The sequence below is a fragment of the Macaca fascicularis genome, chromosome Y (genome assembly GCF_037993035.2).
Source record: "Macaca fascicularis isolate 582-1 chromosome Y, T2T-MFA8v1.1".
NCBI lineage: Eukaryota > Metazoa > Chordata > Mammalia > Primates > Cercopithecidae > Macaca > Macaca fascicularis.
Genome location: NC_132903.1, coordinates 7,657,884 through 7,729,972, shown reverse-complemented (window position 1 = coordinate 7,729,972; position 72,089 = coordinate 7,657,884). Strand labels below are relative to the sequence as shown.

The following is a 72,089-nucleotide window of genomic DNA, read 5'->3' as shown; positions in this document are numbered from 1 at the left end:
CACCATAGAACACTATGCAGCCATAAAAAAATGACGGATCATGTCTCCGCAGGAACACAGCTGGGGACCATTATCCTTAGCAAACAAATGCCAGAACCGAAAACCAAATACTGCATGCTTTCATTTATAAGTGGGTGGGTGGTGTCATGTGCATCCATGTGAAGAGACCACCAAACAGGCTTTGTGTGAGCAACAAGGCTGTTTATTTCACCTGGGTGCAGGCAGGCTGAGTCCAAAAAGAGAGTCAGTGAAGGGAGGTGGGGTGGGGCCATTTTAAAGCATTTGGGTAGATAAAGGAAAATTACAGTCAAAGGCCATTGTTCTCTGGAGGACAGGGGTTGGGGTGATGAGGTGCTCAGTGGGGAAGCTTTTGAATCAGGATGAGCCAGGAAAGGAATTTCACAAGGTAATGTCATCAGTTAAGGCAGGAACCAGCCATCTGGATGTGTATGTGAAGGTCACATGGGATATGATGGCTTAGCTTTGGCTCAGAGGCCTGACATTCCTGTTTTCTTATATTAATAAGAAAAATAAAACAAAATAGTGTTGAAGTGTTGGGTGGCAAAAATTTGGGGGGGGGGTGGTGTAGTATGGAGAAATAATGGGCGATGTTTCTCAAGACTGCTTTGAGCAGGCTTAGGGGTCGTATGGGAACCTAGAGTTGGAAAGATTAAGCTGAAGAAAGATTTTGTGGTAAGGAGTGATACTGTCTGGTTGTTAGATGAAACATTTATCATACAGAATTATTGGTGATGACCTGGATGCAGTTTTGTATGAACTGAAAAACTAAATGGAATAAGAGAAGAAGAAAAACAGGTATTAAAGGACTATGAATTGGGAGGATCCAGGACATCTAATTAGTGTCTAAGGCGGTTCACCATATCCCTGCCAGCAAGGATTATTTATTTACTTTAAGAGGGAGTTAAGAGTGGCAGTTTGGGATAGCACCAGGAGTTATTAGCTGTGATGTCTTGGAGAAACAGTGTAAACTGGCAATGTAAATAAGAGTAGGGCATTTATGAGTAGTTGAGAACAGTAAATAGGAGTATGACTAGAACAGAAGATAGTAGGGCTAAGTTTTTTGAGGCACAGTCCAAGTTGGTCCAGTGTCAGAATGAGACTGGGGCCTAATAAAAAGGAGCATCTACACAGGAACTTAAATGGGCTATACCCTGTAGCATTCTGAGGACAGGCCTGAATTCTGAGAAGGCAAGTGGTAAAAGTCTTGTCCAGTCCTTTTTAACTTGGTAGCTGAGCTTGGTGAGGTGTGTTTTTAAAAGACTATTAGTCTATTCTACTTTTCTGGAAGATTAAGAACTGTAAGGGGTATGAAAGTTTTACTGAATACTAAGAGCCTGAGAAACCGCTTGCATGATTTAACTAGTAAAGGCTGGTCTGTTACCAGACTATAGAGAGGTGGGAAGGCCTAACCAAGGAATTATGTCCAATAGAAAGGAAGAAATGACCGCAGTGGTCTTCTCAGACCCTGTGGGAAAGGCCTCTACCCATCCAGTGAAAGTGTCTACCTAGACTAAGAGGTATTTTAGTTTTCTGACTCAATTTCTCAGTCCTGGGCAGGCGCAAATCTTCGAGCTTGAAATCTAGGAAAGGGAGGCAGCCTGAACAGTCCCTGAGGGGTAGTAGAATAGGAGATAGAACACTGAAAAGTGATTTCCTTGAGGATAGATTTCCAGGATGGAAAGGAAATGAGAGGTTCTAAGAGACAGGCTAGTGGCTTGTAACCTACATGGAAGAGGTTATGAAATGACGACAGAATAGAATGGGCCTGTGAGGCTGGAAGGAGATATTTTCCTTGATCTAAGAACCATTTGCTTTGTGTGGGAAGAGATTGATAGGTGGAAGTTTCAGTGGGGGTAGTAGGTGGGAGTGACCAATGTGAAGGAGAAAAACTGGCCATGAAGGCAAAGAAGTTGGAATGCTAGCTCCTTGTCTAGCCACCTTATCAGCATAAGCATTGCCTAGAGCAATGGGTTTTGATGCCTTTTGATGACCCTTGCAGTGAATAACTCCAGTTTCCTTTGGAAGTAAAGTTTTTATTAAAGAGTTTTTATTAAAGAGGCATTAATGATGGAGGACTGTTGCATAGTGGGGAAATCTCTTTCGGCCTATATAACAGCATGGTGGTGCAGAACATGGAAGGCATATTTAGAATCAATATAAACATTGACAGGTAGTCCATTTGCAAGAGTGAGGGCCTGAGTTAAGGCGATTAGTTCAGCTTGCTGAGAGGTAGTGGAGGGTGGCAGAAGGGCAGCCTCAATGATAGGTGTGGAAGATACTATAGCATAGCCTGCCTTTGCTGGTGAGTGGGGATTAGGCCTGGTGGAATTGCCATCAAAGAACTGTGTTCAGGGTGAGGAACATGAAAGAATATGGAGTGAATGTTAGGTGGATCATAGAGATACAGTCATGGGGGTCAGGTGTGGTATCAGGAATAATGTGGGAGGCAGGATTGAAGTCCGGGCCAGGAACAATGGTAATTGTGAAAGACTTAACCAGTGAAGGAGCTGGTGAGCAGAAAGCGTATGTGTCAGGTGGGAAGAAAATAGATTTTGGGGGGGGGGGCGGAGCAAGATGGCCGAATAGGAGCAGCTCCAGTCTCCAACTCCCAGCGCGAGCAATACAGAAGACCGGTGATTTCTGCATTTTCAACTGAGGTACTGGGTTCATCTCACTGGGGAGTGCCGGACGATCGGTGCTGGTCAGTTGCTGCAGCCCGACCAGCGAGAGCTGAAGCAGGGCGAGGCATTGCCTCACCTGGGAAGCCCAAGGGGGAAGGTAGTCCCTTTCCTTCCTAGCCAGGGGAACTGAGACACACAACACCTGGAAAATCGGGTAACTCCCACCCCAATACTGCGCTTTAAGCAAACAGGCACACCAGGAGCTCATATCCCACACCTGGCCGGGAGGGTCCCACACCCACGAAGCCTCCCTCATTGCTAGCGCAGCAGTCTGTGATCTACCGGCAAGGCAGCAGCAAGGCTGGGGGAGGGGCGCCCGCCATTGCTGAGGCTTAAGTAGGTAAACAAAGCTGCTGGGAAGCTCGAACTGGGTAGAGCTCACAGCAGCTCAAGAAAACCTGCCTGTCTCTGTAGACTCCACCTCTGGGAACAAGGCACAGTAAACTAAACAAACGCAGCAGACACCTCTGCAGACGCAAACGACTCTGTCTGACAGCTTTGAAGAGAGCAGTGCATCTCCCAACACGGAGGTTGAGATCTGAGAAGGGACAGACTCTCTGCTCAAGTGGGTCCCTGACCCCTGAGTAGCCTAACTGGGAGACATCCCCCACTAGGGGCAGTCTGACACCCCACACCTCACAGGGAGGAGTACACCCCTGAGAGGAAGCTTCCAAAGCAAGAATCAGACAGGTACACTCGCTGTTCAGAAATACTCTATCTTCTGCAGCCTCTGCTGCTGATACCCAGGCAAACAGGGTCTGGAGTGGACCTCAAGCAATCTCCAACAGACCTACAGCTGAGGGTCCTGACTGTTAGAAGGAAAAGTATCAAACAGGAAGGACACCTACACCAAAACCCCATCAGTACATCACCATCATCAAAGATGAGAGGCAGATAAAACCACAAAGATGGGGAAAAAGCAGGGCAGAAAAGCTGGAAACTCAAAAAATAAGAGCGCATCTCCCCCGGCAAAGGAGCGCAGCTCATCGCCAGCAACGGATCAAAGCTGGACGGAGAATGACTTTGACGAGATGAGAGAAGAAGGCCTCAGTCCATCAAACTTCTCAGAGCTAAAGGAGGAATTACGTACCCAGCGCAAAGAAACTAAAAATCTTGAAAAAAAAGTGGAAGAATTGATGGCTAGAGTAATTAATGCAGAGAAGGTCATAAACGAAATGAAACAGATGAAAACCATGACACGAGAAATACGTGACAAATGCACAAGCTTCAGTAACCGACTCGATCAACTGGAAGAAAGAGTATCAGCGATTGAGGATCAAATGAATGAAATGAAGTGAGAAGAGAAACCAAAAGAAAAAAGAAGAAAAAGAAATGAACAAAGCCTGCAAGAAGTATGGGATTATGTAAAAAGACCAAATCTACATCTGATTGGGGTGCCTGAAAGTGAGGGGGAAAAGGGAACCAAGTTGGAAAACACTCTTCAGGATATCATCCAGGAGAACTTCCCCAACCTAGTAGGGCAGGCCAACATTCAAATCCAGGAAATACAGAGAACGCCACAAAGACACTCCTCGAGAAGAGCAACTCCAAGACACATAATTGCCAGATTCACCAAAGTTAAAATGAAGGAAAAAATCTTAAGGGCAGCCAGAGAGAAAGGTCGGGTTACCCACAAAGGGAAGCCCATCAGACTAACAGCAGATCTCTCAGCAGAAACTCTACAAGCCAGAAGAGAGTGGGGGCCAATATTCAACATTCTTAAAGAAAAGAATTTTCAACCCAGAATTTCATATCCAGCCAAACTAAGTTTCATAAGTGAAGGAGAAATAAAATCCTTTACAGATAAGCAAATGCTTAGAGATTTTGTCACCACTAGGCCTGCCTTACAAGAGACCCTGAAGGAAGCACTAAACATGGAAAGGAACCAGTACCAGCCATTGCAAAAACATGCCAAAATGTAAAGACCATTGAGGCTAGGAAGAAACTGCATCAACTAACGAGCAAAATAACCAGTTACTATCATAATGGCAGGATCAAGTTCACACATAACAATATTAACCTTACATGTAAATGGACTAAATGCTCCAATTAAAAGACACAGACTGGCAAACTGGATAAAGAGTCAAGACCCATCAGTCTGCTGTATTCAGGAGACCCATCTCACACGCAGAGACATACATAGGCTCAAAATAAAGGGATGGAGGAAGATTTACCAAGCAAATGGAGAACAAAAAAAAGCGGGGGTTGCAATACTAGTCTCTGATAAAACAGACTTTAAACCATCAAAGATCAAAAGAGACAAAGAAGGCCATTACATAATGGTAAAGGGATCAATTCAACAGGAAGAGATAACTATCCTAAATATATATGCACCCAATAGAGGAGCACCCAGATTCATAAAGCAAGTCCTTAGAGACTTACAAAGAGACTTAGACTCCCATACAATAATAATGGGAGACATCAACACTCCACTGTCAACATTAGACAGATCAACGAGACAGAAAGTTAACAAGGATATCCAGGAATTGAACTCATCTCTGCAGCAAGCAGACCTAATAGACATATATAGAACTCTCCACCCCAAATCAACAGAATATACATTCTTCTCAGCACCACATCATCCTTACTCCAAACTTGACCACGTAATTGGAAGTAAAGCACTCCTCAGCAAATGTACAAGAACAGAAATTATAACAAACTGTCTCTCAGACCACAGTGCAATCAAACTAGAACTCAGGACTAAGAAACTCAGTCAGAACCGTTCAACTACATGGAAACTGAACAACCTGCTCCTGAATGACTACTGGGTACATAACGAAATGAAGGCAGAAATAAAGATGTTCTTTGAAACCAATGAGAACAAAGATACAACATAACAGAATCTCTGGGACATATTTAAAGCAGTGTGTAGAGGGAAATTTATAGCACTAAATGCCCACAAGAGAAAGCAGGAAAGATCTAAAATTGACACTCTAACATCGCAATTAAAAGAACTAGAGAAGCAAGAGCAAACACATTCGAAAGCTAGCAGAAGGCAAGAAATAACTAAGATCAGAGCAGAACTGAAGGAGATAGAGTCACAAAAAACTCTCCAAAAAATCAATGAATCCAGGAGTTGGTTTTTTGAAAAGATCAACAAAATTGACAGACCGCTAGCAAGACTAATAAAGAAGAAAAGAGAGAAGAATCAAATCGACGCAATTAAAAATGATAAAGGGGATATCACCACCGACCCCACAGAAATACAAACTACCATCAGAGAATACTATAAACACCTCTACGCAAATAAACTGGAAAATCTAGAAGAAATGGATAATTTCCTGGACACTTACACTCTCCCAAGACTAAACCAGGAAGAAGTTGAATCCCTGAATAGACCAATAGCAGGCTCTGAAATTGAGACAACAATTAATAGCCTACCAACCAAAAAAAGTCCAGGACCAGATGGATTCACAGCTGAATTCTACCAGAGGTACAAGGAGGAGTTGGTACCATTCCTTCTGAAACTATTCCAATCAATAGAAAAAGAGTGAATCCTCCCTAATTCATTTTATGAGGCCAATATCATCCTGATACCAAAGCCTGGCAGAGACACAACAAAAAAAGAGAATTTTAGACCAATATCCCTGATGAACATCGATGCAAAAATCCTCAATAAAATACTGGCAAACCGGATTCAGCAACACATCAAAAAACTTATCCACCATGATCAAGTGGGCTTCATCCTTGGCATGCAAGGCTGGTTCAACATTCGCAAATCAATAAACATAATCCAGCATATAAACAGAACCAAAGACAAGAACCACATGATTATCTCAATTGATGCAGAAAAGGCTTTTGACAAAATTCAACAGCCCTTCATGCTAAAAACGCTCAATAAATTCGGTATTGATGGAATGTACCTCAAAATAATAAGAGCTATTTATGACAAACCCACAGCCAATATCATACTGAATGGGCAAAAACTGGAAAAATTCCCTTTGAAAACTGGCACAAGACAGGGATGCCCTCTCTCACCACTCCTATTCAACATATTGTTGGAAGTTCTGGCTAGGGCAATCAGGCAAGAGAAAGAAATCAAGGGTATTCAGTTAGGAAAAGAAGATGTCAAATTGTCCCTGTTTGCAGATGACATGATTGTATATTTAGAAAACCCCATTGTCTCAGCCCAAAATCTCCTTAAGCTGATAAGCAACTTCAGCAAAGTCTCAGGATACAAAATTAATGTGCAAAAATCACAAGCATTCTTATACACCAGTAACAGACAAACAGAGAGCCAAATCAGGAATGAACTTCCATTCACAATTGCTTCAAAGAGAATAAAATACCTAGGAATCCAACTGACAAGGGATGTAAAGGACCTCTTCAAGGAGAACTACAAACCCCTGCTCAGTGAAATAAAAGAGGACACAAACAAATGGAAGAACATACCATGCTCATGGATAGGAAGAATCAATATCGTGAAAATGGCCATACTGCCCAAGGTAATTTATAGATTCAATGCCATCCCCATCAAGCTACCAATGAGTTTCTTCACAGAATTGGAAAAAACTTCTTTAAAGTTCATATGGAACCAAAAAAGAGCCCGCATCTCCAAGACAATCCTAAGTCAAAAGAACAAAGCTGGAGGCATCACGCTACCTGACTTCAAACTATACTACAAGTCTACAGTAACCAAAACAGCATGGTACTGGTACCAAAACAGAGATATAGACCAATGGAACAGAACAGAGACTTCAGAAATAATACCACACATCTACAGCCATTTGATCTTTGACAAACCTGAGAGAAACAAGAAATGGGGAAAGGATTCCCTATTTAATAAATGGTGCTGGGAAAATTGGCTAGCCATAAGTAGAAAGCTGAAACTGGATCCTTTCCTTACTCCTTATACGAAAATTAATTCAAGATGGATTAGAGACTTAAATGTTAGACCTAATACCATAAAAATCCTAGAGGAAACCCTAGGTAGTACCATTCAGGACATAGGCATGGGCAAAGATTTCATGTCTAAAACACCAAAAGCAAGGGCAGCAAAAGCCAAAATTGACAAATGGGATCTCATTAAACTAAAGAGCTTCTGCACAGCAAAAGACACTATCATCAGAGTGAACAGGCAACCTACAGAATGGGAGAAAATTTTTGCAATCTACTCATCTGACAAAGGGCTACTATCCAGAACCTACAAAGAAGTCAAACAAATTTACAAGAAAAAAACAAACAACCCCATCAAAAAGTGGGCAAAGGATATGAACAGACATTTCTCAAAAGAAGACATTCATACAGACAACAGACACATGAAAAAATGCTCATCATCACTGGCCATCAGAGAAATGCAAATCAAAACCACAATGAGATACCATCTCACACCAATTAGAATGGCAATCATTAAAAAGTCAGGAAACAACAGGTGCTGGAGAGGATGTGGAGAAATAGGAACACTTTTACACTGTTGGTGGGATTGTAAACTAGTTCAACCATTATGGAAAGCAGTATGGCGATTCCTCAAGGATCTAGAACTAGATGTATCATATGACCCAGCCATCCCATTACTGGGTATATACCCAAAGGATTATAAATCATGCTGCTATAAAGACACATGCACACACATGTTTATTGCAGCACTATTCACAATAGCAAAGACTTGGAATCAACCCAAATGTCCATCAGTGACAGATTGGATTAAGAAAATGTGGCACATATACACCATGGAATACTATGCAGCCTTAAAAAAGGATGAGTTTGTGTCCTTTGTAGGGACATGGATACAGCTGGAAACCATCATTCTTAGCAAACTATCACAAGAACAGAAAACCAAACACCGCATGTTCTCACTCATAGGTGGGAACTGAACAATGAGATCACTGGGACTCGGGAAGGGGAACATCACACACCGGGGCCTATTATAGGGAGGGGGGAGGGGGGAGGGATTGCATTGGGAGTTATACCTGATGTAAATGACGAGTTGATGGGTGCAGCACACCAACATGGCATAAGTATACATATGTAACAAACCTGCACGTTATGCACATGTACCCTACAACTTAAAGTATAATAATAATAAATAAATTAAAAAAAAAATTAAAAAAAAAAAGAAATCATAAAAAAAAAAGAAAAAAAAATAGATTTTGGAAGTTATGAGAACTGTAGAGAGTGAGTTTAGCACTGTTTGTGATTTTTAGGGCCTCTAAAAGTATTAAGGCAGCAGCAGCTGCTGCACACAGACATGAGGGCTAGGCTAAAACGGTAAAGTCAAGCTGTCTGGACAGAAAGGCTACGGGATGTGGTCCTGGCTCTTGTGTAAGATTTCTGACCTTACTAACCATGCTAGGAAGGAAAGGAGTAGTTGTTTTGTAGAAGGGATTGGGGTTTGGGAGATTCGCCAGACACAATCAGCAGGCAGAGCACGTGTTTTTATAGAATTATACCGAGATAGGTAACAGATGAGGAAGAAATTTGGACTTGACTGAAGTAATGGGGGCTGTGAAGCCTTGCAGCAGTACAGCCCCGGTAATTTGCTGAGCCTGATGGGTGTCAGAGTCAGTCCAAGTGAGAGTGAAAAGAGGTTGGGATGAAGGGTGCAAAGGAATAGTAAAGAAAGTATGTTTGAGATCCAGAACAGGATAATGGGTTGTGGAGGGAGGTACAGAGGATAGGAGAGTATATGGGTTTGGCAGGCACCACAGGGTGGATTGGCAAAACAATTTGGTTGATAAGGCACACATCCTGAACTAACACGTAAGCCTTGTCTGGTTTTAGGACAAGTAAAATGGGGGAACTATAAGGGGAACTTAGAGGCTTTAAAAGGCCATCCTGTAGCAGGCTAGTGATAACAGGCTTTAATCGTTTTAAAGTGTGCTGTGGGATGGGATATTGGCATTGAGTGGGGTAAGGGTGATTAGGTTTTAAGGGGATGGTAAGGGGTGCATGATTTGTCACTAAGGAGGGAGTAGAGGTATCCTATACTTGTGGGTTAAGGTGTGGAGATACAACGGAAGGATGTGAAGGAGGCTTTGAACTGGGGGAAAAGACAGCAATGAGGTGTGGCTGTAGCCCAGGAATAGTCAGGGAAGCATATAATTTAGTTAAAATGTCTCAGCCTAATAAGGGAACTGGGCGGCTGGGCATAACTAAAAAGGAGTGCTTAAAAGAGTATTGTCTAAGTTGGCACCAGAGTTGGGGAGTTTTAAGAGGTTTAGAAGCCTGGCTATCAATACTTAAAATAGTTATGGAGGCAAGGGAAACAGGCCCTTGAAAAGAAGGTAATGTGGAGTGGGTAGCCTCTGTATTGATTAAGAAGGGGATGGACTTACCTTCCACTGTGAGAGTTAGCTAAATCGTCTGTGATGGTCCTGTAGGCTTCCAAGATGATCAGGCAGTGTCAGTCTTCAGCAGCTAAGCTGAGAAGATCTGGGAAGGAGTCAGTCAGACTTAGGCCATAGTTCCAGAGGCTCTGAGAGTGGCTCCAGGGCGAGTTGAACAGTCCGATTTTTCGTCAGGTCCCGCAGAGATGCGATAAGGCTTAGGAGGAATCCAGGGCTGCAGGCATTCCTTAGCCTAGTGGCCAGATTTCCAGCACTTGAAGCAAGTTCCTGGAACACCTCGCTGCTGGGGTTCAGGCATTTGGAAGTTCTTGTGCGCTGGAGATATGACTGGGGTTTGTCTCAGAAATATGTTGCTACTTGGCTGCCTTTACTCTATTATTACACACCTTGAAGACGAGGTTAATTAGGTTCTGTTGTGCAGTTTGAGGGCCAGAATCTAATTTTTGGAGTTTTATTTAATGTTGAGAGTGGATTGGGTAATAAAATGTATATTGAGAATAAGACAACCTTTTGACCTTTTCCGGCCGAGAGCTGTAAAGCGTTTCAGTGTTGATGCCAAATGAGCTAGGAACTTGGCTTGGTTTTTTATATTTGATGAAAAAGAGCCTAAACTAAATGCTAACTAATTTGGGAGAGGTCAGATAAAGAAAAAGGAGCATAAACCTTGACTATGTCTTTAGTTCCAGTCACCTTTTTAAGAGGAAGTTGCTGGGCAGGTGGGGGAGGGCTCATCAGAGAACGAAACTGCAAGCCAGACCAGGTGTGAGGAGGGGAGGTGATAAAAGGATTATAGGGTGAGGGAGCAGAGGCTAAGAAAAATTGGGACCTAGCTCGGCCTGGCAAGGAGCAGCCTGGAAGGAGGACAGAGGTCGATGGTTCTGTAGAAAAGGAAGATTAGAAAGACTCAGCGATGCTTGGGGTTGGGACTGAGGGGACAGGTGGGAGGGAAAGAAGGAAGATTTGGGACAAGTTGCATTGCAGACAGAGACTAGAGAGAGACCCATGTGTTAAAGAATGCCTGGACGTCAGGCACGTCAGACTGTTTGCCCATTTTACGACAAGAATTATTTAGATCTTGTACCATGAAAAAATTGAAAGTGCCGTTTTTTGGCTATTTGAAACACTGTCGAGTTTGTACTGGGGTCAAGCAGCATTGTAGAAGAAAATAAGGCATTTAGGTTTTAGGTCAGGTGTGAGTTAAAGAGGTTTTAAGTTCTTGAGAACACAGGCTAAGGGAGAAGAGGGAGGAATGGAGGATGGAAGGTTGCCCATAGTGAAGGAGGCAAGCCCAGAGAAAAGAGAGGGTAGTGACACGGAGAGAAGGGGTCAGTGGGTTCTTGCCCCTCAGAAAAGCAGAGAAGCGGTAGAGACATGGAGAGAAGGGGTCGGGTGTTCTTGCACCCCAGAAAAGTGGAGAAAGGGTAGAGACACGGAGAGAAGGGGTCAGGGTGGTTCTTGCTCCCCAGAAAAGAGAAAGGGTAGAGACACGGAGAGAAAGCAGTGGGGTGTTGGATGTGTATGTGCAGGACACAGGGGATAGGATGGCTTAGCTTTCGCTCAGAGGCCTGATACGTGCAGCATAGGAGGAAGCAAGACACATAACTAATGGATATTAGGCTTAATACTTGGGTGATGAAATAATCTGTACAACCAACCTTATGACACAGGCTAACTTATAAAATAAACCATCATATCCTGTACATGTACCTCTGAACTTAAAAGTTAAAAATATATATATTACAATAAATGAAGTTAGAAAGGCGGCAGAACACAAGATAAACATACAAAAATCAATCATATTTTTGTACATCACTAACAAACACTTTACAGGGGAAATATTTAAAAAATTTGATTCATAGTAGCAGAAATAGAATAAAATAAGATGAAGTAAATTAATTTCAAATATATAAATAATATATACATACTAAATACTAACATATATAATATACTAAAAACGATAAAACTTTGTTGCAGGAAACCAAAGACCTAAATAAATTGAAATACATGCTTTGACCATGTATACGAAACTAGATGGAAATATTTCCTAAATTTGTCATGGATTCAACATTTCTGTCTCAATCCCAGCTTGCTAGTCTGTAGAAACCCCAGCTTGTTTCTCTGTAGAAATAGGCAAGCTAATAAAAATACAAGAAACAAATAATAGCCAACCAGTCTCAAAAAAAAAAAAAAAAAAAAAAAAAACAAGAACAAAGTTGGATTACTCACTTCCCCCAATTCAAACCTTCTACAAACTACAGCAATAAAAACAACATGGCATTAGAATTTATACATACACAAAAATACAGAATGGAATTGAAAGTCCAAGAATGAACCCATACATTTATGGCCAATGGAAAGTTATCAGAAGTGCCAAGAATAATTAATGAAGCAATAATAACGTTTCCAACAAATTCTGGGACAACTAGATGGCAACAGGCAAAAATATTGAGTTGGATCATTACTTCACAGTGTTTACATAAGTTAACCCCAAATGTATCAAAAAAGTTAATGTAAAAGCTAATACTATAAAGGTCCCAGAATAGAGTATAAGACTACATCTTTGTGATTTTGGGTTAGACAAAAATCCCCTCAGAGGCAACACTGAAAGTACAAGTGACAATACAAAAAAGTAAACTGGATAAACATCAAACTAAAAACCTTTCTGTTTAAAGTTTACTACTAGGAAACAGAGAAGCCAGCTGACAGAATTAATTATTTTCAAATCAAACATCTGATAAGAGAATCAGATAAGAATAATTACAACTAAACAAAAAAAGGCAGACCAATGTGAAAAGAGCCAAAAATCTTGAATAGACATTTCTCCAAAGAAGGTATATAAAGCACATGAACAAGCCAACAAGCTTACAAAAACATGCTCAACACTATTGTGTCATTAGTAATTCAGGAAGTACAACTCAAAACTCAATGAGATTTGACATTGTGATGGTCAAATCAGTAAGTCATGTAATTACAGTATTGGTTAGGATATGGAGAAATTAGAACGGTCTTCCACTTTTGATAGAAATTAAATGATACAGATGCTTCGGAGAAAAAAGTTTAAACCCGAAGTTCCCATATAACCCAATTCTACTAGTAGGTGTGTATACACACAAGAAATGAAACTAAGCATGCACATAAAAACCGGTACACAAATGTTAATACCAACATTATTTATAACAGCTAAATGTAGAAATTGAAATATCTACTTACTGATGAATAAAATATACATGTTTTATAGTGAATTATTTTGAATTGTGAAAAAAATTGATCTAATCATTTGAAATAATACAGGATAAATTATAATTCTAATTTTATTAAATAGAAAAAAGTATGTAGATAAAACTGGTAAAATTAGAGCAGAAAATTAAGTAACGTAACTTTCGAAACAGGAATATATATGTAATGCAGCATAATAAAGTAACGAAGCCGATAATCTACATGAAATGGATAAATTGTTTAAAAAAAAAAAAAAAAGGAAATGCCAAGAATTGTACAATACGAAACAATTACCAAACTGTCAAACTTTAAGGCATTTCCGGCAGTGCCCTTCAAAATGAGATCTACCAGATAATTTTTAAAATTTACCTTTTGCATATTTTTCAAAAATACATAGAGAACAAGATACTACAATAGTGAATTGATTCTTAAAAAAATAGAATGGCAATGTAGGGTGATTTTTGCTCAACAGGGGTGTAAAATATTGTAAATAAAATTAGAAGCAACGAAGTATAACGTTTTGAAATAAAACCTCGCAATAAATTGTAACTTCCCTAAAAACAGTATAGATAATTCCACATCAAAAAACAGATCGTTAGCAGTGTGCTTCTTTTAATTTATGGTACGTGTGGTTAGCGATGTTGAAGGTTTACTGTCATCTGTCCAGGTCTTTGTGATCATTTTAAAATTTAGGGAGATCCTAGGTAATTTTTAAGGGATGTTTATCATGGGCGGTAAAGGTTTTATTTAAAAACATTTAGCACTTCTTTTCCCCGTCCTAAAGTCCAAGCTCGAGTTGGTAAAAAAAAAATCCAACGACAAATGTGCCCACTTGAAGTGCACTGTTAATGCAAGTTTACAAGAACATAAATACATCGTACCGGTGTCGTGCCTCCTAAACGTCTTACGATAGGAAAGTTCTCCAACAGAGAACCTAGTGAGTCTTCATAAAATGTTAGTAAATCCTTTCACATTAACGGAGATCGCCGGCGGTTTGTATCGGCAGAGAAAAAAGATGCGTTTCTACCAACATTTCCGCAAAGGAGCAATTTTCTCTGAGAAATCCTTGGTTGAACTTCACCAGACCCTTTTACGGTCCTTCCCGGTAATACGCAGGCGTAACTTGCGCAGTGGTCCCATTTTAAAAAAAGATCCGGTTATACTATTTTTATCTTGCTCTTTTGTTACGTCGGAGTAATGTTTAATATCAGTCCAGCTACTGGTCTGTGGCTGTTTTCTTCTGGTAAAATCGCTCTTGCGTCCTCAGCTTTTATCTAAGGTGCAGAAGGTATCACAGGTTTGGAAATAGCGCCGGAAAAATCGATCCGCGGAGTGAGACGGTTCGTACCACACAGCAAGGCTCGGAGGTCAAGATGGTGGTTGTAAAACTAGGGGTCGTGGCGATTGGTAAGCGGCTACGGGATTAAAGTAACCGTGAAATTCTCAAGAAAATGAAATTTCCCTAGGGCTTTTAGGAGGAGGAACCAGTTCGTCATTAAAGACAATGTGATTCTTATTTTACAGTTTAGCATTAAGGCCCGACATGGAACCGGGGTGTGACGAGTTCCTGCCGCCGCCTGAGTGCCCGGTTTTTGAGCCTAGCTGGGCTGAATTCCAAGACCCGCTAGGCTACATTGCGAAAATAAGGCCTATAGCTGAAAAGGCTGGTATCTGCAAAATCCGCCCACCCGCGGTAAGTCTTTGAAACAAAACTAGGAGTAGGCAGCTTCGGTTTGAACGTTGGGGCAGTTTACCTTTTGGCGAGGCTTTATTTACGTTTATGACCAGAAACCCTTAGCACCAAATTTCTCATTTAACTTTTCTGACCAGAACAAGTTGGCATCAGAAAATTGGTACCAGATCGCCACATTCCACGGGGTTCTAAAGATCTGACTGCTGTAGGGACAAAAATGTACGATTCATGTATTTTTACGTTGTGCTGTTACTGAATATAGCTTAGGCACACACAAGCTTTTTTTATACTTAACCGCAAAAAAAAAAAAAAAAAAAAAATTAGCTTAATCAGAAGTGTTTGATCTATGACAGGAGCAAATTATATAAACTTGTGGTGTTAACCACTTGGACTGGTGTTTTCATTCTTTGATGTGACCTTGGATGTATGTAACAAATACAGCAAAGAATGGGAGTGATGTGGTATCCTTTGCCATCAATTAAATTTATGTTTGTAAACGTAGACCATCTTGGTTTGCTATACTGAAAACTACTAAATGAACCTTGTAGAAGTTTGACCGAATTAAGAACATACACTGAAATGAGCCTGTGCTGTCGTCGTAAACAATTAACAAAATATTCAGAAAAGTCAAAAAGTTTTCTTAGAGCGTACAGCTTTTTTCTCATAGATTGAGCCAGGTTGCAACGTTATTTGTATTTAGATGTTTGCACTTATCAGCATTCGCAATGAAACTTTTTCATACTGCTCTGAGTGGGAGGAGATAATGGCTTAGGTTTGAAAAGACGAAACAATTTTTTATCTGCGCTACATTTATCTTCATTTTAGTAAGGAATCAAACCCAAATAGCATAGTGTTTGTTCAGATGTGCGTCATTCTTGGAAGTCGCTTTCTAGGCTTGAGATTATAGAGGTTTTTTTTTTTTTTTTTTTTGTCTGTTGCGAAGGACAGATATCAAGGAGAGTTGTGGATTTGCAGTTTTTCCTTTTTTTTTTTTCCAGTTAATCTTAACGATGAAGAAGGAATCATTTGAGTCTTTTGTGTACAAAAAATGGTTACCAGAAGACTTTAAAAAAGTGGGAACAAATGATTGTGGTTTTCACTATCTTCATCCTTAACTGTGCCATAGTTATGAGGTTCTTACACTTTCTTCTAGGACTGGCAGCCTCCCTTTGCAGTAGAAGTTGACAATTTCAGATTTACTCCTCGCATCCAAAGGCTAAATGAACTGGAGGTAAGATTGGGAGGCACACTTTTCTTAAAGGAGTCTGATCTCTAATCTTGCTGTTGTAGTTTCATAACGATATATAACTTAGGTTTTGAAATCTAATGTGTTAAATTTGAATATTGATCCAGAATATTGATCTTGGAGAAAGTTTTCTATAAAGTACGTAATTTGTGTCCACTAAAATGCTGGAACACAAAGAAGGCTTTAAATTTCTGAGGATGAATGATGCATTCTTTTGTTGTACAATAGTTTCAGGTTAGAACTATCAAAATGGCAGTACTTTTCCCATTTTGTCTTCTCATATTCACATACTTAATGACTGAATTTTTTTTTTTTGATGCTAAATTTCACCTTCTCCCAGGCTGCAGTGCAGTGGCACGATCTCGACTCACTGCAACCTCCACCTTCTGGGCTCAGCCTCCCAAGTGCCTGGGATTACAGGTGCACACCAGCACGCCTGGCTAATTTTTGTATTTTTGGTAGAGATGGAGTTTCACCGTTTTGGCCATCCTGGTTTCCAACTCCTGACATTAGGTGATCTGCCTGCCTTGGCCTCCCAAAGTGCTGGGATTACGGGCATGAGCCACTGCATCCAGTGTGACTAAACTTTTTTTAGTTCTTTAACAGAAGCAGAGTTCAGAGAAGAAATAGGATCTTTTAAATATCCAGCAACAGGCTGATAGTATTACATATGTTCTGCTTTAATAAAATGTCAGAGGCAGAGCTTGCTTTTTAAAGCAGTCAACTCAGTCTTCATAGTTTAGTATTCAATATAGAAAGTATATGAATGATTTGTCATTTACTATTAGAATTTTGACTATGATCAGTAGCTAGAAGCTGCATGTGAGTTAGGGTAAGAAAGCAATAATTCAGAAACTGGTTTCATGTCCAAATTTTTTACATGAACTAGAAAAATATTTTAGTTCTTTCAATTATATATCAGTACATTCTAAGTTTACATTAAGACTAATGGTGATACTGAGTCTAAATACTCTTGGAGCCTACATATTTTTGGTCAAGCCACCTTTAAGTCCAAGAATAATTCCTTAAATTTAGATATGATTTCGATTCTAAGACAAATTCATAGCTCCTTGTAGGTTAAAGAATCAGCGAACTTTGTGTGGACACCATTGGTGAGATAAGACAGGGAAGCTGGGGCTCCGGCACATTAATAGCGAAGTGTAGATAGCATAGAATAATACTTGTTCATTTACTTCATACTCAGTGAAGTCCTATTAAGGAGTATGCCAATCTTACAAGGCCTTCTCTTTCCCAGGCCCAGACTAGAGTGAAATTGAACTATTTGGATCAGATTGCAAAATTCTGGGAAATTCAAGGCTCCTCATTAAAGATTCCCAATGTGGAGCGGAGGATCTTGGACCTTTACAGCCTTAGTAAGGTAAGAGTAGTCTACTTTCTAAAGGAGAAACAAATAAAAAGCCTTACATCAAAGATCTTCTGTGGTAGAAACACTAGGCAGGAAAGGAAACAACACAGAGCCTGGCAGCATTTCTTGACATAATCTTTGAGTCTTAGAATGATTGGTGTTGGGGGAAGGGCACAGCCACCTATAGTCAAGTTTCATTGCCGTGTTTAGCCCTTTCCAGCCTGTTTACAGTTCACCCATATTGTTTCTTATACTTTCAGATTGTGATGGAGGAAGGTGGGTATGAAGCCATTTGCAAGGATCGTCGGTGGGCTCGAGTTGCCCAGCGTCTCCACTATCCACCAGGCAGAAACATTGGTTCCCTGCTACGATCACATTATGAACGCATTATTTACCCCTATGAAATGTTTCAGTCTGGAGCCAACCATGTGGTGAGGGCCCTTAAATTAGTTCGTGGCCTGATGTCATTTTGTTTTCTTTTGTTATTTTCTCTTTGGATTGGACTTTTCTCCTGAGTAGTCAGGGTCTATAGATTATAAAACTCTGGAGTGAAGATGTTCCAAGAATTGACCCTGGAACATATTTTGCAGCCTCTTTATGTGGCATAGTTTTATTCCTGCCATACATCAGTAAGAACTAGAGTGACCTTTCTAATGGGTTCCCAAGATCTTTTTATGGAGAAGATCATAAACTAGAAGTTAGAGGTAACCATTTCCTACCTTTAAGTATCTCACATGAAAAAGATAATCTTTTTTTTTTTTTGAAACGGAGTCTTGCTCTGTTGCCCACGCACAATCTCGGCTCACTGCAAGCTCCTCCCGGGTTCACGCCATTCTCCTTCCTCAACTTCCCCAGTAGCTGGAACTACAGGTGCCCACCACCACGCCTGGCTAATTTTTTTGTATTTTTAGTAAAGACAGGGTTTCACTGTGTTAGCCAGGATGGTCTTGAGCTCCTGACCTCATGATCTGCCTGCCTTGGCCTCCAAAAGTGCTGGGATTACAGGCATGAGCCACCATGCCTGGCTGAAAAAGATAATCTTAATGAGGTTCCTAAGCTTTCATGAGGCTGGGTAACTTAAAGACAGTTTAGGTTAAAAGCTTGGTATGACTTGGATTTAACTCAGGGTGGGGGAACTGATTTAGCAGGGTGTTTTTATGTAATAAGTTTTTAATTTTTTTTTTTTTTTTTTGAGGCAGTGTCTCAGTCTCCAGGCGGGAGTGCAATCTCGGCTCATTGCAGCCTCCGCCTCCTAGGTTCAAGTGATTCTCCTGCCTCAGCCTCCCAAGTAGCTGGGAGTACAGGCGAGTGACCATGCCCAGCTGATTTTTGGTTTTTTTGTAGAGATGGTGTTTGTCCATGTTAGCCAGGATGGTCTCGATCCTTTGACCTCGTGATTCACCTGCCTCAGCCTCCCAAAATGTTGGGATTACAGGCGTGTGCCACCACGACTGGCCAGTTTTTAGGTTTTATTATCCATAAAACTTTAAAATATTTTATAAAAACTGTGTATTTATGTTTATAAACACGTTTCACTTAGTGTACATAATTCTGCTAAAGATTCAGTATTTTTGTTTTGCTTTGTTTTTTGAGACAGTGTCTCACTTTGTCACCCAGGCTCTACTAATGTTTGTGTTTTACTGAGATAGGAATTCACCATTTGGCCAGAATGGCCTTGGTCTCTTGACCCCATGATCCACCTGCCTCGACCTCCCAAAGTTCTGGGATTACAGGTTTGAGCCACCACGCCCAGCCAGATTGAGTATTTTTGTTACTCATTTTTCATCCGGGAGATTGAAGCACAAAGAGAGAAGTTCAGTATGTTTGCTGAAAGTGTTAAAACCCAGATTGATATCAAGACAGTGCAAAGACGATGTTCTTTCATGTTCTGTGCTGCTCATTCCTAAGCAAAGGCATGGGAATTTTTAGGGTATGTGTTCTATCCAAAGAACAAGAGTGGACCTGTGTAATTTAGAAAGAACTACAGCTTTATTTGCTGGAGTTGTAATTGAAGGCATCACTAATTACTGTCAATTTCTGATTCTACATTTTTTTCTCTCTAGCAGTGTAACACACACCCGTTTGACAATGAGGTAAAAGATAAGGAATACAAGCCCCACAGCATCCCCCTTAGACAGTCTGTGCAACCTTCAAAGTTCAGCAGCTATAGTCGACGGGCAAAAAGACTACAGACTGATGTGAGTGACTGTTATTCCTCTTATTCTTTCTATAGCTGAGAAGTTTCATCTAGACCTTGATGTTGGGGAAAATTCATTACTAAAAGCATTGTTTTGTATGTGCCTGGTTCAAGATTAATTGAAATGAATTATGGGTTATTTTGTTTAAAAATACGATTTATAATGTATTATTTTTGTAGTTTTGCTTTTATATGCTTTGAAAAAAAATGTATTGCTATTGTTTTAAGCGATGGGGTCTTGCTATGTTGCCAAGCTGGTCTTGAACTTCCAGGCTTAAATGATTCTGCCTTCACAGCCTTTGGAGTAACTGGGGTTATAGAGGTTAGCCACTATGCCAGCTTATAAGGTATTGTTAATTTTTTTGAACCTTGGAATGATTTTTGTAAAGCATACTATACAAGTTAGTTATTGTTAACCGTTTGTTTTATTCTATGGTCTTCCATGTGGTGGTTAGTAGCTGTGACCACAGAGACTCAGGAAAGCAAAGTTTATTATCATCACAGGCCTTAGTGAGGTAGTCACTATATGCTACACCGTGGTAGAGGGGAAAACCCATCTTGGACATGCAGAAGTAGCAGGAACAAGGAAAGAACCTAGGCCATAGCCTATATTGAGTTTACCAAGGGAAAGGCAAGACAGAGCAGGATAAGCAGTATAGAATTGGCTAGTTTGAATACTTTTGGCAGTCTCTAGGCTACAGCAGTATTCCCTAGTTGCCTGACCCTAGAATTAAGGCGGAGGAACTTTGCCTTCTTAATTGTATGGGCTGAATTGATGAAGATTAGCTTTGGATTTGTCAGTGAACATATTAAAGACACATTAAGGCATACTCCTGGGTGAGCCGTTTGGTATTTGCAGTAGCAGCTAACCCTGGGAGGGCAGTCTCTCCTAGCCAGAAATATTTAAGATGTTAAAACAGTATAATATTCAGAAAATGAAAAATATAAACTATATTTTTAATAACTTCTAAGTAAGTCTGTTTTTACTGCTTCATATACAAGATTTTCATAACATTTGGATATTTTTATTTCTGAAGTACCTTAAAATAAATTAAGACAATGTTGTGTACCCCTGGGTGCTTTCTGGATAATTCTAACAATATTTAAATTTTGAGATACTGTAATATTAGATACTAGACTGAAGTGAGAAATTTTATCTAGTTAAGATTATTGAAATGCAGATGGATTCTGTATTAGTACTTTAGTTCTTTATAGTAAGAACTATGTCTGGAAAAAAACTGAATAAGAAAAATGAACATGTAATAACTAGGAAACCGGTAAAATTTGTTTCAAGTTGTAAGTACCAGCAAAGGGTCTAAAAATTTTTCCAAATAAAATGGATCCTTAGACACTTTTTTGGCAGAGGGAGTTCATTGTCCACTTTGCAGGAAAGGTTTTAAAAATTGTTGGGCCAGGCACAGCGGCGCATGCCTATAATCGCAGAATTTTGGGAGGCTGGGGTGGGTGGATTACCTGAGGTCTGTAGTTCGAGACCAGCCTGGCCAATGTGGTGAAACCCCATCTCTACTAAAAATAGGAAAATTAGGTGGGTGTGGTGGCAGGCAATTGTAATCCTAGCTTCTTGGGAGACTGAGACATGAGAATCACTTGAGCCTGGAAGACAGAGGTTGGAGTGAGCCAAAATCATGCCACTGCACTCCAGCCTGGGTGACTGAGCAAGACTCTCTCAAAAACAAAAACAAAACAAACAAAAAATTGAAAACTGTATGGTTTACAAAAATTGGTAGTATTTCCAAAATATAAAGAAAAAAAGTTACAAATTCTGCATAAAGCAAGGAAGGAGACATGAGAACTAACACATCTTTTCCATTTAATGTGTGTTTGTAATTCAAGAACCGGTAGTAGACTGTCCGAAATGTACAGTAGTGTGGTATTACTTTATTCTAAAACAAGCAGATATTAATTCTTTTAAAAAGTATTTACTGGCTAGAAATAATTTATGTAACATTAATGTAAAATATATAATGTATATTAGCTCTTTTAAAGAGTGTTTGATGATTAGAAATTATGTAACATTAATGTAAAATATATAATGTACATAATATAATATTTTGTGTGTAAACTTACATATTGCGTCTATAAGTTGTATAAGCACAAAACTGATGGACTCTTTATTTTTTATCATAGCTTATTTTCAAGTTTCCTTTTCTAGCAGCCCTGATGAATAATAAATCCAAAGTGTTTCACCTTACTTACAAATTGAAAATATACGAAGTAACCACATATCCCTTTCACATAACTGGTTAGGAAAAGGTCAAAATGTGTCAAGGATATGAGGAACTAGGCATTATGTGCACTGTTTGTAGTAGTGAAGGATTGTATTAAAATTAAAATTTGAAGTTACTAAAATTTTAAATGTTTATGTCCTCCTGCTTAACTTCTGTTAATTATCTTTTGAGAAGAATAATGCAGCAAGTACATGAGTACTAATGATTTGTGCCTGAGTCTTAATTTATAGACGTGATTCAGTAACGATGAGATGGAGAGGTCAATGCTAAAAATTTAACACTGCTGACTGTTTCTTTCCAAATGAGATGTATGGCATACCACACAGAGCCACAGTAGTCAGTCAGGAGGTGAAAGGTAAGGTGAAAGGCACAGATCACACCCTTTGTTTGTATTTCTGTGAGACAGGCAAGGCAGGGCAGTGTAAATGTCAGAATTGGCTAGCTTATTGGAATAATTCCAGTGCTCTGTGGGGCACAGTGGATGCCAATAGGTTTCTGGTACACGGCTCTGAGTTGGTTTACAGCAGGGGCAAAACTGGCTGTATATGATACTTAAAGCAAATAGTTAGAGGTTTGGACTCGGGATAGTTTGGTGTGTATGGTAAAGTTACGGTTTAGTTTAGCCAGCTCTGAAAGAGCTGGGCTCCCTAGCCAACAGTGTCCCCCAGAAATGTCAAAACAATGTAAGGTGTATAAAATAAAAGTTAGATTAATACAGTTAGTTACTTAGCTCTTCAGAAGGTCAAAAAGTTGGAAATGGCCTCAATGTATAATTAAATGATTTCTGGAACAGTATTTTAATAAGCTATGTATACTCATAGACATAACACAATATACGTTTCCACTTGCAGAAATTGCTGTGGGAATAAAAGAAAAGCATAAAATACGTCACTGTGTCTCTCTGTGTGTATACGTGTGTGTGTTTATATAAATAGAAGAAAACTAATCTCTCTATAGAAGAAAATTTGTAAGAGTAAAGCTTTAAAATAAATGGAAAATGTAATTGAGCCCAATTTCAAAATGTAACAATTTTAAACATTCATAAAACATATTTTACAGTGTCATCTAAGAAAAATGCTGAAAATGGTATATAATATATATATAGCATATGATTTGTATTTTGATACTTACTTGGTTTCCATTTTCCTAGGTTTGTGATTACATTGTGGTCTGAAAGCCGTTATGGTTCTAATGATACCAGCCTAAATGGAATAGAATTTTTCCTCTTGTACTGTTTGCATCTTCAGCTCAGTTGGAGAGGGGGGCTTATTTGTAATTACAAAATTCTTTAAGGTATAAATTTCTGACATTTAAGCGTCACTAGCCTTGCAAGCCCAGGAGTAGTCATTTTTTTCCTGACATGAAAAAAGTTGACAAACTTCATTACTTTCCAAATTTATCCATTTGCTCCTACCTGACCATACCGTACTCACAGTAAAAATGTGATTAATAACCATTCAAAATTGGGTAAAGGCTGTTAGTTGATTTTAGTCCATGTAACTTGTCTAGACCTTGCCTGTAAAGTATTTATGCCTGTATAGGTAAAACTAACTTCATTGTTTGAATCTTCTTTGAACAGCCAGAGCCTACAGAGGAGGACATTGAGAAGAATCCAGAGCTAAAGAAGTTACAGATTTATGGGCCAGGTCCCAAAATGATGGGCTTGGGCCTTATGGCTAGGGATAAGGATAAGACTGTGCGTAAGAAAGGTGAGGAACTTTAATAGGCTGGGTAAGTGAGAGGGGTAAAATAGCAAAGTTTCATGTGAGAAGTAGTTTGGTAATCTTGATGCAGGAGAGAATTGTTTTCAGAGTTGTTTTTCACGTCCCTAGTCACATGCACCCCGGCTGTTACGGTGAAGGACCAGCGAAGTGGAGATGGGAACATGTCATCAGCATTGCTCAAGCAGCACTATAGCCTAGAGCCCTGCACTAAGACGACTATGCAGCTACGAAAGAATCACAGCAGTGCCCAGTTTGTAAGGACTCATGATTTTGTAATACTCTACTTTGAACTGTCAAGATTAGATTGAACCTAAAATTATTTCATCATACTTTTCTTTTTTCTTTCTTTCTTTCTACTTGTTCATGAGCCCTTTTATCTGAAGAGACAGGTGACTAGAAAGGGGAGGAAACTTATTCAAGATACTAAAGTCAAAAGCAAATTTTTTATATCTTTTTAGATAAAACTTTTCACAAAACTATATTCTGTTTTTCAACTCTATCAGCATTTACTGAACTTCTACAGCTTAATATAGGAGATAACGTGATCAGATATAAATTATGTCAAAGAGCTATTTGTTTATGGCGAATTCCTCCAGACTCTCAAAGCGTCACATTTCATACAGCAGTGACAGTTTTCTATTATCTTGTTTTACTTTTGTCCCTTGTATGTTTACATCTTCTTTTACTCTTTCTACATCTCACTTGGAAGATTTTTATAATGTCTTACATATTTAGATCTGCACTACAAGAAAAAAAAAAAGACTAAAATTCTTATCTTCCTCCTTACTCTTTAACTAATTTCACCCTGTTTTGATAATTTTTGTTTGCCTTTCCTTTATGTAAATGCTGTTTTCAGAAATTTTGTTCTCAGACTTCTGTTTTGAGCTGCAAATTCTTGTGTTTCTTTTAGTCGTTTCCACCTAATGATTGGGAGATCATCTTTACCACCCCTGTCCTATTCCTACTTGTCTCTCTATTTTTCATTTTATGGACACAAGGTAGACCTATCATCAAGATTGAAGTCTGGGAGTTATTGATCACTACTTTCTAACCCTTACAGCTAGTTGTTCACTTAGTTCTATTGCTTTTGTTTTTATTTTGGTATATCACGCATACACAAAAATATCTAGATTTGTTTTCCTTGTTTGTGTACTTTTAATTACCCCTTTTATATTGACTTCTTCGTTCAGTGGTTCAAAAAATTCGTTTGTGTGGTTCTATTAATACTCACTCTTGTATTCTATTAAGTGTAATTTTGTTAGGCATAGCTTTTTTTCCATCTGTTTTACCATTCAACTTTTGGTAGTTACCAATTTTTGGCTATTTCAAATAATTCTGTGAATATTAAAGTATATGTTTCTAGGTAGCATATGTAGACATTTCTGTTAACTAGATACACAGGATTGAATTGCTGTGATTGAGACTATGTATATTTTCAGTTTGGGATTATTGTCAGACTATTTTTAAAAATAGTTGACTAGTTATCAGGTAGTATTGGATACCAGTTCTGGTTACATGTCCTCACTAACACTTAAAATTGACAGTTTTGTTTTCATTTCAGCCATTCTGGAAGATGTCTAGTATTTCATTGTAATTTTTATTTGCATTTCCCTGGTTTACAATTTTTTATATTGAGCATCTTTCATAAGTTTAAAAGTTTTTTATTTTATGAAATCTTTTCCTGATAATTCTGTTGAATTTTTTTTTGAGACGGAGTCTCACCGTCACCCAGGCTGAAGTGCACTGGCATGCTCTCACCTCACTGCAACCTCCGCCTCCAGGGTTCAAGCAATTCTCCTGCCTCAGCCTCCCAAGTAACTGGGACTATAGGTGCACACCGGCACACACTGCTAAATTTTTTTTTTTATTTTAGTAGAGATGAGGTTTGACCTTGTTGCCCAGGCTGGTCATGAACTCCTGAGCTCTAGCAGTCCTCCTTCCTTGGCCTCCCAAAGTGCTGGGATTACAAGCCTGAGCCACCCCACCTGGTCTCTTATATTTATAAGTATTCTGATTTGTAATATGCGTGTGTGTAGATGCATGCATATATATGTGTATATATGCATGTGTATATACACATATATAATTTGTGTATGTTTATGTGTATGTATTTAAAAATACATAATTTCATAGTTTCTTCTGCTCTTGAGTTATCTTTATTTTCTCTTTATTGATCAGTTTACCTCTAGATTCTTGTAGAAAAGCCCATCCTACTTGTTGAAGGTAATTTTTGCAAAATATGACTGTACCCTGCTAAAAACTTTGTCACTGCATTTTCTTTTTAAACTGTTAATTATAACTTTTTTTTTTCAATTGTATCTAAGAATCAAGTTATTTAGCCTTTGCTTCATGTTTCTCTTCTGTGACATACTACTTGGGTGACTATTTAATTCATCACCTAATCTAAGATACCATTTAGAATGAAAGTAGACATCTCCCAAACTTTTCACGAGAGGAACAAGTGTAACTGGATACTCGGTCAGTTGGCCTTTTTATGTTCCACTTGCCCTCTGTGCCAGTCAAATTTTTAACTGTATGTAATTCTTTGAATTACATACAATTCAGTTACATACAATACATACAATCAATGCTGCTTTATACCTTTATGATTTTTGTTTATGCCATTGAACCTGTATAAAAAGTCTACTTTGCACCCGTGGTTTTTTGTTAACTTACTGTGTTACACTGTAATTGTTTCTTGTCATAGTTTGCACTAGGTAGTAAACTCATAAATACAACATTGTATAGTTACTGGTTAATGATATGTGTTCATCAATGGTCTAGAAACCTGGGATAAGGTATCATAGAACAAGCAACTAATCTTTTTACTTTCCTATTTTTTTGGTAGATTGACTCGTATATTTGCCAGATATGCTCTCGTGGGGATGAAGATGATAAGCTGCTTTTCTGTGATGGCTGTGATGACAATTACCACATCTACTGCTTGTTGCCACCCCTTCCTGAAATCCCCAGAGGCATCTGGAGGTGCCCAAAATGTATCTTGGCGGTAAGATCTGTCTGTCACTGATGATTCATTTTTGGTTCTTGGTGATTTTCTGCAGTGTAACCTTCTGGATCTTAGGGAGGTAGTTTCTACCCTTTTAGAAGTTAATACTTTTGTTAGGTTTTGATTAAGCTATCAATGAGCTACTATGCAAGAATGGTTGGACACACTAACTGTAGAATGATAGAGACTTGAGTGAACCAGAGGCAAGGGGACATAATCCAAATGGCATGAAATATATTAGGAAAGATTAGGAAATAATGTTTAATACCTACTGATGAAACAAACCTATTTGGAAATAGGAAAATGAAGAATTATCACTTGAGATATTGAATGTAACATGAAAAATTTATCTCTCCTTAGCTTTCCTATTTTTTTGGATCTTTATTGACTTTCTGAAATATATTTTATTTCAGGAGTGTAAACAGCCTCCTGAAGCTTTCGGATTTGAACAGGCTACCCAGGAGTACACTTTGCAGAGTTTTGGTGAAATGGCTGATTCCTTCAAGTCTGACTACTTCAACATGCCTGTACATGTATGTGATCTGAGGGCTGGACTGTAGCGATTCTGTTGTGATGGTCTTAGTTCTCTGGCTCGTGGAGACATGGGTCCAAAGTATAGGGGGGCTATGATAATCTTTTGCACTTGTTTTCACAGATGGTGCCTACAGAACTTGTAGAGAAGGAATTCTGGAGGCTGGTGAGCAGCATTGATGAGGATGTGACAGTTGAATATGGAGCTGATATTCATTCCAAGGAATTTGGCAGTGGCTTTCCGGTCAGCAATAGCAAACGAAATTTATCTCCTGAGGAGAAGGTAATACTGTTGGTAGTTCATGTTAACATTAACTAGGGAAATTCATTTTGGCATATAAAAGTGCTTTCATAGGTTCTCCCACACAGTATTGTGTTCACATGTTTGGGATAATGATGAGGTTTGATGATATTGAATGATCTGTCAGTGAACCAGAATATGGACAGTCATCATTTTTTTTTTTCTTAAAACTCCGATGGGGATAGATAAAAGGAACAGTGTAAATCTTGATATTATCAATGAAGAGGTATAGTGTTCCTCTGCCTTTCCTTAAGTCTAATTATTGGAGGCTTACCACCTTTATACGAAAAACAAGTACTATGACCAGCTTATTTTGAAATATTTGGAAGGGCAGAAAGAGGTGCCTCTGTTAAGTGTATCAGTTTGTGTTCATATCAAACACATGGAGCAATGTAGAAACCACTGATTTCATTCTTTATTACACGGTAGTTTCTTGTATTAATCAAAGAAACCCATACAGCCATCCTAAATTCTGGCTCATCACATTTGCATTTCTCCCATAGTGGAGACCCAAACAAAATAATGCCTGAAGTAACATAATTTGGGGAGATGTAACCGTCTAAAAGCTAAAATGTCACCATCCTTACGCATTATTTGAACATTTGAGAAATTAATCCTATTATAACTGCTGTTTTACCATGTTGGCCGGAACCAAAAGAATTAGTATTTGGCATTGTATATAGATTAATCTAACAAGAGGGTTGATCTAGACAGAAAAAATAGTAGTTTGAGGGTAAACTTAGCTAATAGCTGTGACTAACATTTTTAGGAAGCCTTACTTTGATTTTTATGTATATATACTGTTTATTTATGGAGACGTCTGTATCCATATAAGTGCTATTACATAGTCATATGCTGCATAACAGTTTCAGTTTAACAAAGGAGCAATACTGTACTTTCACTATATCTTTTCTGTTTAAAGGCATAGATACTTAAACCATTGTGTTATATGGCCTACAATATTCAGTACAATAATGTCGCACTAATTTGTAACCGAGGAGCAATAGTTATATACTATATAGCGTAGGTATGTAGTGGATTGTTTCTTCTTGGTTTGTGTGAGTATACTCTATGATGTTCACATAAGGACAAAATTGCCTAGGGACATATTTTTCAGATGTCCTTTTGTTAAGAGATGTGTAGCTGAGCATGATAGTACTTAAAAGTCTTTCTTACAGATACTTTGTTTATAGTTTTTAAAATAGAAGTAAGTTAAAATTACTGAAGATTGAAACTATAAGTAATTAGAAGAGAATCACCTATAGCATCCATTGGTGACATTGGTCTTTTTCTAATTCCCTTTTTGAAACAACCCAAAAAAACTGTGGTATTTTGAAGCCACAGACAAGTCCTTTTGTCAGTATAAATCATGGTATTGAGTAATATCCATGAACTAACTTTTGAACAGAAGAACTGAAGTTTTATGATATAATATCTCTCTACAGGCTTTTCTGCAAGTCATACCTCCCTCTTTCTCTCCACTAACACCCAAATGTTCCACTGTCATGGGTTTGTCATAATAAAAAAAAGAGTGTAGTGTTTGATTACATATGTATGTATTTTTACAAAGGGTATTAATTTTCAAGCTTTGTTAATGTTGTGTGTTCTCTGATTTTTTTCTGTCAGTATTGTGTTATGAAAATTCATTTATATTGTTGCTCATAGCTTTAAGTTATCTGTTTTCTCACTATTATGTAATATTGCATGCTGGGATTGCATCTCATTTATCTTTCTTTCTGTTGGATTGCTTCTGGTGTTTAGCTATTATAGTGTATGAGCATTATTGTACAGGTCTCCTAAAGCAACAATTTCTAGGTTCTATGTTTAGAAGTGGAATGGAAAGATACTCTGAATTGTTTTACAAAAGAATTCTGATAGGTTACACTGAAACTAATGGGGGAACTAGTCATATATTTAACAAAGCACTTCATACTGTTACCTAATTTTGTGGGTATGATATGTTCCCACGTAGCACTACATTGTATTTCATTGATACTAAGGCCAAACGCTTTCCAATAGCTTATTCCAATTGCAAGCCTTTAAGAGCATCAGTTTATACCGTCTGCTAAATTATTGGAGGTGCCATTTATACTTATCTAAAACATATATGTGTATATAGACATTTGAGTAGATGCAGAATGTGTGTATTAACCCCTATCATGATGAGCTTGTACTGCTATTAATTTTTTAACTTTTATAAAACAAATAAATACCTTGGTATCTCTATCCTGCCGGTTGGTCCCATTCCTGCTAGTTTCCTTTGGCTCTAAGATTTAGTTTATCTTTCTGTATACATAGACTTTAAATGTTTAACTTGTAAATAATGCACAATTAATTTTTTTAATCCAGTGAGTTTTTATTTTTTAATTAATTTTCATTTATTATGACTGATGATTACATCCATTTTTTGCTATCTTGTTTTGAACTTAGTTTCTGCTGCCTTTTCTGTTTTCTTTTTTTTTTTTTTTTTTTTTTGCCTCTTATTCCATTTTAGCCACTTCTAAGTTTAGCAACTTTTATATGCTAGTTTTAATACTTTATTTTAAAGATAAGCTAACATTTAATTTTTTTACTTCTCTCAAGTATTATTAGACTATATAACTGTTACTCTTCTGTTCAGTTCTATTCTGACCCATGAAATTTTTGTGCGTGTTTTTAAAGCTTTTTCATCAACAAAATGCTTATTATTTTTGTTTTCATACTGACTACAGATTTATCCACACTTGGTTTTTTCTTTTGATTATTTGCCATTCTTGCAACCATTTTTCTTCGTTTCTGAAGTAAATTCTTTAGAAATTTCTTAAACAGGCTGGGCGCAGTGGCTCACGCCTGTAATCTCAGCACTTTGGGAGGCCAAGGCAGGTGGATCATGAGGTCAGGAGATTGAGACCATCCTGGCTAACACGGTGAAACCCCGTCTCTATTAAAAATACACAAAATTAGCCGGGCATCATGGCGGGCGCCTCTAGTCCCAGCTACTCGGGAGGCTGAGGTGGAAGAATGGCATGAACCTGGGAGGTGGAGCTTACAGTGAGCTGAGATTGCACCGCTGCATTCCAGCCTGGGTGACACAGGGAATCTCTGCCCAGAAAAAAAAAAAAAAAAAAAATTCTTAAACAGAGGCATTTGTAAATTTTTCTTTGAGTTGTTAAATATGTGTTTTACCTTTATTCTTATAAAGGTATTTCTCTGTATATATACGAATGTGGTTTGAGAATTGTCTTTTATCAGTACATTAAAAATCTGTTTTGGCTTTTGAGAAGTCAATTCTGAATCTTACATTAGTTTGTAGTAGTGTATTCTGTTTTTTTCTGTTTGACTGCTATAATATCTCTTTGTTTTAGTGTATTGCAGGTTTTCTTGATGTATGAAATGTGACCTTTTTACTTAATATTTCTGGGAATACATAGGAATTCTCAAACTTGAGAATTCAGCTTTTACCAGTTCTGAAAAATTCTTGGTCATCAACTTTTGCAGTCTATAATTTCTTTATCCCATTAGCTGGAACTTTATTAGTCCAGTCTCTTCTGTGTGTTTTTCCACCTGTCTTTCAATTTTTTTTTATTCTTTTGCTGCTATTGTTTTTTAAGTAACTTACTTAAAAGAACTTAAAAATGCACCAGTTTTTAAAATACCTAATCTATTAAACCACTTAGTTTATAATTTTTAATGTTACATTTTTATCTTTAGAATTTCTGATTATTTTTCAGACTTTCCTAGTTAATATTGAAAACCTTTTTTTTCATATTTCTTTTATCCTCTTATTAAATTAAACTGATTTTACCTTCAGCACCTAGTTATTATAGCATATTCTGAGAACTAATGACAGCTTGTTTTCTCAACAGATTTTTACTCATTTTACAACTCCCCTTCCATATTTAATGGCTTTGATTTAATTAGTGTTTTTTGTTGTTGTTTTTATTTTTTGATGAGCTTGTGTTTCTTTGAACCATATATATGGGATTTTTTTCAGAAACCTAGATTTTAATGTCCAGCTACAGAATAGACTTTCTGTTAAATGTCAAGGATTCTCCTAAGACTGTATAAAAAATTTTTAGCTTTGCATTTTCAAGTAAAAATGAATACTTGTGTTTTCAAGTAAATATGAATTCTTGTGTGGATGGCTGACAGGTAAGAACTCTTAGGAGTATCTTTCCTTTTCTTCTTGTGGAAGCAGTACCAAGATAGGGAAAGTATTTAATATCTATTTCTTCAGGATGTTTTCCACCTCCTTCAGTTTTACAGCTCAAAGGATAATAGAACTGTCACAGTTTTATGTTAAAGACCCTAATATGACCTTTTTTGGAAGCTCCAAATTTTGTCTTTTATGGTTGACCCAGATTGTCATCAGTTTCAGAACTTTTATTTGTACATGTTATTTGTTAGTTTTATCCTCTGAGGATTTTCCTTAGTTTCTAAGCAGCTGAACCAAAACATTTAAAAAATATGTTTTCTTATGTAGCATGTTGAGGTACTTTGTGATTCCTCAATATCTAACCACAATGTAGTTGAAAAGTGAAGTTGTATTAAACTTGTAATTCAGAAGTTTTTGAAACTGTATTGTTTTATAATACTGCAGATAAGTATAATCATATAATTTTCTTAGCTTATATATTTAGCTTTTTTTTTGGATTTTTTTTCAAATATATTCCTGGGTCATGTTAATTATTTCAAATAATAAACATATTGAACTTATGATGCTTTTATTAAGAGAAATATAATGTGGCCTTTTATTTGACCAGAAACTCTCCTATTATTCTGTAGTTTATTTACGTTTTAATTATACTTTTAAGTTCTGGGTACATGTGCAGAACATGCAGGCTTGTTACATAGGTATACACGTGCCATGGTGGTTTCCTGCACCTGTAAATCCATGATCTACCTACCTTAAGTGTTTTCCCTGTTGCTCTCCTTCCCCTAGTCCCCCAGCCCTGACAGGCCCTAGTGTGTGATGTTCCTTGCCCTGTGTTCATGTGTTCTCATTGTTTAACTCCCACTTAGGAGTGAGAACATGTGGTATTTGGCCTTCTGTTCTTGTGTTAGTTTGTGGAGAATGCTGTTTCCGGCTTCATCCATGTCCCTGCAAAGTTCATGGACTCATCCTTTTTTATGACTGCATAGTATTCTATGGTGTGTATGTGCCACATTGTTTTAATCCGGTCTATCATTGATGGGCATTTGGGTTCATTCCAAGTCTTTGCTGTTGTGAACAGTGCTGCATTAAACATGCGTTTGCATGTGTCTTTATAATAGAATGATTTATAATCCTTTGGGTATATACCCAGTAATGGGATTGCTGGATTAAATGGTATTTCTAGTTCTAGATCCTTGAGGAATTGCCATACTGTCTTCCACAATAGTCGAACTAATTTATACTCTCACCAACAGTGTAAAAGCGATCTGGTTTCTCTACATCCTGTCCTGCGTCTGTTGTCTTTGACTGTAATGATTGCCATTCTAACTGGCATGAGATGGTATCTCATTATGGTTTTGATTTGCATTTCTCTAATGACCAGTGATGATGAACTTTCTAAAAATATATTTGTTGGCTGCATAAATGTCTTCTTTTCAGAAGTGTCTGTTCATAACTTTCGGTCACTTTTTGATGGGGTTATTTTGTCTTGTAAATTTGTTTAAGTTCTTTGTAGATTCTGTATATTAGCCCTTAGTCACATGGACAGATTGCAGACATTTTCTCCCATTCTGTAGGTTGCCTTTTCACTCTAATGATAGTTTCTTTTGCTGTGCAGAAGCTCTTTAGTTTAATTAGATCCCATGTATCAATTTTGGCTTTTGTTGCCATTGCTTTGGTGTTTTAGTCCTGAAGTCTTTGTCCTTGCCTGTCTCCTAAATGGTATTGTCTAGGTTTTCTTCTAGGGTTTCTATGGTTTTAAGTCTCATGTTTAAGTCTTTAGTCCATCTTGAGTTAATTTTTGTATAAGGTGTAAGGAAGGGATCCAGTTTTAGCTTTTTGCGTATGGCTAGCCAGTTTTCCCAGCACCATTTATTAAATAGGGAATCCTTTCTCCATTGCTTGTTTGTGTCAGGTGTATTAAAGATCAGATGGTTGTAGATGGGTGGTGTTATTTCTGAGGCCTCTGTTCTGTTCAGTTGGTCTGTATATCTGTTTTGGTACCAGTACCATGCTATTTATCTTACTGTAGCCTGGTAGTATAGTTTGAAGTCAGGTAGCGTGATGCCTCAAACTTCATTCCTTTTGCTTAGGATTGTCTCTTTGCTACGTGGGCTCTTTTTTGGTTCCATATGAAACTGAAAGTAGTTTTTTCCAGTTTGGTGAAGAAAGTCAGTGGTAGCTTGATGGGTATAGCATTGAATCTGTAAGTTACTTCGGGTGGTATGGCCATTTTCACGATATTGATTCTTCCCGTTCATCAGCATGGAATGTTTTTCCATTTGTGTCCTCTCTGATTTCCTTGAGCAGTGGTTTGTAGTCCTCCTTGAGTCGGTACTTCACATCCCTTGTAAGTTGGATCCTAGGTATTTTATTCTCTTTGTAGCAATTGTGAATGGGAGTTCACTCATGATTTGGCTCTCTGTTTGTCTGTTATTGGTGTATAGGGGTGCTTATGATTTTTTTCACTTTGATTTTGTATCCTGATAAAGTTGCTTGTCAGCTTAAGGAAATTTTGGGCTGAGACGATGGAGTTTTCTAAATCTACAACCATGGCATCTGCAAACAGAGACAGTTTGACTTCCTGTTTTCCTAATCGAATACCCTTTATTTCTTTCTCTTGCCTGACTCCCCTGGCCAGAACTTTCAATACTATGTTGAATAAGAGTAGTGAGAGAGGGCATCCTTGTCTTGTGCTGGTTTTCAAAGGGAATGCTTCCAGTTTTTGCCCATTCAGTATGACATTGACTGTGGGTTTGTTATATTAGCTGTTATTGTTTTGAGATATGTTCCATCAGTACGTAGTTAATTGAGAGTTTTAGCATGACGGGGTGTTGAATTTTGTTGCAGGCCTTTTCTGAATCTATTGCGATAATCATGTGGTTTTTGTCATTGGTTCTGCTTATGTGATGGATTGTGTTTATTGGTTTGGTTATGTTGAACCAGCTGTGTATCCCAGGGATGAAGCTGACTTGACCATGGTGGATAAGCTTTTAAGTTCAGGGGTACAAGTGTAGTTTTATTACACAGGTAAACTTGTATCATGGGGATTTGTTGTACAGATTATCACTCAGGTATTAAGTCTGGAACCCATTAGTTATTTTTCCTGATCTGTCCCTCTCCCTACCTCCCAACCTCCAAAAATCCCAGCGTCTGTTGTTCCCCTCTATGTCTACGTATTCTCTCATCATCTAGCTCTTACTCGTAAGAGAGAACATAAAGTATTTGGTTTTCTGTTCCTGTGTTAGCTTGCTAAGGATGATGGCCTCCAGCTCTATCCATGTCTTAGCAAAGGACATGATCTTTTTATATGCACGTTGGCCACTTGTATATATTCTTAAGAGGAGTGTCTGCTGATGTCCTTTGCCCATTTTTAATGGGGTGATTTGTTTTTTGTTAGTTGATTTGTATAAATTTGCTATAGATTGTGAATATTTGGCTTTTGTCAGATGTATAGCAAATATCTTCTTCATTCTGTAGGTTGTTTATTCTGTTGACAGTTTCTTTTGCTGTGGGAAGCTGTTTCACTTAATGAGGTCCCACTTACCTATTTTTGTTGCATTTACTTTTGGGGGCTTAGCCAGAAATTCTTTGCCAAGGATACTGTCGAGAAGACTATTTCCCTAGGATTACTCTAGTTTGAGGTTTTACATTTAAATAAATCTTTGGTTCATTCCACATTCATTTCTTTTGAGACACAATTTCTCTGTCACACATGCTGGTGTGCAGTAGCACAGTCATGACTCACCTCACTGTAGCCTAGATCTTCTGGGCTTAAACAACCCTCACACTTAAGCCTTCCTAGTAGCTGGGAGCTACCACACACAAAAAAAAAAATTATAAGAATAGAAATTTTTACAAAGTTACTATTTTTTATATTAATAGCTATTACACTTGCCTAATATTTTTAAAAATTTTTTGTAGAGACAAGAGTCTCACTGTGTTGACCAGGCTGATCTCAAACTTCTGGGCTCTAGCTGTTCTCCTACCTTGGCCTCCCACAGTGTTGGGATTACAGGTATAAGCCTGGCCGTGAGTTAATTTTTGCACATGGTGAAGTGTAGGTGTCCAGCTTCAGTCTTCAGCATATAGCTAGTCAGTTACTCCATCACCATTTATTGAATAGGAAGCTATTTCCCATTGTTTGTTTTTGTTGGCCTTGTCAAATAACAGATGGTAGTACGTGTCTGGCTTTATTTCTGAGTTTTCTATTCTGTTCCATTTGTTTTTTGTTGGTCTTTGTTACAGTACCATGCTGTTTTAGTTACTATCACTTCAGATTATAGTTCAAAATTTGGATAGTGTGATGTCTGTATCTTTGTCTTTTGGCTTAGGTTTGCTTTGGCTAGTTGGGGCTCTTTTTTTAGTTTCAAATAAATTTTAGAATTTCTTTCAAGTTCTGTGAAGAATGATGTTGGTAGTTTGATAGAAATAGCATCGAATCTGTAAATTGCTTTGAGTGGTATGGCCATTTTAATGATACTGGTTCTTTCAATATATGGGTGTGGAATGGTTTTCCATTTACTTGTGTTATCTCTGATGTTTTTTAGCAATGTTTTCTGGATTTCCTTGTAGAAGTTTTTCACCTACTTGGTTAGCTGTATTTCAAGATATTTCCTTTTCTTTATCTTCTGCTCATTTTTAATTAGTTTTTTTTTTCCTTCCTGTTGTATTTGTGCAGTTTCTTACTTTTTGGATCTTGACCTTTTATTGGACCCACAGTTTGCAAATATATTCTTCCATTCTGTAGGTCGTCTCTTTATTCTGTTGATGTTTCCTTCATTGTGCAGAAGCTTTTTAGCTTAATGTAATACCATTTGTCTGTTTTTACTTTAGTTGCTTATGCTTTTGAGGTCTTAATCCAGAAAATTCTTGCCAAGATCAATGTCATGGAGCTTTCCTCTTATGTCTTCTTTTAGTAGTTTCATACTTTTGGATTTTACATTTAAGTTTTTACTTCCTTTGGGGGTTGATTTTTGTACATGCTGAAAGACGGGTAACGTTTCATCCTTCTCTGCATGTGTATATCCAGGTTTTCCAACAATAGATGCTGAAGAGACTGCCCTTTCCTCTGTGTTCTTGGTGTCTTTGTGGAACTTCTTTCGACTAAAAATGCAGAGATTTATTTCTGAGCTAATTTTCCTTGTATCTGTGTGTTTTGTTTTTATTGATAGTACTAAGCCCTTTTAGTTACCGTAGCTTTGTGATATAAAATTAGTGTGAATACTCTCAGCTTTTTTGTTTATTGTTTTGTTTCACATATTGCTTTGGATATTTTGAGTCTTTGGGATTCCATATCACTTGCTTTTTCTAAAATTTCTGTTAAGGATGCTGTTGTTGTTTTTTGACGGGGATTAAATTGAATTTCTAGATCAGTTTGGATATTATGGACATTTTAGCAATATTAATTCTTCTAGTCTGTGAGGACAAGGTAGCTTAAAATTTATTTGTGTCTTCTTCGGTTTCCTTCATCATTATTTGTATAGTTTTCACTGTAGTGATTTTTTTACCTCCTAGCAAATTTATTGCTAGGGATTTTTTTTTCAGCTGTTAGAAATGGAGTTTTTATTTTATTTTTCTTTCAGATAATTTTCTACTAATGTATAGAAACACAACTGATTTTTATATTGATTTTGTATCCTGCAAATTTACTGAATTTGTTAGTTCTAACAGCGTTTTTATGGAGGCCTTAGCATCCTCTTAAAAAAGAAGTGTTTTTGGCTGGGCGCGGTGGCTCAAGCCTGTAATCCCAGCACTTTGGGAGGCCGAGGCGGGCGGATCACAAGGTCAGGAGATCGAGACCACAGTGAAACCCCGTCTCTACTAAAAATACAAAAAATTAGCCGGGCGCGGTGGCGGGTGCCTGTAGTCCCAGCTACTCAGGAGGCTGAGGCAGGAGAATGGCGGGAACCTGGGAGGCGGAGCTTGCAGTGAGCCGAGATCGCGCCACTGCACTCCAGCCTGGGCAACAGCGTGAGACTCCGTCTCAAAAAAAAAAAAAAAAAAAAGAAGTGTTTTCTTTAAGACTTTCTTATAAATCTTCAAACAGGGATAACATTACTTTTTCTTTTCCAATTTGAATGCTTTTTAAATTTCTTTTCCTGCCTCATTGCTCTGGCTAGGATCTCCGGCACTTTGTTAGTTGATAGTGGCAAAACAGGGCATTGTATCTGAGTTTACAACATGGACCTCTTAAATGACCAAGCGTACCAGTAGGCAACATGCTCTAAGACGCAGTTGTCTTCTTATGTATGTTTTGCTCAGTTTGCCTTTCCTCACCCTATCCTACTCCCTACTCACTCTGGCAAATCTCTGACCCAACAGGAATATGCGACCAGTGGTTGGAACCTGAATGTGATGCCGGTGCTAGATCAGTCTGTTCTCTGTCACATCAATGCAGACATCTCAGGCATGAAGGTGCCCTGGCTGTACGTGGGCATGGTTTTCTCAGCATTTTGTTGGCATATTGAGGATCACTGGAGTTACTCTATTAACTACCTGCACTGGTGAGCATGACCCCAAAGGCTGGCATGGATATCAAGACTGCCTTCATATGCAAGGATGTGTATAGACTTGATGTGTTTTCTCTCTGCCTGAGCAGGGGTGAACCAAAGACCTGGTATGGTGTACCCTCCCTGGCAGCAGAGCATTTGGAAGAGGTGATGAAGAGGCTGACACCTGAGCTGTTTGATAGCCAGCCTGACCTCCTACACCAGCTTGTCACTCTCATGAATCCCAACACTTTGATGTCCCATGGTGTGCCAGTGAGTAACAAGGATCAAAACAATTTTAATTTTATTCCCTGGGGTGAGAAGGGAATGAGAAAGAACTTAGTTTTGGAAGAAATAAAACCGTATCTATTTTGCTGTGGAGATTAGGCTTAGCATCACACCTCTTTGCCTCCCCTTCCTGACATCAAGTTGCAGATCGCTACCATTAGCTGGGACACCTAAGAGAACAATTAAAAGAGAGATTAGATAATTACTTAGCAGAATGGAAATTAAAACTTGGATCTTGGCCTTTTTATCTGCCTTCTAATCTAGGATTGGTATTCTCTTAATTTTTCTGAATATAATTCTTATTTTGCAAAACCCGCATGAGGATGAGGGACTGGTTTCAGAGTTTTGGGTGTTTCTAGGATTGAATTATATCAGCTCCTTTTGCTAAAAAATAAGTAAGCAATGTGTATGTGGTACACGGACTGGGTCACTGTCTTGTAACATGCTGTGCCTTTTCTCCTTTGAAATTCTGTAAGCTTTGAGTTAACCACTTTATAAGCTTTTATAACTTTTATGGCCATCTTCCTCCGTTTTCTCATCTGAACAAAATACACTTTGTGTCTCCAGAAGCCCTCTTCCTTTCCTGACATTTTATACATTTTATGAATTATAACTTGTACCTTTTTTTTTTCTAGTATTCCTCTTGTCTGACAAGAAAAAGATATTGATGATAATGAGCTCATCAAGCAATCTAATTACACGATTTGTCTTGCTTTCTGATTCTAGTTCCGAACTATATTTTTTGTCTCTCATGTGCTATATATGTAATACTGACTTTTATATATTTTTTTTATGGGTGCCTTTCCTAGGCGTATTGCTTTCTTTATAAAGCTCTGAATTACTCGGTAATATCCTTTCATGTCAGCCTGAAGGAGTCCTTCTGTATTCCCTGTAGGCGTGTCTTTTGGAGACATATTTCCACAATTTTTAATTCTCTTAATTTATTCATTTATTTTTCCTATTATGTGACTTTAAACATGTCATCCAACTGGCCTCTGGCCTCCATTACTTCTTATGAAAAATCTGTTGATAATTCTGTTAAGCATCCATTATATGTGAAGAATCATGTCTGTCATGCTGCTTTCAAACTCCATCTTGGTGTCTTACCTTTTGATGGTTCGACTATATTGTGTCTTCTAGAGTTTATCTAGTTGGAGTGCCCTGAGCTTCTTGGTGGTAGACTTTCAGGGCTTTCCACAAATTTGGAAATTGTTTAACCACTTTTGTTTCAACTGTTAGACCTTTTTCTTTTTCTCTTCTTATGAAACTCCCATTCTGCATACATGGGTGCACTTGGTAGGGTCTGATTAATATTCTTCTCTTTTTGCCCCCTGCTGATTTGATTATTTCAGTTGACATGTCTTACAGTTTTCTGATTCTTTCTTTTGCCTGCTCAAAGCTCCTGTTGAAAACATCTTGTGAGTTTTTCACTTTTTCTATGGGACTGGGAGCTTCAGAATTTTGACTTGTTTCATTTTTGTAATTTTAATGCCTTTCTTGGAACTTTTATTTGGAGGGATATTATTCTTCTGATACCCGTTAGTCCTTTGTGCATTGCTTCTTAAGCCGTTTAAGCCTGTTTAAGAGAGTTGATAGACTTTAGTAAGTACGTAAGCCTGGGCTATCTCAGAGCTTTTTTCTTTTAACAGAAGGGCTATACTTTCTGGTTTCTTTGTATGCCTCCTGTGTTTTAAACTGAACACTTTTGGTATTGCTTCAACTCTGAAAATCATGCTATCCCCTTGTCTTCTCAAAAAATTTTTTGTTGTTGTTGCTTTTATGTACAATAGTAGTTGTTTGATTACTGAATTTTCTGAACTAGTATTTTTGGGGCATATGTTTTAAAGGTGAAATTCACATAATACAAAGCAAACCATCTTAAATTGAACAATTTGGTCTCATTTAGTACATTCACAGTGTTCTGCATCCACCATGTCTATTAAATTCTAAAATATTTTTATTATTCCAGAAAAGTCTCAAAACAATTATGTTATTTCTCATTCATCCATGTTTCTCTCCTTGGACCACAATTTTACTTTCTGTTTCTATGAATTTATTCTGCATATTTCCTATAAATGGAATCATACAACATGTGATCTTTTGTATCAGATTTCTCAAAGTTCATCTGTGCTATGGCATGTGTCAGAGTTTCATTCCTTTTCCATGGCTGAGTAATACTGCATTGTATGAACAGACCACATTGTACTTATCCATGCATCTGTTAAAGTACGTTTGTGTTGTTTCCACCACTTAGCTATTGTGCATATTTCTGCTGTGAACATTTGTGTGCAAATATTTGTTCAGGTTATTTCTTTCAGAGTTTTGGGTGTATACTGATAAGTGGTATTGGACAGTCATATGGTAGTTCTCTGTTTTAATTTTTTGAGGAACTTAGTTACTGTTTTCCATAGCAGTTTCATAGCCATTTTGCATTCTTACCAGCCATGCACAAGGGTTCCAATATGTCTGCATTCCTGCCAACTGTGTTATTTTCCGCCTCTTTTTGTATGGCAAGAAATAGTATCTTTTGTGGCAAGAAATAGTATCTTGTGGTTTTGATTTGCATTTTCCTAACAACTAAACATGGTGAGCAACTCTTTGTATACTTGAGTAATCTTTTAATTTTATATTCTTTTTCTGCTTTCTATTAGCCTGGTGGTCATCTACCAACCTAACAAACCCTTTCTTAAGCCAAAATAATAATGATAATAACTAATAATAATATTAACCACCCAGTCTTTGCAGATTGTGTCTGATTGGGGAAACTTCTTCAAGGCTGTTTTAAAAACTGTTTTAGACTCCACCTTCTGCTTAGGAAGAGCATGAAAGTCAGACAGAGGTGAGCTTAGAGTCTTAGATCTTTTCTGAGCATGCATCTTGCCCTGGACGTTAATATGGCTTTGTCAGTTCTCAAATACTATGTGGAAGCTTTTCTCGAGTCCCTTTTTCCCCAAATATCTCATTCTCTAGGATTTTCCTCCCAGGCAGTTAAAATTATCTGTTGTTTTTCTAGTCTCTCTCTCTCTGTCTCTGTATCTCCTCCCTACCATCATCACCCCCATTTTAAAGCCAGAGGTGGATATGGCTAATATCTTTGCTTTTTTATACTTGCAAAAAACACAGCCTGAGAAGTCTTCTCTCTTCTTAGCGAACTGTCAGGCAGGTGAAAGAAATTCAGGCCCTTGAGGTAGTCCTCCACCAGACAGGTCAAAACACACCACTTTAGTTTTTTGGGAAAAAGGTTCACATCATGGTTCCTGGCACCAGCCAGCTGCACCAGAATCTCAGGTTGCTTTCCCAAGGTAGTTGCTGAGATAGGAGTTGGGGCAAGTGTGTATGAAGGCAAGTTACTACATTACAGCGCTCTTGTACCGAATTTTAGAAGCTTGTAAAAATTAAGTGTTCTCCTGATTTGGGTTTTTTGTTTGTTTGTTTGTTTTTGTTTTTTTTTTATTTTATTTTATTACACTGTTCTGAAAATTTCAGCACTAGATCATTGGGTAGAGGGAAAAAGTTGTGGAGTTTCTAATTCCATCATTTTTGGTGACTGAACTCCATGACTTTAAAAATTTACATTTCTTTGATTATAGAAGCAAAGAATTTTTTTACTTGTTTGTGGAACCCTCTATATTTGTTTCCTGAATTACACATTTTTTGAGTACTTTTCTCTGAATACCACTTTTAAATGTCACAATGTTATTTTTCTTTTAGGGCACATACTTGACGATAGAGCCTTCCCACTCTTCCTACATCCATTACAGCATCTAGGGGCATTTTTGAGTTCACATCTTACCCATTAGTTCTGACCCACACCTCTTTCCGTTTTTCTTCTCCTTTTTAGGTTGTCCGCACAAACCAATGTGCAGGGGAATTTGTCATCACTTTTCCTCGTGCTTACCACAGTGGTTTTAACCAAGGATACAATTTTGCTGAAGCTGTCAACTTTTGCACTGCTGACTGGGTGAGTGGGCATGCAGTGGGCCTGCAGGTAGAAAGTATAAAGAATATGGGTAAGGATTATTGTGGATAAGCTAAGCATTGTGGTCTCCAGATAGCCACACACAGTCTTGAATGCACTTGCAGCTACCTGCTGGACGCCAGTGCATTGAACACTACCGCCGGCTCCGGCGCTATTGTGTCTTCTCCCATGAGGAGCTCATCTGCAAGATGGCTGCCTTCCCAGAGACGTTGGATCTCAATCTAGCAGTGGCTGTGCACAAGGAGATGTTCATTATGGTTCAGGAGGAGCGACGTCTACGAAAGGCCCTTTTGGAGAAGGTGGGTGGTCAAGAGCAGGGCTTAGGGATTTAGTCACATATACCACGTTACAGAGACACAGACCAACATTGAGTAACCACTGTGTGCCTAAACTTTTAAGTCATGCATTTTGAAATGGAAAGACAGAGCCTGTATGTGTTTATATTTTTTCTTCCAATTTCTCTGCAGCTGTCCTTACAAGGTTGAGTCCACATCAGGGCTCAGTGTTGGCTGAGGTGGGGTGTCCACAGCCCTACTCCTAGTCTTTACAGTATATGTGGGTTGAACACCCCCAGGGCGTCACGGAGGCTGAGCGAGAGGCTTTTGAGCTGCTCCCAGATGATGAACGCCAGTGCATCAAGTGTAAGACCACATGCTTCTTGTCAGCCCTGGCCTGCTACGACTGCCCAGATGGCCTTGTATGCCTTTCCCACATCAACGACCTCTGCAAGTGCTCTAGTAGCCGACAGTACCTACGGTGAGCATGGGAACACTGTGGGGATGTGGAGGAGGTTACAGAGCTGGGCCAGATGTGTACCCTTCCTGGTTTTCTTCCTCTAGGTATCGGTACACCTTGGATGAGCTCCCCACCATGCTGCATAAGCTGAAGATTCGAGCTGAGTCTTTTGACACCTGGGCCAACAACGTGCGAGTAGCCTTGGAGGTGGAGGATGGCCGTAAGCGCAGTGAGTGACGGGAAACGGAAGGAACCCTTGTATAAACCTTATTTCTTTCTTTTGGGTATTCACAACCTTCCTTTTCTGCTAACACTGCCTACCTGTTGCAACTTATGCTGTCTCTAGGCTTTGAAGAGCTAAGGGCACTGGAGTCTGAGGCTCGTGAGAGGAGGTTTCCTAATAGTGAGCTGCTTCAGCGACTGAAGAACTGCCTGAGTGAGGTGGAGGCGTGTATATCTCAAGTCCTGGGGCTAGTCAGTGGTCAGGTGGCCAGGTATGTGAGAGGAGAAGGCAAAGAAGGGTGTGAGTATGTGAAAATGAATAACAAAAGTGGATAGACTATAAACACACAATCCCATTTGAGACTGAGGCAGGAGATTGAACCCAAGAGGCGGAGGTTGCAGTGAGCCGAGATGGTGTCATTGCACTCCAGCCTGGGCAGCAAGAGCATAACTCCATCTCAAAACAACAATAGCAAAAAAAGAAAAGAAGCACAGACTCAGCACTTGTCAAGTTTTACCAAGAAAGGGTAGATAACACATGGACAAAAACCAGTATAATATGAACTAGAAGTTACTGAAGTAAACAGTTTCTAACAAAATAATGTGGCAAGCAATAAATATATACTAGCAAAATTGCAATCTTTTCCTACTTCTTAGGAAATCTCATAACATTATGCAGACATCAGAATTTCCACAAAATTTACTTTTGGCTGTGTAATTAGGCAAAACTTTAGAGGTTAAAGTAATCCTAGGTATTTATTTAACTGTTAGTTTCCAAATGTATACGACAATAGATACATACACTTTTTACATTGAAAAATCAAGTAAATGATTATATACAGTCAGGCGTCACTTAATGATGGAGATGTGTTTGGAGAAAAATGTCATTAGGCAATTTTGTCATTGTTGCATATGCACTGTCTACTTACATAAACCTGGATGCTGTGACCTCCTACACACCTAGGCTGTGTAGAGCCTGTTGTTCCTAGGCAGCAAACCGGCACAACGTGATACTGTACTGAATATTGTTGGGAGTTGTAACACAATGGTGAGTATTTGTGTATCAAAATATCCAAACATATAATTAATACAATAAACGAACTGTGGAAGACATAAAATATGGGGCACTTACCATGAATGAAACTTGCAGGACAGGAAGTTTTTCAGGGTGAGGAACTGACTGATAAGAGAATGTGAAGGTATCTTTCTTTAATGGTAAATTAGCCACCGCTACTGTAAATTTTTTTTTAAACTTAATTTCAGGGTACATGTGTGGGTTTGTTACATACGTACACTTGTGTCATGGGAGTTTGTTAACACAGTTTATCACCCAGGTATTAAGTCCAGTACCCCTTAGTTACTTCTCCTGGTCCTCTCCCTCCTCCCACCCTCCACCTTCTGATAGTCCCCAGTATGTGCTGTTCCCTCTGTGCATATATCCATGTGTTCTCATCATTTAGGTTCCACATACCAGTGAGAACATGTGGTATTTGATTTTCTGTCTCTGTGCTAGTTTGCTAAGGATAATGGCCTCCAGCTTCATCCATGTTTCTTCAGAGGTCATGATCCTGTTTTTATAATATCTGCATGGTAATTCCATGGTGGATATGTACCACTTTTTCTTTATCCAGTCTATCATTAATGGCCATTTAGATTGATTTCATGTCTTTGCTCTTGTGAGTGGTGCTGCAGTGAACATAACACCTGCATATGTCTTCATGATAGAACAATTTATATACCTTTGGGTATATACCCAGTAATGGGATAGCTGGGTCAAATGGTATTTCTGCCTCTAGATCTTTGAGGAATTGCCACACTGTCTTCCACAGTGGTAGAACTAATTTTACACTCCCAGCAACCCTGTGTAGGAGTTACTGTTTCTCCACAACATCGCCAACACCTGCTGTTTCCTGACTTTTTCATGATTGCCATTCTGAATGGTCTTGTCAGGTGGTACCTCGCATTTCTCTAATGATCACTGATGCTGAGCTTTTTTTCATGTATCTGTTGGCTGCATGTATGTCTCCATTTGAAAAGGGTCTGTTTATGTCTTTTGCCCACTTTGTAATGGGGTTGTTTTCTTCTTGTAAATTTGGTTAGATTCCTTTATAGATGCTGGATATTGGACCCTCGTCAGATGCATAGTTTGCAAAAACTGTCTCCCATTCTGTAGGTTGTCCGTTTACCCTGTGTGTAGACAGTTCTTTCTGCAAGAGCTCTTTAATTCGGACTCATCAATTTTTGCTATTTTCTCAGTTGCTTTTGACATCTTCATAATGAAATCTTTACTCATGCCTGTGTCTGGAATGGCATTGCCCAGATTGTCTTCCAGGGCGTTTATGGTTTCAGGTTTTTAATTTATGTCTTTAATCCATCTTGAACTGATATTTGTATAAGGCAGGGGTCCTGTTTCAGTTTTCTGCATATGACTCAGCCAGTTACCTCAACAGGATGTACTGAATAGGGAGTCCTTTCCCCATTGCTTGTTTTTGTCAGCCTTGTCAAAGATCAGATGGTTGTAGGTGTGCAGCCTCATTTCTGGGCTTTCTATCTGTTTCATTGGTCTTTGAGTCTGTTTTGTAAATTGTTTATTTCATAAACATTTAATTTCTATTTGAATGTTTTACTCTTTTCTAATAACAGCTTAAAACACAAATGCATCGTAGAGTTGTACAAAAATATTTTCTTTCCTCACGTAGTTCTGTAAACTTTTCTATATAAACAATTTTTAAGTTTGTTTTCCATTTTAAACATTTTTGCTAAAATCTAAGATGTAAAGACACACATTGGCCTATGCCTACACAGAGTCAGATTCTAAATATCACCATCTTCTCCCATCTGTATCTTATTCTAGTGGAAGGTCTTCAGGGTACTGACACATGTAGAAAGGTATCTGTTATGATAACCGTGCCTCCTCCTGGAATACTAATACCTTTAGGGCTGCCTGACAGTTACCTTTTGTTTCTAGTAGGAGTATATTCTAAAATAATAGCTAAAAAAAAATGTGGTGTCAAGCATTAAGCAATATATGGCTGTTTGTTATCATTATCAGGTATTATATTATATGATGCATGTGCTAGATAGACTCTTACATGACCAGCAGTACAGTGGGTTGTTTACACCAGTATCACCACAGACACATGAGGAATGTGTTGCTACTTTACAACTGCTACAATGTCAGGAGGTGATAGGAATGTTTCAGTACTATTATAATCTTACAGGCCCACTATCATATATGTGGTTTGTCACTGAAAGGTTATGTGGTGCATGACAATGTTAAATCATGTATTTTTAAAAACTCTATTAAAAAAAATAAAGCTGCGTTAGTAGGAAGGAATTTTAGATAAAGTAGGGGTTTTTTTTTAGGTTTAAGGGTCAGAATAAAGGGATCAAGACCATAAAGCAAAGGTATACATTTGAACCAGTTTCTACTTGAGAATATATGTAATTTTTTCAATAAACTTTAAGAAAATATAGAAAGATTTGAAAGTGGTGAAGTACATAGCAAAATAGATATTTTAAATGTATTATTTTGGGGCTATTTGAAGGATCAGTCCCACAGGATGTGGCATGGTGTGATTGAAATTAAATAACTGATGAGGAAGCTTTTTAAATAGTCCGTCACATAATTATTGTCCTGAGCTATAATTGAGATGCTAGATTGCCTTTTAGACTTTTCTGTGCCACCTAGATACTCAATGGCCCATACTTACTCAGCTTAATTTCTTGCGTTTTGTCTTCATTCTTATGTCCATCATATTTTAGAGACATATTATTTCAAATATTCTTTTTTTTTTCTTTTTTTTTCTTTTTTTTTTTTTGAGATGGAGTCTCACTCTGTCACCCAGGCTGGAGTGCAGTGGTGCAATCTCAGCTCATTGCAAGCTCTGCCTCCCAGCTGGGTTCAAGCCATTCTCCTGCCTCAGCCTCCCATGTAGCTGGGACTACAGGTGCATGCCACCACACCTGGCTAATTTTTTTTATATTTTAAGTAGAGATGGGGTTTCACCATGTTAGCCAGGATGGTCTTGATCTCCTGACCTCGTGATGCGCCTGCCTTGGCCTCCCAAAGTGCTGGAATTACAGGTCTATGAGTCTGTTTTTGTAAATTGTTTATTTCATAAACATTTAATTTCTATTTGAATGTTTTACTCTTTTCTAATAACAGTTAGCTTAAAACACAAATGCATCATAGAGTTGTACAAAAATATTTTCTTTTCTTATATTGTCATTCTATAAACTTTTTGTATAAACAATATTTAGGTTTGTTTTCCATTTTAAACATTTTTGTTAAAATCTAAGATGTAAAGACACACATTGGCCTATGCCTACACAGAGTCAGATTCTAAATATCACCATCTTCCCCCATCTATATCTTATTCTAGTGGAAGGTCTTCAGGGTACTGACACATGTAGAAGGTATCTGTTATGATAACCATGCCTCCTGCTGGAATACTTCCTGAAGTATCTTTGGGGCTGCCTGACCATTATTTCAAATATTCTTAAATAGTCCTACTTGTTCTTAATCTCTTTTCTCATTGCTGCCTTTCTTTAAACCATGGAAACTTTAAAATTTTAGAGGAAATTTCACTTTTATGGATAACTCCTTTCCCTACTCAGGTTCAAGAGAAATAAGGCTTTTCCAGGTTGAATCCATGATACCCATATAACATGCCTTGGGTTTCCACTTTAATCTGTCTCAAGTTTTCTTCATGCATTTAAACTTCCTGGCCTCATCAGTTTTCTTCATCTTGTAGACAGTTGGAACCAAAGAGTAAGTCTTAAAAGTTCTTATCATGTGGTACTGTTTTGCTTCTAATGTAATGAACTCTCATTTCTTGTCTAGAGTAGATTTATTACTCTGACCATTCTTATCATCACTTAGCCCTCCTTCCTTCTTAATCCTTCCATTGCATTTGTACTTCAGTTTCTGGCTTAATAGATGTTTTGTGTCACTGTGAAAGCTACTACTTCTGAATCCTGTTGGCTATTTGTTTTTACATCTCTTCCTCATTCTTTAACTCTTAACTGGATGACTAATGAAAATGTAACTTAAACTATGTGGGGGCCATTCAAATGTCTGTTTTCTCTTGCCACGTATTTGTATTTATTTCTATTCTTCTATCGAATAGTGCTAGCCATCTAGTAACATGGTGGCATGGTATTAAGTAGCCATAGTGTTAGCAGATTAATACTGTTACATTTTCTCAGGAAGCTGGACTCTCTCACTTTGATATCTGTAGTTAGTCTGTATTAACTGCTGTCAAAAGCTTACAGGTGTTTTTTCAAATCTTAACTTACTGGTCAGTATCACTGAACTTAGAAAAAAACCTTTGTGGATATTACTGAAATACAAAAGGGAAGGAAGTATGTTAAAATTCTGTAAGTTTTTGAAATGTGGCCTTACAAGGTGTTCCTTCTGGTTCCTACAGGATGGACACTCCACAGCTGACCTTGACTGAACTCCGGGTCCTTCTTGAGCAGATGGGCAGCCTGCCCTGTGCCATGCATCAGATTGGAGATGTTAGGGTGAGGAGGGGCCTGGCAAGATGGAGTTTTTGTTAACAGCAAATACTCAGGAAGTCTGACATGTCAGGAAAGCTTGAGAACCTAGGTATTCTAAACAACCTTCTCATAATAACAGGTTCTTTCCTGAAAGTGATGGAGATGAGTGTTCCCATACCATCTCTGTCTTTACAGCATATAAGGAAATACCCTTCCAGACTGAAATAATTAAAAACTCTAAACAGGAGCCTACATAAGACACTGGCTCTTGGGAATGGGATGGAGAGGACTGATTGATTGATTGCTTGATTTCCCTCCACACAGTAGAGTCTTACAAAGCTTATTAGAGGAATAAGATTATATTAAAGTGGGCTTGGAAAAAGAAATTTTAGGTAATTAAAGGAGAAAAGTGTCATTCTAGGTAAACAGAGGGCCTTTGTTATTATCAAGTAGATCATGTTTAGGATGTGATTGAGAATAAGTGTTAAGCAACAGGAAATGCCTATAAGAGAAGATGAGAAGTGGAGCAAATCTAGGTTGTTGAGTATTTCTGTGGCTAAAGAATCTGCATTTTATCCTATGTCTTTGCAGGATGTCTTGGAACAGGTGGAGGCCTACCAAGCTGAGGCTCGTGAGGCCCTGGCCACATTGCCGTCTAGTCCAGGGCTATTGCAGTCCCTGTTGGAGAGGGGGCAGCAGCTGGGTGTAGAGGTGCCTGAAGCCCATCAGCTTCAGCAGCAGGTGGAGCAGGCGCAATGGCTAGATGAAGTGAAGCAGGCTCTGGCCCCTTCAGCCCACAGGGGCTCTCTGGTCATCATGCAGGGGCTTTTGGTTATGGGTGCCAAGATAGCCTCCAGCCCTTCTGTGGACAAGGCCCGGGCTGAACTGCAAGAACTGCTGACCATTGCAGAGCGCTGGGAAGAAAAGGCCCATTTCTGCCTGGAGGCCAGGTGGGGTGTAGTCTCTCCCTGTCTGTATTTTGACTGTAATCTTCTGAGTTTTGGGGTGACCCTAAGTATTTCTATGGGTGCCCTTGGGCAGCAGACTCCCAGTTGGGCATCTACTAAACTCTGAAGGACTGGCATGACATACCATCTAGTCCCATCTATATGACATGTCATGTTGATCTTTCACTGTTGTAAAGGCAACAGTTGGGGAAATATTCCTTGGGTGACTTAGTTCTCAGGTGAATGGATGCAGCCTGTGACTTAGACCTACATACCCCCTGCAGTGTTACAGAGTTCCTCAGTGTGGCTCCCTTACTCTGTCACACTTTTTGTTCCTTGTGTTTTTAGCAAGGAAACGTAGGACTTAAAAAAGGGGCATGTATGCCTGTAACATGTAGTGATAGATTTCTGTTTTTCAAAAAAATTTTAGGCAAAAGCATCCACCAGCCACACTGGAAGCCATAATTCGTGAGACAGAAAACATCCCTGTTCACCTGCCTAACATCCAGACTCTCAAAGAAGCTCTGACTAAGGCACAAGCTTGGATTGCTGATGTGGATGAGATCCAAGTGAGGATCAGTATTTTTGCTTTGCTATGTCAGGCCAGCAACTAGAAGAGATAGTTTTTGCTCAGTTGGATTGTGCTAGAAAGTGAAGGTGGGAAGTTTGGAGTATTCTTTGAGAGATCTGAGCATATCAGAATAGGAATGGAGGGAAAAAGAAGTATGAATATGGGTGTAGAGCTAAGCAGAGACTATTGATATGTAGAAGTGGACAGAAGAAGCAGGATACAACAGAGTTACTTGCCCATGTGTAATTTTTGGTCAGAGCCAATGAAAGTAGGAGTTCTGAGAGAAAAGAGTTTCTATCCCATTTTTCCCTTGCAGAAAACACAGATTTTTGGCCCTGTGATTATGCAGTACAATACCCAGTATTACTCAGGACAAATTTAGACACAATATTGTTGACATAATTTAAATGAACTTTCTTTTTCTCCTATCCCAGAATGGTGACCACTACCCCTGTCTGGATGACTTGGAGGGCCTGGTGGCCGTGGGCCGGGACCTGCCTGTAGGGCTGGAAGAACTGAGACAGCTAGAGCTGCAGGTATTGACAGCACATTCCTGGAGAGAGAAGGCCACCAAGACCTTTCTCAAGAAGAATTCTTGCTACACACTGTTGGAGGTGAGGTCTGGGACCCTGACCCACAGCCCTCTTCTGCATCTGGCCTGGCTGCTGTGAGATGGCGCGTATGATGAGAACATAGATTTTTTAGGGGGCACCTGGGTAGGAAGGAAAGGGTGTGGGAGGTGAGGGAAGCCTGGGCATTTCCTCTCTGTCTGCCTACCTGCCTTAGGTGCTCTGCCCATGTGCAGACGCTGGCTCAGACAGCACCAAGCGTAGCCGATGGATGGAGAAGGCGCTGGGGTTGTACCAGTGTGACACAGAGCTGCTGGGGCTGTCTGCTCAGGACCTCAGAGACCCAGGCTCTGTGGTAAGCAGCATGGCCCAGATGGGGAGAAGATGGATTCTGGGTATCTCCCTGAAAAGAGGAGAGCCGGTGATGATAGGGTGTCTGAGCCCTGTTAAAGTTCTGGTTTGGGAGCTGGGTATTAGGATGCCAGACAAGGGCGAGGGTGGACTGCTGACCTACTTTCCCCCTCTTCTGGACATGATAGATTGTGGCCTTCAAGGAAGGGGAACAGAAGGAAAAGGAAGGTATCCTGCAGCTGCGTCGCACCAACTCAGCCAAGCCCAGTCCACTGACACCATCCCTCATGGCCGCCTCTGCGACTTCTATGTGTGTGTGTGGCCAGGTGCCCATTGGGGTGGGAGCTCTGCAGTGTGACCTCTGTCAGGACTGGTTCCATGGGCAATGTGTGTCAGTGCCCCGTCTCCTCACCTCTCCAAGGCCCAGTCTCACGTCGTCTCCACTGCTGGCCTGGTGGGAATGGGACACAAAATTCCTGTGTCCACTGTGTATGCGCTCACGACGGCCACGCCTAGAGACAATCCTAGCCTTGCTAGTTGCCCTGCAGAGACTGCCTGTGCGGCTGCCTGAAGGTGAGGCTCTTCAGTGTCTCACAGAGAGGGCCATTGGCTGGCAAGACCGTGCCAGAAAGGCTCTGGCTTCTGAGGATGTGACTGCTCTGTTGCAACAGCTGGCTGAGCTTCGCCAACAGCTACAGGCCAAACCTAGATCAGAGGAGGCCTCGGTCTGCACTTTAGCCACTGCCTGTGACCCTATCAGAGGAGGCAGTGGGAACACTGTTTCTAAGGTGAGCTTTCCAGGCTGGCCATTGTTCTCACATTTAGGTCTTCTAGCCCCTGTCCTCCTCTTGGCTCCAGTTTTGTCCCTGTTCCCTGATTTTCAGTCTCCTTTGGCCTAGCCTCTTTGCCCCATTCTAAACCTATCCAGATCCCTAGACTCTGCTCCCTGTTGGAAGCCTGTGTCTACTATCATTCAGGAGGTAGAGGCTCCCAAGTTTTGGGGTTGTGGGAGGAAAGATAGGACCTGGTCCATCAGCTCATTTATCGTTACCCATTCTTTTTTTCCCTGATAGGTCCAAGGGCTGCTGGAGAACGGAGACACTGTGACCACTCCTGAGAACATAGCTCCAGCAAAGGGCTCTGGTAAGACTGGTGTGGTTTGGGTAGGCTCTTGGGTACTCATAACCGAGTGACCCATGTATTTGTCAGCTCTGTTGTGGCCATGGAGGATAAGACCAAGAGTGACCTCTAACCCAGTCTGTCCCTGCACCCCCAATCCCACCGCCTTCCGCCCAGACCTGGAGCTACTGTCCTCACTGTTGCCGCAGTTGACTGGCCCTGTGTTGAAGCTGCCTGAGGCAATCCGGGCTCCCCTGGAGGAGCTCATGATGGAAGGGGACCTGCTTGAGGTGACTCTGGATGAAAACCACAGCATCTGGCAGCTGCTGCAGGCTGGACAGCCTCCAGACCTGGACAGAATTCGCACACTTCTGGAGGTAGGAAGGGGGTCACAGGCAGGGCAGGAGATCAGGTTTCAGCAGGCAGAGATCCCAGTACTGACCTTTTTCTGCTTATGTGGGTATGATTGCAGCTGGAAAAGCTTGAACATCAAGGGAGTCGGACAAGGAGCCGGGCTCTGGAGAGGCGACGGCGGCGGCAGAAGGTGGATCAGGGTGGAAAGGTTGAGGATCTTGTTCAGCAGGAGCTGCAGTCAAAAAGGGCTCGGAGCTCAGGGATTACATCTCAGGAGGGCCAAAAAAAAGAACATTTTCAGGAGAAAGCAGACCGTGAAAATATATTCCTGACACCTTCCACAGACAACAGCCCTTTCTTAAAAAGAAACCAAAATAACTTACAACACAAGGATTCAGGCTCCTCAGCTGCTTGTCCTTCTTTAATGCCTTTGCTACAACTCTCCTGCCATGATGAGCAAGAGTTGTGACAGTGGCACCAAAGGTCATTTGTGGTAGTTTTTGTTTGTTTCATAAATCGTACTGTCTCCTGGCCTGGACCTCAGAAGGAGCTTCTTGCCTGTTGATAATTTTTCACTGCCAATATTTGATATCCTCACTCCTAGAGAGTTATTGTTTAAAGGTTGGTTATTCAAGTCCAGACCCCGATGCCCAGAAATGTCTTGCCAGCCACATTCCTGCTAGCATACAGGAGTGATTTTGTAAGCCAGTTCCATTCTAGTCTGAATAGAGACAAACAAATCTTGAGGAAGCCCAAGTGCACCCCTTTTTTTTTTCCCCACCACCCTCTTTCTGTACTTCAATTTTTGTTTGTTTTTTGTTTTTTTGTCCCTGTCATAAAATATTTTGGTGCTTCAAAACTTGTACTTTCATCGTACCTCCTTTTCTCTCCTTGGGTCTTATTGTAAAAGGAAACAGTGTATGGTGTAATTACTTGTAAAGACCAATAAGAATAGAGAAAAAAGAATTTCATGACTCTACCTGTGGTCTATTTTTAATTTCTTTTCTTAAAAATAAAACATTAAGTGTGTTTGGAGACTGTGAAAATGATTTGAACTTCTTAAAGTGTAAGACTGAAGGACTGAAGTTAGGAAACAACAGTAGCATGGGTCAACGTAATTTTTAATAGTTTTTTGGGGGGGAGTGGGGAAGGGTAGATTTTACTTAGAAAACATACATGAGACTTAGTCCAAAGTTAATATTTTCTCAAAGGATGTCCAGTTGACCCAACACCAGCAATAGAAAACTTACCTGTTCTACACTTAATTGCTTTGTGCTTTTTATTGAAAATCTGTTTGCTTGACTTGGGTGTGCCAATATCCGAGTTATTTGTTGTGTTGCATTGTTGAACTATGTGTCTGTTCCCTGTGGCCAGATCACAATGTCTTGGTTGCAGTCGCTTTACAGTAAGTCTTGCAATAGAGTAGACAGATTTGTCTCACTTTATTCTTTTTCAGATTGTTTTAGCAAATTAAGCCCCCAGCTCTCTTTTTTTCAGTATGTAGTTGCTTTTGTGTCCTAAATCTGATTGACTTGCACTGACAAAAGTTATCTCCCTCAGTATTTTCTGTTCTTTCAAATGGTGAATATAATAGCTAATTTAAATCATTTGTTGTAAGAATTCAGTGGGATTGATGTGTAAATATTTTAGGTGAAACCACTATATCACTATACCACTAAATCTTCATGGTTCTTGTTTTGTGTGTCTCTTGGTAATCTAATAATATAGACTGTATTATACTTCTCTTAATCCCTTTTAGTGAACACATTCTGTCATCCTGGATTGAATCTCCTGCTTTTCCACCTGTTCCTTCTGACCTCAGTCAGTGTAGATTACATGATTTCCCATAGCAATTTCTCATGCCTATAATCATACCTACCTTCCTTATTGTCTACTCTTTTCACCTCTTTCTTTGATACTGTCATAGGTAACTATAATTAGCTTTCCCAGTAACAAAGCTGTGCTTGATGGTGACCTAGTAGAGTAGAAATTTCTTCACTTGTCTAAACAGAATGTACTATACCTTACCACACCGTAGGGACCAGATAAAATAAATAGAAAATCCTAAGATAATTTATCTAAATAGGAGAATTGTCTTCTAAACTTATTTTTTCTTCTCATCCATAAGTAGAAACAGTCATGATTCTCAAGCCATTACAGAATCTCTGACACTTATTAAAGGAAAATTCTGATGAGGCATTGTTAAGAACTTCTCCCTACAAAAATCTCACTAAAGTTCTGAGTCACAAATTGTTCACATACTTCACAGTGAACAGGAAATCCAAAGTCAGGACAGTTGTACACCTTTCTTAGGTTGCCTCCACCAATTGGGGCTGTATATGACTTGAGGGGCCAATTCTGACACTTTTAAAGCCATACACAAGGATGTAGCACAAAGTTTTTGCACATAGACGAGAATTTACCTTATGATTAGAGGTTACATGTTCATTAAGAAACATGATCAAATCTGCAACAAAAACTGATTTTCACAGGGCATTCAGTGTTCTCTGAGATAATTCTAATTCAGAAAAAAAGAATTTAATCTTTGTCTAAAAAAATTGTAATAAAACTTTACCACTGGTAAGCCAACTGTGTTAGGCTCTTCTGCGAGAAAAAATAGACTGGGCAATTTATAAATTTAAGGTATTGCTCACAGTTCACATCGTAAACGTATACAGCACAAACGTGTGCCATACCTGGGCCCATTTCAGCCACAGCTGACAGAGCCAAGGAGCTCTGCTCCAAAATTCAGGAAATCAAGGTTTGGGGTAGTGCTTCACAGTGAGCCCCAGGTCCAAAGGCACCCTGGGCCTCCCCTTTAAAACTCACTGCTTTCAAGATACTAACACCCTGGGCCTGTGATGGGTATGACATTACCAAAGAACTCCAAAATGTCTTATGATAATTCTTGTTATGATGAATAGCATCTGACTCCCTTATGTCTGCTAATCTTACGAAATGTTCCTGTTTTCTCCTGAACACACTTTTTTGTTCTTAACATGGCCCAGCTGAGAATTTTCCAAATCTAAATTACAAATTTCATCTTTAATTTGTTTCTCCTCATATTTTACTGTAAGCAATCAAGAGAACCATGCCACACCCTTAACCGTTTGCTTAGTTACTTCTTCCACATGTCTTAGTTTCATCACTGTTCATTTCTGCCTTTCAGAAGCACTGGAACACAAAACTCAGCCAAGTTCATTGCCACTTTATAACAAGGATGGCCTTTTTCTAGTTTCCAGTAAGATAATCTTTATTCATCTAACTGGCCATCAGATTTTTTTCTTCACCAGTTTTTTATTTTGAAAAGTTTCAAGATTTCATAATTTGAACAGGACAGTGAACATCTCTCTCTCCTTCACATAGCTATACCAGTTAATATTCTGTGCCACATTGACTGTCTCCTCTCTCTATATCTCTCGCATACACACACACACACATATACACACGTATTTTTTGATAAACCCTTTGTAAGGAAGTTCCAAAACCAATGTAATTCACTCCTAACTTCTTAATTATTTCCTAAGAAGGACATTCTCCTACCTGTTTTTATTCATCCTTAAGATAATGATACTCATCTCGCAGTTGCTATGATTCTCATAAGCCAGTAAGAAAAATGGTGCCTGTTTTTCCTGTAACACAGGATTCACTCAATGGAACTGATAAATTCTACTCTACCTACTTCACAAGGTGCATTGCCAGAAGTATGCTCTCTGTAAGCTTCTCAAAGAATAGGAAGTATTGCTGCCCTCCAAAAGTTCACAGTGCTGTAGCAAATGTTGGCAAATCACATGCAATAATACATATGTAAGTACTTAAATTTTATCAACTTTTAGTGCCATGATACACATGAAAGATACTATTTTTCTCTCTTTGTTAATTCCTTTTCTCAAAGAAAATGGGATTTAGGAAAACGGGAAAGCGTGAAAAAACACCAAAGGGACTGTAGTAGCATTTGGAAAACAATTACAGTTTTTTAAAGATGTTTGAAGGCATAGTGACTATGTCTTAAAACTATTTTTTTTTTCTTATCAGAGGAATATATTGTGATTGTACTGCCTTGTAATTTCAGGTATTGTGCACCCTATTAACCGGTTTTCTTTTTAAAAAAAAATTATCTGCATATAACCTTCCTTTTTTCCTTCAACTTTTAAGTTCTAGGGTACACGCGCAGGTTGTGCATGTTTGTTACATAGGTAAACCTATGCCATGGTGGTTTGCAGCACACATCATTCCATCACCTAGGTATTAAAGCCTGCATGCATTAGCCATTCTTCCTAATGCTCTCCCTCCCTGATACCAGAACCCCTTGCCACTGACAGGTCCCCATGCGTGTTATTCCCCCCTCCCCGCCCATGTGTTCTTACCATTCACCTCCCACTTGTGAGAACATGCAGTGTTTGGTTTTCTGTTCCTGCATTCGTTTTGCTGAAGAAAACGGCTTCCAAGTCTATCCGTGTCCCTGTAAAGGATGTGATCTTGTACTTTTTATGGCTGCGTAGTATTCCGTGTTGTATATGTACCATATTTTATTTATTCTATCCTTGATGGGCTTTTGGGTTACCACGTCTTTGCTATTGTGAGTAGTGCTGCAATGAACATACATGTGCATGTATCTGTATAAAAGAATAATTTATATTCCTTGGGGTATATGCCCAGTAGGAATCATAGTACTGACTCTTCCAATCCATGAACATGGAATGTTTTTCCATTTGTGTGCTCTCTGATTTCCTTGAGCAGTGGCTTGTGTTCTCCTTGAAGAGGTCCTTCACTTCCCTTGTTAGCCATTTTCCTAGACATTTTACTCTCTTTTTAGCATTTGTGAATGGGAGTTCATTAATGATTTGGCTCTAGGTTTGCCTGTTGGTGTATAGGAACGCTTGTGATTTTCACATTGATTTTGTATCCTGAGACTTTGCTGAAGTTACTTATCAGTTTAAGTGACTTTTGGCCTGAGACTTGAGACAATTTGACTTCCTGACTCTTCCTAATTGAACACTTCATTTCTTTCTCTTGCCTGATTGCCCTGGCCAGAACTTCCCAAATTGTTAAACAGGAGTGGTGAGAGAGGGCATCCTCGCCTTGTGCAGGTTTTCAAACTTTGATACTGGCTGTGGAATTGTCTTAGTTATTACTGTTTTGAGGTATGTTTCTTCAATACCTACTTTATTGAGTTTTTAATATTAAAGGATGTTGAATTTTATTGAAGGCCTTTTCTGTGTCGAGGTAATCCTGTGTTTTTTGCCTTTGATTCTATTTATGTGATGAATTACATTTTTGATTTGCATATGTTGAATCAACCTGGGATCCTGGGAATGAAGCTGACTTGGTTGTGGTGGTTAAGCCTTTTGGTATGCTGCTGTATTTGGTTTACCAATATTTTATTGAGGATTTTTGTGTCTATGTTCATCAGGGATGTTGGCCTGAGTTTTTTTATTGTACCTCTGACAGGATTTGGTATCAGCATGATGCTGGCACTGGCTGTATTTCTACCAGACTTCCAGTCACAACCATTTACATAACGTGTAAGAAGACTGAGGCTGTGTCTACAGCTCTCTTTTTCTGAGTCCTCATGAGAGTCATCCTCATGGTCTGTTCATGACAGAATAGGCTTTCTGCAACATGTTCCTTTATATTTTTCCAGTCTCTTCTCCATAACTCCTTTTGAAGATATTTCCATATTTTCAGGTGTTTCATATAGCAGCACTTCACTCTGCTTACCAATATCTGCCTACGTCTCTTCCTGCTGCTATAACAAATTGTCTTACATAGAGTCATCTATAAACAGCATAAGTTTAATAGTGACAGCTGAGACTGGAGAGTCCAAGATCAACGCACAACAGCTGGTTGGTCTGGTGAAGGGTGCTCTCTCCTTTCACAACAGTGCATTGAATGCTGTGTCCTCACCTGGCTGGTGGATGGACAAGAGGACTAGCAAGTTTGTTCCCTTCACCACTTGTATAAGGTGGTTAATACTTTTATGAAGGCTCCACCCTGATGACCTGGTCATCTACCACTTAATATTGTCATATTGAGTTTCGAGTCTCAAAATGAATGCTATCAAACTGTATGGTAGGGTAAGTGGGATATTTCAACTGCTATTTTGATGAAATTTTATGGAATGGATAATGTTTAGGTTGATAAAAGTGAGTAAAGTTCATAATTTATGCTATTGTTACAGAAACATGTTATGCTCAAATATTTTCTGCATAGTACCTGCAGATAACTGAAATACAGTGAACAACTATTGACTTAAAACATCACGTATTTTCACATGGCTTGTAAAATGTCTGTGTTATACACCTACTTTTGCTACAATTTCTAGCTCATCTTAGCATACTCCAGATTGTACTGAATTTGTTTTCTCAGCTTCTTTAAAAATATTATCTCCTGCTATAGATTAAATATTTATGTACCCCTAAAATTCATATGCTGAAGCCTAATCCTTAATTTGATGGCATTCTGGTAGTGGGACCATTGGGAGGTGGTGAGGTCATAAGGGCAGAACCCTTGTGAATGGAATTTGTACCCTTATAATATGACACCCCAGAGAGTTCCCTGTCCCTTCCACTGTGTGAGAACACAGCAAGATCCACTGTGAACCAGGAAGTTCATACTCCACAGATAACCAAGTTTATCACCTCCTTGCAGTTGCCAGCATTTGGAGCTATGAGAAATAAATGCAGCATCTACAACTGAGAAAAATAAATGTCTTTTGCTTATAGCCTACATAGTCGAAGGTAAGCTTTTATAACAGCCCAAGTGGTCTAGGATGTTGCCTATTAATGTTTCATACAAAGCATACAAGACTAATTCTATAGTTACTTCCAGCTTTACAATGGTTTCCTAAAATGCCAAAATGAGCACTACTACTACTATCTGTCAACTTAAGAGTGAAGGAAATTCATTTGCCATTATTTATTTTGTGTTCATTGCATTTCTCAGTGTTTTCAACTCTTCAATCCACTGTTTTTTTCCAAAACACTAATTGTCTTTATTTTCTCGGGACACAGTTCCTAAGCTGCTGCAATCAAACACAGTGTAATAGATTCAATATTGGCAAATTTCCATGCCTCCTTGGCCACCACGTCGACTATTTGGAAACATACTTTTAGTTCCATCCTAATACTCATTTTTTATTTTTGTGAATAAATTCTGCTCTGATAAGACACAAATTTTCTGCTTTTTCTAACCACAGCTTTCCTATGAATTGGAAATATGAATGTTTAGTTAGTGCCCTCTTTTCTTCTTTTGAGTGCTTCTCTTTTATTTCTTTCCTTTTTTTTTTTTTTTTTTTGCCCTACCTACTATACTTGCATTCCTGTATTTACAATATCTTATTTATTACAATTCCCATTTTGCACAAAGTTTACTAAAACTAAATGCATCTGTTTAAAACTTTGTCCCACGTTGATCAACATACTTCTTTATTCCTACTCCCCCTCCACCCACCTTTGCCCTCTGGTAACCATCAATCAGCTCTTTACTTATATGAGTTGAACTTTCTTAGATTTCATGTATAAGTGAGATATTGTGACATTGGTTTTTCTGTCTGGCTTATTTCACTTAACATAATATCCTCTAGGTTTATTCTCGTCCCAAATGAGAGAATCTGCCTCTGCCCCCTATTTTAACGGTAACTAATAATTTCATTGCAAATACTATTACATAATATTATTTCATTACTATTAGGAATACGTAAGTGTCCACCATCAGACGAATGGTTTTCTAACAGTGGACACTTATAGTAACCTCCATATCTTAGCTATTGTAAATAGTGCAGCAATGAACATGGGAGCACAGCTGTATCTCCAACATAACCAATTTCATTGTTTCCACATATACCCAGAAATGGCATTGCTGAATTATTTGGTAATCCTATTTGTAATTTTTAGGAACTTTAATGCTGTTTTTCATAGTGGCTGTATTAACTTCCATTCCCACAAATAGCACACAAGAGTTCCCTTTGCTCCACACCTTCACCAACACTTCTTATCCTTTGTCTTTTTTATAACCATTCTATCAGGGATGTATGGTAATAACCCCCTGTGGTTTTGACTTGCATTTTTGTAACAGTTATGATGAGCATTTTGTCATTTACCTGTTGGCCATTTCTATGGCTTTGTGGAGAAGTGTCCGTTTTTGTCCTTTGCCCATATTTTGACTGGCTTATTTATCTTCTTGACATTAAAGATGTTTCAGTTTTTCATACATTTTGGATAGCAGCCTCATATCAGATGTATGGCTTGGAAATATTTTCTTTCAGTTGATGGGTGATCTCTTTAGCCTGTTGTTTTCTTTACTGTGCAGAAGCCATTTTGTTTGTTTATTTTTGCTTTTGTTCTCTGTGCTTTGAGGTCATCTCCAAGAAATGCTTTCCCAGAGCAATTGTTGTGGAGCATTTCTTCTCTGTTTCCCTTCAGTGCTTTCACGGTTTCATGTCTTACGTTTAAAAGCCTTTAATCCATGTTCCATTGATTTTTCTGTAGGGTATGAGGTAAGCTTACGTCCAATGCCAGTCTTCTGCTCATGGGAATCAGGTTCTCCTAACACAGTTTCTTTAAGAGACAGTGCTTTTCTCATTTTGTGGTCTTGACATGTCAAAAATCACTCCATCATAAATGCTTGGGTTTATTTCTGGGCTCTACATATGTCTGTATTATACCAATATCTTGAGGTTTAGTTAACCATTCCTTTGTAATCATTTTTGAAATCAGGTGGTGTGATTCCTCCGGCTTTGCTGTTTTTGCTCTTGATCGTTTTTACTGAGGTCTTTTGTTGTTCCATGCAAATTTGGGGCTTATTCTCTCGCTGCAAATAAAGACATTGGAATTTTGATAGGGGTTGCATTGTGTCTGAAGACCTCTCAGGATACTATGGACATGTTTCTTCTTCTTTTTTTCTTTTTTTTTTGAGATGGAGTTTCGCTCTTGTTGCCCAGTCTGGAGTGCAGTGGTGCAATCACGGCTCACTACAACTTCTGCCTTCCAGTTTCAAGCGATTCTCCTGCCTCAGCCTCAAGTAGCTGGGTTTAAAGGCACCCACCACCGTGCCTGACTGATTTTTGTACTTTTAGTAGAGATGGGGTTTCATCATGTTGGCCAGGCTGGTCTTGAACTCCTGACCTCGTGATCGCCCACCTCAGCCTCCCAAAGTGCTGGGATTACAAGTGTGAGCCACTGCACCCAGGTGATAGTATGGACATTTTAACAGTACTTTTTCCTGACCGTAAAAGGGGTATGTTGTATATTTGTATCGTCTACCACTTCTCTTTTCAATGTTTTATAGTTTTCAGTATGTACCTTCTTGGTTAAATTTACTGCTAGGTATTTTTTAAGATGATACTATTATTCAAGTTGTTTCTTAATTTTTTAAAAAAATATTTATTACTGTGCAGAAATACTGCTGATTTTTATGTATAGATTTTGAACCCTGCAACTTTACTGCACTCATTTATCAGTTTCAACAGTTGTTTAGTGGAGGCCTTAGGGATTTCTATACACAAGATTATGTCATTGTCAGACACCATTCTAATTTTTCCTTTTCTATCTGAATGTCTTCTATTCCTTACTTTTGTTGGTGGTGGTTGTAGTGAGTGTCTAATTGCTGTGATTAGATCTTCCAGTAAGGTGTTCAACACAGTACCACCACGTCTATTCAACACATCAGAATGCAAGTGATGAGAATGGGTATCTTTGTTTTGTTGTTGATCTTCCAGAAAAACACCCTGTTTCACTGTTGAGTATTATGATGAGTAAGCTGTGGGTTTTGTATTTGTTTGTTCCTAGTTTATTGAGAATTTATATTTTGAAAATATGAGGAATTTGTTGGAATGCTTTCTTTGCATCTAATGAGATGATTGTATGGTTTTTTTGTTCTTCATTATGTTAAAATGGCATATCAGGTTTTTTTCTTTGCATATGTTGAACCAGTATTTGCATCCCAGGGATGAATCCCACTTGATCATGGTGAATAACCATATCAGTGTACTGTTCAATTCAGTTTTCTAGTATATTCTTGAGGATGTTTACATCAAACTTTTTCAGAGATACTGGCCTACAATTTACTTTTCTTGTAGTGTCGTTCTTGCCTTTTGTATCAGACTGGTATCTAGCCTCATAAAAGTCAATGAAAAAGTCTTCCTTCATTTTTTTTGGAAAACCTTGAAAAAAATTGGTTTAAGTGAGAGACAGGACTAGCTGGATTTCCTAGGCCGACTAAGAATTCCTAAGCCTAGCTGGGGAAGTTGACTGCACCTGCCTTTAAACATGGGGCTTGTAACACAGCTCATACCCAACCAATCAGTTAGTAAAGAGGGCTCATTAAAATACAAATGAGGCTACAAGCAGGAGTTTAAGAAATAGTCAAATCATATATCGCCTGAGAGCACGGGTGGAGGGACAATGATCGGGATATAAACCCAGGCATTTGAGCAGGGAGTGGGCAACCCCCTTTGGGTCTCCTCCCATTGTGTGAGAACTCTTATTTTCACTCTGTTAAAGCTTACAACTGCACACTCTTCTGGTCCATGTTTGTTCAGGCTCAAACTTAGCTTTCACTTACTGTCCAGCACTGCTGAATGCCACTATCGCAGACCTGCTGTTGACTCCCACCCCTCCAGATCCGGCAGGGTGTCTGCTGCGAGGTGCCCGTTGCCGCTCCTGATTAGGCTAAAGGCTCGCCATTGTTCCTGCATGGCTAAGTGCCAGGTTCGTCCTAATCAAACTGAACACTGGTCGCAGGGTTCCACAGTTCTCTTCCGTGACCCATGCCATCTAACAGAGCTATAACACCCACCGCATGGCCCAAGGTTCCATTCTTTGGAATCTGAGAGGCCAAGAACCCCAGGTCAGAGAACAAAAGGCTTGCCGCCATCTTGGGAGCTCTAAGAACAGAGACCCACCCATGACATTAGGTCCTCATTAAATGTTTGGTAAAATTTACTCATGAACTCACCAGGCTTTGCTTCAGTGGAAGACTTGTACTGCTAATTCCATCTCCTTATGTATACGGTCTGTTCAGATTTTCTATTTTTTTCTGATTCACTTGGTAGATTCTGCTTGTCTATGCATTTACCCATTTCTTGAGGGTTTTCCAATTTGGGAACAATAATTGTTCATAGTAGTCTCTTAGGAGTCTTTGTATTTTTGTGGTATCAGTTGTAATGTCTTCTCTTTTGAATTGTATTCATTTGACTCATCTTTTTCATCTTTTTAAGTTAGTCTGGCTAACGTATGCTGTTTTATCACCTTAGTGAACCAATGCTTAGTTGCTTAGTTGCATTGATCTTTTCCATTGTATTTCTGCTCCCTATTTGTGTATTTTTGCACTTTCTTATTTTCTTCCTTCTGCTGATTTTCACTTGTTTTGATTGTTCTTTTTTATATTCTTGAGATATAACCATAAGTTATCTATTGATATCATTTTGGATGTGGGCATTTATTGCTATAAACTTCCCTTTTGGAACTGCTTTTTCTTCATTGTTTAAATTCTGATGTATTGTGGATTTATTTTTATTCATCTCATAAGACTTACCTTTTACAGTTAAAATGCTCTAATTTAAGCTGATAGTACCTTAATTTTATACCTCATGAAGACTCTTGGTTTCATATTTTCTATATTCTGCTGTTGAAGGGAAAATTCTATTATTATCTGGTAGGTATATATAGTCTAAAGTATTGTTCAAATCCACTAATTCAATAGAACTGTTGGTTCTATTGAAATCTCTCATTGTTACTAAATTGCAGTTTGTAGAATCTTTCCAATCTATTACATCCTTTATATATGTAGGAACACTGATGAAAGGAGTGGGGATTTTTACAGTTGGTACAGCATTTTAATTAAATGACCCCTTTATCATAATAATATTCCCCCACTCTCTTTACAGCTTTTGACTGAAAGTCTTTTTTTCTGATGTGAGTATAGCAGCATCTACTCTTTCATGATCAACTTTTACTTGGAATAGCTTTTTAAATCTCTTTACTTTCAGTCTCTGTGTGTTATTAAGTCTAAGTTAAGTCTAAGTGTGGTTAGTGGCACCATATTGTTTAATTTTTTTTTATTTTTTTTTTAAATCTAACTTGCCTTTCTGTGTCTTTTGATTGAAGAATCCATATAGTTGAGAACTTACTACGAGCATTTTGTTAATTTTTGACTGACTGTTTTGTTCTCTTCTACACTTGCAGTCTTTGTTTTTGATTAGTTGTGTTATATCAATGTTACATTTTTGTCTCTTGTGTAACTACTAGAGATATATTTTCAATTACCTAGCATGGTTTTTGTGTAAAACATCTTGTATTGTTCTAATTTAAGCTGATAGTACGTTAGTTTTATTACTATATGAAGACTCTACCTTTTCATTTCCCACCTTTTATGCTACTAATGTTATACTATGCAACTATTTGTACTGGGTATCCACTAAGGAGTTGTGTATCATATAGTTGTTATTAATACATTTGCTTTTTATATTTGAATACTAATTTTAATAGTAATTTAAACATTACTTTTAGAGTAGGAGAGTATACTGTATTGACTGTTCATTTACCTTTACTGGAGAGCCATATGTTTTGTTATTGTTATTTATCATGCTTTTGTTTCACATGGAAGAACCCTTTAGACATTTCTTGTAAGTCTTGTCTCATGGTGACAAACTTTCTCAGATTTTGTTTGTGTTAAAATATACTTACCTCTTTTTTATTGCTGAAATGCAGCTTTGCAGTTTAGAGTATTTTTAATAGCCTTTTTAAAATTTCATTTTAGCCCTTTCAGAATGTCATCCCACTTTCTCCTCACTTGCAAGTACTTTGTTAAGAAGTTTCCTGATAGTCTTAACTGAGAAGACCCCTTTGAGTTTATCCTCTTGCTCCTTTCAAGATTCTTTTCATCTTTGATTTTTACAATTTGATTAATGCATCTTGGAGTATTCCTTTTAAAATTAATCCTAATTGTGACATTTTGAATTTCTTGAGTTCGTATCCCTCCTAGAATTTGGGAAATGTTTATACAGTACATATTTAAGCTTCCTGCTCTTCTGTCTCTCCTCTTTTGGGTACACTCATAATTGTTATATTTATGCATGGATGTGGTGCCACAGAAAACTTTTAACTTTTTTCTTTTTTTTTTCCCCCAATCTTTCTGTTGTTGTTGTTCCCCTAATTGGCTAATTTCATCTGACCGCTGTTGGAGCTTGTTAGTTCTTTCTTCTGCATGATCAGCTATGCTATTATAACTACTGAAATTTTAAATCCAATATTAAATTATAAATATTAAACTTATTTCATTGCATTTATATAGGTGTAGGGGTCCTGATTAGTTCTTTTTTTAAAAACCTCTTTCTTAATTTTTAAATTGTACTTATACATTCTTAATAAACTTTTTTTTCTCTTTTGAGATGAGTCTCTGTCATCCATGCTGTAGTGCAGTGGTGCAACCTCAGCTCACTACATCACTGCAACCTCCACCTCCTAGGTTCAAGTGAGTCTCCTGCCTCAGCCTCCTGGGCAGGTGGGTCTACAGATGTGGGCCACCACTTCTGTCTAATTTTGCGGGGGGGTTTGTTTGTTTCTTTTTAGTAGAGATGCGACTTCGCCATTGGGACTTGTTAGACAGTGGGTGCAGCCCATGGAGGGTGAGCCCAAGCAGGGTGGAGCATTGCCTCACCTGGAAAGCAAAAGGGGTCAGGGAACTCCCTGCACCAGCCAAGGGAAAACGTGAGGGACTGTGCAGTGAGGAACAGTGCACTCCAACCCAGATACTATGCTTTTCCCATGGTCTTCCTTACCCACAGACCAGGAGATTCCCTTTGGTGCCTACACCACGAGGCCACTGGGATTTCAGCACAAAATTGGGCAGCTATTTGGGTGGACACTGAGCTAGCTGCAGGAGTTTTTTGTCATACCCCAGTGGTGCCTGGAATGCCAGCACATCAGAACCTTTCTCTCACCTAGAAAGGGGTCTGAAGACAAGGAGCCAAGTTGTCTAGCTCAGTGGATCCCATCCCCACTGAGCCTAAAAATCTAAGATCTACTGGCTTCAAAATCTTGTTGCCAGCATGGCAGTCTGAATTGGACCTGGGATGCTCAAGCTTAGAAGGGGAGGAGTATTTGCCATTACTGAGGCTTGAGTAGGTGGTTTTCCCCTCACGGTGTCAACAAAACCATGGGGAGGTTTCCACGAAGTGGAGCCTTCTGCAGCTCAGCAAAGCTGTTGTAGCCAGACTGCCTCTACACATTCCTCCTCTGTAGGCAGAGCATCTCTGGGGAAAAAAAAAAAAAAAGGCAGCAGCCCCAGTCAGAGTCTTATAGATAAAGCCCTCATCTCCATAGGACAGAGCACCTGGGGGAAGGGGCAACTGTGGGCACAGCTTCAGCAGACTTAAACATCCCTACCTGCCATCTCTGAAGAGAGCAGCAGATCTCCCAGCACAGCATTTAAGCTCTGCCAAGGGTAAGACTGCCTCCTCAAGAGAGTCCATGAATCCCATGTATCCTGACTGGGAGACACCTCCCAGCAAAGGTCGACAGACCCCTCTGGCTGACATCTGGTGGGTGTCCCTCTGGGAAGAAGCTTCCAGAGGAAGGAACAGGAAGCAATCTATGCTGTTCTACAGCCTTCACTAGTGATACCCTTGCACGCAGGATCTGCAGTAGACCTCTAGCAAACTCCAGCAGACCTGCAGCAGAGTGGCCTGACTGTTAGAAGTAACAGAAAGGAATAGAATCAATATCAACAAAAAGGACATTCACTCAGAAGCCCCATTTGAAGGCCACCAACATCAAAGACCAAAGGCAGATAAGTTCATGAAGATGAGGAGAAACCAGTGCAAAAAGGCTGAAAATTCCAAAAACCAGAATGCCTCTTCTCCAAAGAATCACAACTCTTCACCAACAAGGGGACAAAACTTGATAGAGAATGAGTTTGATGAATTGATAGAAGTTGGTTTCAGAATGTGGGTGACAAACTCCTCCAAGCTAAAGGAGCATGTTCTAACCCAATGCAAGGAAGCTAAGAAGCTAAGAACCTTGAAAAAAGATTAGAGGAATTGCTAACTAGAATACTCAGTTTAGAGAAGAACATAAATGACCTGATGGAGCTGAAAAGCAGCAGGAGAACTTCATGAAGCATATACAAGTATAAGTAACTGAATAGATCAAGCAGAAGAAAGGATATCAGAGATTGGAGATCAACTTAGTGAAATAAAGTGTGAAGAAAATATTAGAGGAAAAAGAAGAACAAGGAATGAACAAAGCCTCCAAGAAATATGGGACTATCTGAAAAGACCCAAACTGTGTTTGATTAGTGTACTTGAAAGTGACAAGGAAAACGGAACAAAATTGGAAAACAATCTTCAATGTATTATCCAGGAGAACCTCCCCAACCTAGCAAGACAGGCCAACATTCAAATTCAGAAAATATGGAGAACACAACAAAGATACTCAACAAAGGAAAGCACAACAGACTAACAGTGAATCTTCTGCAGAAACCCTCCAAGCCAGAAGAGAATGGGGGCCAATATTCAACATTTGTAAAGAAAAGAATTTTGAACCCAGAGTTTCATATCTAGCCAAACTAAGCTTCATAAGTGAAGGAGAAATAAAATCCCCTACAGACAAGTAATTGCTGAGAGATTTTGTCACCACCAGGCCTGCCCTACAAGGTCTCCTGAAGGAAGCACTAAACATGGAAAGGAACAACTGGTACCAGCCACTGCAAACACAGACCAAATTGTAAAGCCCGTCGACACTATCAAGAAACTGCATCAACTAATGGGCAAAATAGCCAGCTAACATCATAATGACAGAACCAAATTCACACATAACAGTATTAACCTTAAATGTAAATGGACTGAATTTCCCAATTAATAGACACAGACAGGCAAATTGGATAAGAAGTCAAGACACATGCATCATTGTGCTGTATCCAGTAGACCGGTCTCACATGCAGAGACACACATAGACTGAAAATAAAGAGATGGAGGAATATTTATCGAGAAATAGAAAGACAAAAAAAAAAAAAATCCTAGTCTGACAAAACAGACATTAAACCAACAAAGATCAAAAGAGATGAAGAAGGGCATTCCATAATGGGAAAGGGATCAACTCATGAGGAATAACTAACTATCCTAAATATATATGCACCCAATACAGGAGCACCCAGATTCATAAAGCAAGTTCTTAAGAGACCTACAGAGAGATTTAGACTCCCACACAATAATAGTGGGAGATATTAACACCCTACTGTCAATATTAGACACATCAGTGAGACAGAAAATTAACAAGATTATTAAGGTCTTGAACTCAGCTCTGGACTAATGATCATCTACAGAACTCTCCACCCCAAATCAACAGAGTATACATTATTCTCAGCACCACATCACACTTATGCTAAAATTGACTACGTAATTGGAAGTAAAACACTCCTCAGCAAATGCAAAAGAACTGAATTCGTAACAACAGTCTCTCAGCGCAGTGCAATCAAATTAGTGCAATCAAATTAGAATGCAGTATTAAGAAACTCATTCAAAACTGCACAACTACATGGAAACTGAACAACCTGATCCTAAGGATTACTGTGTAAATAATGAAGGCAGAAATAAAGATGTTCTTTGAAACCAATGACAGCAAGGACACAGTGTACGAGGATGTCTGGGAATCCAAGAGCTTGTTTTTTGAAAAGATCAACAAAATAGATACACCTCTGGCCAGACTAATAAAGAAGAAAAGAGAGAACAATCAAATAGATGCAATAAAAAATGGTATAGGGGATATCATCACTGATCCCACAGAAATATAAACTACCATGAGAGAATACCATAAACACCTCTATGCAAATAAACTAAAAAATCTAGAAGAAATTGACAAATTCTGTGACACATACGCCCTCCAAGTCTAAACCAAGAAGAAGTCAAATCGCTGAATAGTCCAGTAATGAGTTCTGAAATTGAACAGTAATTAATAGCTTCCCAACCAAAAAAACTCTAGGACCGGATAGATTCACAGTTGAATTCTCCCAGAGGTACAAAGAGGAGCTGGTATCATTCCCTCTGAAATTGTTCCAAACAATAGAAAAAGAGGGACTCCTCCCTAACTTATTTTATGAGGTCAGCATCATCATAATACAAAAACTTGGCAGAGACACAACAAGAAAAGTTTAGGCCAATATCCCTGATGAATATCAATTCAAAAATTCTCAATAAAATACTGGCAAACCTAATCCAACAGAACATCAAAAAGCTAACCACCATGATCGAGTCAGCTTCATACCTGGGATGCAAGGCTGGTTCAAGCATACTCAAATCAATAAACGTAATCCATCACATAAACAGAATCAATGACAAAAGCCGTGTGTTTATCTCAATAGATGCAGAACAGTCCTTCGAAAAATTCAATGTCACTTCATGCTAAAAATTCTCAATAAACTGAATATTGATGGAATGCATCTCAAAATAATCAGGGCCATTTATGGCAGACTTACAGCCAATATTATACAGAATGGACAATAGCTGGAAGCATTCCCTTTGAAAACCAGCATAAGACAAAGCATAAGAAAAGAGAGTATTGGAAGTTCTGGCCAGAGCAGTCAGGCAAGAGAAAGAAATAAAGGTATTAAAATAGTAAGAGAGGAAGTCAAATTGTCTCTTTTTGCAGATGACATGATTGTATGTTTAGAAAACCTCATCATCTCAGCCCAAAATCTCTTTAAGCTGATAAGCAACTTTATCGAAGTCTCAGGATATGAAATCAATGTGCAAAAATCACAAGCATTCTTATAAACCAATAATAAACAGTCAAATCATGAGTGAATTCCCATTTACAATTGCTACAAAAAGAATAAAATACCCAGGAATATAACTTATGAGTGATGTGAATGACCTATTCAAGGAGGACTACACATCACTGCTCAATGAAATAAGAGAGGACACAAACAAATGGAAAAACATTCCATGCTCATGGATTGGAAGAACCAATATTGTGAAAATGGCCATACTTCCCAAAGTAATTTATAGATTCAATACTATTCCCATCAAGCTACCATTGACTTTTTTTCATAGAATTAGAAAAAGCTACTTTAAAGTTCATATGGAACCAAAAAAAAGAGTCCACATGGCCAAGACAATCCTAAGCAAAAAGAACAAAGCTGGAGGCATGATGCTACCTGACCTCAAACTATACTACAAGGCTACAGTATCAAAAACAGCATGATACTGGTACCAAAACAGATATATAGAACATGTAACAGAACAGAGGTCTCAGAAATAATGCCACACATCTATAACCATCTGATCTTTCAAAAACTTGACAGAAACAAGCAATGGGGAAAGAATTTCATATTTAATAAATGGTGTTGGGAAAACTGGTTAGCTATATGCAGAAAACTGAAACTGGACCCCTTTCTTACACCTTATACAAAAATTAACTTAAGATGGATTAAAGACTTACATATGACCTGAAACTATAAAAACTCTAGAGGAAAATCTAGGCAGTACCATTCAGGACATTGGCATGGGCAAAGACTTCATGACTAAAACACTAAAAGCAATGGCAACAGAAGTCAAAATTGACAGATAGGACCTAATTAAACTAATGATCTTCCGCATAGCAAAAATAAACTATCATCAGAGTGAAAAGGCAGCCTACACAATGGGAGAAAATTTTTGCAATCTACCCATCTGACATGAGCTAATATCCACAATCTACAAAGAACTTAACCAAATTGACAAAAACAAAAAAACTCTATCAACAAGTTGGTGAAGAATATAAACAGACACTTCTCAAAAGAAGACATTTATGCAGCCAACAAACATGCAAAAAAGCTTATCGCTGGTGAGTAGAGAAATGCAAACCAATACCACAATGAGCTATCATCTCATGCCAGTTAGAATCACAGTCATTAAAAAGCCAGGAAACAACAGATGCTGGAGAGGATGTGGAGAAATAGGAACACTTTTACACTGTTGGTGGGAGTGTAAATTAGTTCAACCATTGTGGATGACTGTGGTGATTCATCAAGGGTACAGAACCAGAAATATCATTTGACCCAGCAATCCTATTACTGGGTATATACCCAAAGCAGTATAAATCATTCTACTATAAAAAGACACATGCACACTTATGTTTATTGTGGCACTGTTTACAATAGCAAAGACTTGGAACCAACCCAAATGCCAGTCAATGATAGATTGCATAAAGAAAATGTTGTACATATACACCATGGAATACTATGCTGTCTTAAAAAGGATGAGTTCATGACCTTAGCAGGGACATGGATGAAGCTGGAAACCATCATTCTCAGCAAACTTACACAAGAACA

At 38.8% G+C, this 72,089-nt stretch overlaps 1 protein-coding gene across 11 annotated transcripts; it reads left to right on the top strand.

Moving 5' to 3' along the window:
• The first annotated feature begins 14,316 nt into the window (after positions 1 to 14,316).
• KDM5D (lysine demethylase 5D) lies at positions 14,317 to 53,827 on the top strand. Of its 11 annotated transcripts, none has more exons than XR_012430492.1 (27): positions 14,317 to 14,611; positions 14,729 to 14,897; positions 16,051 to 16,128; positions 17,399 to 17,521; positions 17,770 to 17,940; positions 19,573 to 19,707; positions 23,535 to 23,664; positions 23,788 to 23,933; positions 26,528 to 26,686; positions 27,100 to 27,219; positions 27,342 to 27,500; positions 37,975 to 38,156; positions 38,252 to 38,414; positions 42,271 to 42,390; positions 42,513 to 42,707; positions 42,983 to 43,164; positions 43,248 to 43,372; positions 43,490 to 43,637; positions 48,798 to 48,894; positions 49,462 to 49,820; positions 50,248 to 50,386; positions 50,823 to 51,002; positions 51,175 to 51,312; positions 51,497 to 52,096; positions 52,382 to 52,451; positions 52,637 to 52,804; positions 52,900 to 53,827. XR_012430492.1 is itself a non-coding variant. In XM_074030597.1 (27 exons), the coding sequence occupies exons 2-27, from the start codon at positions 14,748 to 14,750 to the stop codon at positions 53,248 to 53,250; spliced, it is 4,620 nt and encodes a 1,539-aa protein (XP_073886698.1). In that variant the 5' UTR covers positions 14,317 to 14,611; positions 14,729 to 14,747; the 3' UTR covers positions 53,251 to 53,827. The 11 variants fall into 11 exon arrangements, 5 of the variants coding, with proteins under 5 accessions (XP_073886698.1, XP_073886700.1, XP_073886699.1 ...); XM_074030597.1 differs by having other exon boundaries at positions 52,605 to 52,804; XM_074030598.1 differs by having other exon boundaries at positions 14,332 to 14,611; positions 19,576 to 19,707; positions 52,605 to 52,804.
• The last annotated feature ends 18,262 nt before the right edge of the window (positions 53,828 to 72,089 follow it).

Coding starts and splice junctions, on each gene's coding strand:
- KDM5D (XM_074030597.1), top strand. CDS start 14,748: ATGGAACCGGGGTGTGACGAGTTCCTGCCGCCGCCTGAGTGCCCGGTT. Junction 23,934..26,527: donor ATCACAGCAGTGCCCAGTTT/GTAAGGACTCAT, acceptor TTTTTTTGGTAG/ATTGACTCGTATATTTGCCA. Junction 52,805..52,899: donor GAATTCGCACACTTCTGGAG/GTAGGAAGGGGG, acceptor GTATGATTGCAG/CTGGAAAAGCTTGAACATCA.